Source organism: Muntiacus reevesi, chromosome 16, assembly GCF_963930625.1.
Source record: "Muntiacus reevesi chromosome 16, mMunRee1.1, whole genome shotgun sequence".
Classification (NCBI taxonomy): Eukaryota; Metazoa; Chordata; class Mammalia; order Artiodactyla; family Cervidae; genus Muntiacus; species Muntiacus reevesi.
Window position 1 is genome coordinate 44,601,325 of NC_089264.1, and position 72,089 is coordinate 44,673,413.

Here is a 72,089-nt window from a genome sequence, read left to right on the forward strand (position 1 = left end):
ATGTGCTAAGTTGCTTCAGTCGTATCTGACTCTTTGTGACCCCATGGGCTGTAGCCTGACAGACTCCCATGTCCATGTATTCTCCATGAAAGAATATTGGAGTGGGTTGTCATGCCCTTTTCCAGGGGAGTGGTAGTACAGTAGAAATTAATACAACTTTGTATAACTAAGCTACTTGAATAAAAATGAACCTTATTTTGCACTACAGAGTAGTTGTCATTCACATAGATCATATTATAGCTCTAATTCTGCATTGAACTGTGAGATCCTTAAAGTCTCATAATTTTTCTGATCCTTTTTCCACGTTTGTATGATCTGAGAGTGTACTCAGGTGATCAAGATTCTCTGGCTAGAAAGACCTTTACATTCTATATAGGCTCAAATCAACTGCTTCAGCACTTTGAGAGCCTCATTTATTTTCCTGTTCTTGCTAATATATATCATTTGTTGCCCTGAAAAAGAGCTGGATTGACGGCTTTCACTGGAAAATTAACTCTTGTACTTTACTAGCCAACAGTATTTCCAGTCTTAGTAAATGTGTGCTCTGTGAAAAAGAAAGTCATCGTTGGCCAGACATACAGGCAGCAAGGTTGGAAAAGCAGGAGAAGCTGCTATATGTCACATTCCTAATAAATGAGCAAGATATATTCAAAGTAGTGAACAACCAGAAGCATAGGCATTGACCAGTCAAGATGGAAACCTAGCCAATTCAAGCTCTCATGGGCCAGTATGCTGTGTGGGTACCTAATGACCAAGGGCCAGCCCTAATTTTAAAAAAATATAGTATTGATATTTTAAAAAATGCAAAATTTGTGAATGATTATATTTACAGTGTAGCTTTTATATCCTGCTAAACAGTTGTACATTGTTTAATCTCAGCCTGTATTATGCAGAAACTCTGTGGCAATCAAGATTTCTGCATATATAGCCCTTTTTTTTAGCAGCATTTTTATGGTTGTGGGCATGGCTTTACCCATGGTGACCATCTAGGGCAAGGTGCAAAACAGAAAATTAAACAGAAAACATGCCCTGAACTTTGCAAACATCATCAATGAGTTTTTGAAATAGAACACATTACGTGATGAAATCTATATTCCCAGAATATTCGTTTTTTTAATTGAATGGCAGTCTGTGTCAGAGAAATGACTGAAACTTTTAAAGATTGTGTGCTTCACCATTAATAATTATTTAAAATATTTTATTAATATAGGATAGTTACTGTTCTTAGGTTCCAAAGAAAGTGGGCATTAATATATTTTACTATAAAGTGCTATGTTTTTATATTTTGATTATTTTCACCTTTGGTGTTAAGATTTATGCCCTTTATGATGCTATCCATCAGATATATAGCCTTATTTTATGTTGTATACAAATCAATATACAATTTAGAAATTGTCTTTTATTTATTCATCAAGCTCTCATGCATACTGAAAGCATATTACCAGACATTTAGAGGAAGGGAAAAAGGATTTTCTCCTCTACATTGATCCATATTTTTTTATTTCATAATGATATTTGGCCTCTTAAGAAACTAATTAAGATATAGGGAAATAAAGTTCATCATAATAACCAAAGCCTAAGAGAAAATCCTCGTGAAGCTTGAACCAGAAGGTGTTTGAAGCTGAATGTTTACAGTGATTTAAAGTTTTCAAATATAAACTTCAATTGATACTGCAATTTTCAAACATGCTAGGTTTTTCAGATTTTTCATAACTTGAGCAGTTTGAGCAAATGACCAATTCAGAGACTTTAAGTATTGAATTCCAGGAATTAAGAGCAATGAAGCCAAGCCCTGTGCCGAGTGGGTCTCTATACTTTTGCAGGAATTATTTACTAGGTCATCTAGGCCACTGGTTTTCTAAAGTCAGCCCTTGAGCTGGAGGCCTGACTCATTTGGATTATTTATTAAAGAGGTGGGTTTCTGGACCTCACTCAGAGTTGACTGGCTCAAAATCATCCATGGTAGGCTCTAGATCTTAAAGTTTTGTTTTGTTTTGTTTTTGATCTTAAAGTTTTTAGGAAGCTTTCTAGGTAATACTATTCCCGACGCCCTGCAGCGTGATTTTTGCGAAGTCTCTTGTTGTGTATTTCAGCTTTCTTGCTTTCCCTTAATGGGTACACAATGCATAGACCTAACACACAAAGCTTCCTGCCAGACACGCTTCCCTCAGAGCTCTGCACCATGTGTTCCCGAGCCATCACTCTTTCTAGCCATCATTTGTTACCTTTTGGTGAACTCGTCCTGTGATTTGAGGGACCAGAGGTGCCCCAGACTTGTAGTGAATAACAGCTTTAGAAGTTTTTAGCTGTTTTTCTATTTGTTGGAGCAGCAGACTTTTCTCAGACCCCTTGACTGCTCTTTGCTTGACAGAATGACACAATAAAGAAGATTGATATCAAGGTAATTGTGCAGGGAGAAGCTTCAGGAACTATACATTAGCTCAACTCTATTTGTCAACAGTTGAGTTAAGTGATCCACAAGAAGTCATCTAAAACAAATGACCCTCAAATTTACTTTAACACCAGTGTTGATAATAGCAGCAAACACTGACTTAGCTTAGCACCTTAAGTAGACTTTAAATCCTAGATAGTGCATGGCTGGTAGTCAACAGCAAAGAAATCTGGAAAAGAGATAAAGAGTAAAAGACTCAGTTAACTTTTATTCTAATATATGCATACCCAGAGTCAGAGAATAGAATAGTTTGTTATAAAAGAAAAACACAGTCAAAAGCCTTCAATCCTGTTCTATTGAACTTCTCACAAACTACAAATCCGTTTCCTTCTAGAGAGTCCATCTAAAATATTTGCCATTTTCTTTTTTGTATGTCTTAAATTTGCAGGCCAATACCTGCCAAATGGGTGGAATTGAACCAACTTAGCTATCACACTTTGACTATTGCTTTACTTTTTATCATCCTGGAATATAATTAGTTAGGAAAGAAAAGTAAAATGGTTTCTCTTCACATTAATTTTTTTTTTGTCTCTTAAGTCTATGAAACAGACTTGAAAGGTACTTATATTTTTAGGGCTACAATTGTAAATTTTACATATCTAAAAATGTATGTATCACCAGGAGTATAGTGAAAAAGTTCAAAGAGATGACTTGGTTATTACCTTTACACTTGAGGGAACTACTTATTTCAATGTTACATGTAAAGTATTACAATTATAAAGGGCAAGCATCAGTTTGAATACTGAAAGAAACAGACTAGAAAGTATAATGAAATAATTACCTTTTAATAATTGACATACTGTAATATTGTAATTTGCACAATTCAAAATATATGTTAGATCTCCTATGGTTCAGGCTCTCTGCTAATTTCTAGGATTATAAAATACTAAGAAGAGTGACTACAGCTTAAAAAGACCTCATAAAAAAAAAAAGACCTCATGATAGAATACCACTTTATCTTTTCCTTTCATTGTTTCCAAGTTCCAAAAGATTGTATGAGGCTTGCCCTTAATATTTGAGAGGTAGGAGTAGGACAAATATAAATAAAATATTTATAAGTTACATTTAAAAAGTGTTTGAACAAAGTTACTGCTTGCCTCTTGTCTTGAAAAAATACCATTATAATAACCTGTACTTTGGGTGTGAATTTAGACTTCTCTGACTTTATGCAGCTTCATGATGAGAAATATGGCCTAGGGAGAGCTGGCCCTTGAGTTCTGGAGCACATTCACCATCTTTCCAACTCTGACTTCCATCTCTGCTACTAGAGTGGATGCCCAAGACATTATGTCCAACTTAGTAACAGCTGTCCCTCAGCTACTCTAGGTCCTAGAAATTCAGATGTTGACAAAAGATCTACCTATGAGCCTTGGAAGTAATGTCTGTGTGTATATGTATAATGTTGGATTAACATAAAAAAGACAAGGAAGGACAGAAACAAGCTCTTAATGTTGGTTTAATATTCAATAAGAAAAGCAACGTAATAAAGAATGGCAGTACGAAATGAGTGATTATAAATTGCATGTGACAGAAAATTAAAAAGCATGATATAATTGACTTATTAAAACTATTTAGAGAAAATTCCCAAGATGGTGGAGTAGAAAAACCCTGAGATCACCTTCTCTCATGGGCACACCAAAATTACAACTATTTATAGAACAGCAATCAGTGAAGAAGAACAGGGTTCAACTGTTGGTGAGAATGTAAATTAGTTGATTTTAAAACTTCTTTCCATATACAAATATACTTTTGACTTTTAATGTAATGAGCATGAGTAATAATATATTTTTATTGTTGCAAAATAGAGTATATTCTTTACAATTAAATGTATGTGGGTCTTGTGTTTACTAATGCTAGATTTAGATCAATTTTTAAACCTCTCAGTGTTTCTTATCTCTTGTGTAGCATGAATGTACTGTAGGTATCTTTCTCATAGAATTGTTGTGTATGTTAGCTAAGCAAGCACATACCACAGAATCTTGCATATGGTAACCAACAATTAAAAGTATGCTGCTATCATCATCGTATCAATTAAATGGTGAGAATTTTAATTCTTCCTCTTATCAGTGTATCTTAGAAATATTAGTGGTGACAAACTAGCCAGTTTTCCTGTTTGAGTCTATTTTCCTGAAGTTAAGCCTGAATTAGGAACCTAATGAGCAGAGCCATAGTTCTGCCATGATCTAGCTTTGTGATCTTGGCCATGACATGAACTCTGTAGTCTTCCATTTCCACATAGATAAAACATAATTTGAATAGGTTAATTCCAAGTCTTTATCAATTATGGTGCCAATTTAAGTTGTTCTGTGTGTGTTCTAAATGTGACTTCTATAGCTGCACCCCACTCAGAACATCTAGGTCAGTATCATTGCTTCCCTGAAGTCTTATAGAAGCTTCCTGCCTAATGTCCTTGCTTCCCCCTTGGTCTCTTGGTAACCCACAATCTATACAGCAGTCCAACTGGTAACTTGAAAATGGAAATCTTAATATGCTTTTCTACTGCTTACACCCACCAATGCACTTGGAATAAAATTTAAATATCTTATCACTGCCTACGTGTTCTGACAAACATAACCTCTAAGTTTCACTACCATCTTGTCTGGAATCACTGTCCCATTGTTATCCATGGTCCAGTTATATGGATGTTCTACTCCTACACAAATAGTCCAGTTTATTTTCCAACTTAAGATCTTTGAGTAACCAAATTCTTTGAACAAAAATGCACTCTTACTGATTCATGTTTGGTTCTTTTTCACGAATCCAGATCTCATCTTAAACGCTATCTTCTTAAAGGGGTGTTTCCAGCTATTTTATCTACAGAACTGCCCTCTGCTGTGGGTGGCTGCCACAACTATTATGGATTTTAGTCCCCTATTAGGTGGAATAAAACTAATTTTAAAAGGTAAAAACCACTTTAATCTATTTTAAATATTTTCTTGGTTTATTCATTGATTTTAATTTCTCTGAATCTAGATATCTTAGTATCAAGAGACAAGGGATCACTTTAGTCCAGATATCTTTTCTGTTCCCAGTATCTAGAATGGTGACTGGTGATAGAAGATGTTAAGTAAATATTTACTGATGAGTACAAATAAACTATGGATGAATGCATGGGTAAACAAATGAATAGTGAGTAACCTAGTGCATGTGTGCATGTGTGTGCATATGCTGAAGTTTAGTAATAACCCAACACTATCATTTAATTTGGTTCTGGCACTGCCTTTCCCAGAGAGTGGATATCAGTGGTGTCATGATTGTCTATGACTCAAGTGGAAACTTTCAAATAAATAGTAGAGTCAACTCTATTCAGTGTTTTGTAGTGACCTAAATGGGTAGGACATCCAAAAAGGAAAAGATATGTATAGTTGATTCACTTTGCTGTACAGTAGAAACTAACACAACGTTGTAAAGCAACTATTTATTGTTGTTGTGTAGTTGGTAAGTTGTGTCTAACTCTTTGCGACTCCAAGGACTGTAGCCCGCCAAATTCCTCTGTCCGTGGGATTTCCCAAGCAAGAATACTGGAGTGGGTTGCCATTTCCTCTCCCAGGGGATCTTCCCAATCCAGGGATCAAATCTTCATTTCCTGCAATGGTAGGTGGATTCTTAACCACTGAACTACCTGGGAAAACTATACTCCCATTCTAATTAATTTTTTAAAAAGGAACAATATTTAGAGCAAATGGTGACTAATAGCTCATCTGGCCTCTCTCTCACCCCTCTTTCTCTTTCATATATGCATAAATATGCAAAATATGCAATTTTTTATCCTTGTCAGTTTGAGCTGTGATACACTTATTTTTATTTTGAAGACTGGAAACTTTACTTTTTAAAAAATTGTTGCCATGCAAATTTCAGTAAAAATTAGTTATACAGATGCTGGAAACTCAACTTGTTTTAAATTCTTGGATTAATTATATTAATAAAATTATTTATAAACATGCTAAACATACAAAAAAGAAAATCAGAATTGGGAGTTTCATGAGGATAGAGACACTATTTGATTTTGTTCCATACTTGTAAATAACAGTATGTCTGACATATCCCAAGGGCTAATAACTGATCAGTGAATTATTGACATATAGAAAACAAGATTGTGATGTTTCTGCATAAAATCATCAGTTATAGATATTACTCAGGATGGTTTTACAAGCAACCTAATACCTAGTCAGCAGTGATTTTTATTTACATTCCATAAATATTCTCAAATAAAAAGTTCTAGATTTGCCATCAGTTTACATAATGAAACAAGAATGAATTTCTGATTCAGTCAGACACAAATTCCAGGATCTTGACCTTGAGCATATCATTAAACTTGTAAAATTCAACTTTCCCATCAGTAAATTGAGATCAACACATCTACATCCCATAATTTTGTCATAAACCTTATCAGGTATTAGAAATACATTTCACTCATATGGGACTAAAAAGACTTCCCAGATGGCTCAGTGGTAAAGAATCTGACTGCCAATGCAGGAGCTGCAGGTTTAATCTCTGGGTCAAAAAGATCCCCTGGAGGAGGAAATGGCAACCCACTCCAGTCTTCCTGCCTGGGAAATTCCATGGACAGATTGCCTGGCAGTCTATAGTCCAGGGGGTCACAAAAAGTCGGACACGACTTACTGACTGAGCACCCATATAATACTCAAAGTTCAATAAGATTTAATATTACCATTTAGTAGACATATGACCCATGTATATCTCTGTGTCCTTAACCTACTTCAAAGCATATTCAAGTTTTACTTCTTTTATACCCACCCATATTACACCACTTACTAGCTATGTCATCTTGAGTTACCTGTGAGCATGTGTTTCTCATGTGTCCTAAATATTATCTGTATTAATAACCTCAGAGGGTTATTTTGAGAACTGAAGGAGAGTATTCCTGTAAAAGTGTTTTATAAATGCTAACATATATAAAGTACAAGCTGGAATCAAGACTGCTGGGAGAAATATCAATAACTTCAGATATGCAGATGATACCACCCTTATGGCAGAAAGTGAAGAAGAACTAACGAGCCACTTGATGAAAGTGAAAGAGGAGAGTGAACAAGCTGGCTTAAAGCTCAACATTCAGAAAACTAAGATCATGGCATCCAGTCCCATCACTTCCTGGCAAATAGATGGGGAAACAGTGGAAACAGTGGCTAACTTTATTTGTCTGGGCTCCAAAATCACTGCAGATAGTGATTGCAGCCATGAAATTAAAAGACACTTCCCTTGGAAGGGAAGTTATGACTAACCTAGATAGCATATTAAAAAGCAGAGACATTACTTTGTCAACAAAGGTCCGTTTAATCAAGGCTATGGTTTTTCCAGTAGTCATGTATGGATGTGAGAGTTGGACTATAAAGAAAGCTGAGCACCGAAGAATTGATGCTTTTGAACTGTGGTGTTGGAGAAGACTCTTGAGAGTCCCTTGGACTGCAAGGAGATCCAACAAGTACATCCTAAAGGAGATCAGTCCTGGGTGTTCATTGGAAGGACTGATGTTGAAACTTCAGTATTTGGGTCACCTGATGTGAAGAGCTGACTCATTTGAAAAGACCCTGATGCTGAGAAAGATTGAGGGCAGGAGGTGAAGGGGACGACAGAGGTTGTGATGGTTGGATGGCATCACCAACTCAATGCACATGAGTTTGGGTAAACTCCGGGAATTGGTGATGGACAGGGAGGCCTGGCGTGCTGCAGTTCTAGGGTCACAAAGAGCCAGACACGATTGAGCAACTGAACTGAACTGACTGAACATATATAAATAAAAGGCTATTAATTTGCCTGTAACACTTAAAAGAAAACATGATGTAGTATGAAGATCACAAGTCTAGGAGGCTTCTTCTTTACTGTGAAACCATCAACACATTATTAAGCTCTTGATCGTCAGTTCCCATGCTGTGAATATTCAGTCATACCTGGTGCCATTCTACCTTAAGAAGATTTACCCACTCTGTCCTTGGTTCTGTTTCCAAGAAACTGAGCTATTACTTGCCTCAGGTCCTTTGCACATACTTTTCAGAGGAGCCTGGCGGCGACAGTCCATGGGGTCGCTAAGAGTGGGACATGACTGAGCAATTAACATTTTTGCTTTCACTTTTCATCGACCCAGAAGACTCTTTTTCCTACTAATCCCATCCTTTGTATCTTATCTTAAAGGTCACCACAGCAGGGTGACATTCATTGACCATCCAGTTGAAAGTACAATCCCCCAGTTTCTCATTTCTATTTATTCTTCCAACCTTGCTCTGTGGCTTACTATTCCAAAGTACCTACTTCTTCAAAATAATGAAAAAGAAGTTTAAGCACAATAACAACTGCCACTTATTTATTTATTATGTGACAAGCACTGGAATAATCTGTTTTGAGCAATATCTTGCCTGAACTTCAAGATGTTCCAAAGCAGCAACAGTAATTATCTCCATTTCATAGTCAAGAAATTTGGAAGTTAGGGATGATGTGTAATTGATCAAGATCTTGCAGTTTGTGTATGGTGGAACTAGAAGTCAAACCCAGTGTGTTTTTACTCCTATGGCAAAACAATTAGTTCCTAAAATAACCCCTGAGTTTCCCTGCATTTCCCAATCTTCTTTATTCTTAGAGCTAAATTCTGGCAAGTTAGAACATGAAAGAAGGTGAGTGTTATCACTTCCAGCCAGATGTATTTGTTAGGTAGAAGAGAGATCCCACTAGACCTTTTGGGATTTTCATGACTGAGAAATAAAATTGTATGTGTCAATCCACTGAGATCTTTTCTGTTGTCACTGGTATTACTCACCCTGACTAATACAACTGCTGAAGTTATACTGCCTCCTCAGGAAATGAGACAGTAGAAAGTGGTCTTCAGTTCATTGGAGGTACTTTCTACTGTAGAAAAACTTGTGATGTCATTTTATGTGAACATTTTATTAGGGCTACAAAAACATTTGCTTTTGTGAACAAGCAAATTTTGTTTGGGTAACATGATATACTTTATAATTCCAGGTTTTTCAACAGTGCTTAAAAACCTTATAATGTTAGGATGTACCCTTATTCAAGGATATTGGAGGGAAAAAATGTACAAATTACACTTTAGTAATCTAGAAGAAAGTAATGAAAGAAGACATCTTCACATGTTATATATTTTTGTTCTGCTTCTGCCTTGGTCAATGGTAGGTTAACTGTAGGTGGGCCATATTCCACATTCGTTCTTCTACTTTTTTTTGAATAGGAGGGAGATCATTGCCTAAAGAAAAAAGATACTAGCTCATATACTTGCTATCCTATAGTAAGGCACAGGTTATTCTTCTGCCTTAAGAGACTGGTCAAATTCCTTCTGCAAATATACTGCTCTTTATAAAGGGATAGGAGAATGGGAAACACAAATTCATGCTTAGGTTTTTGTTATCAGAGGTACATTAAGTAAAATCAGAGGGGTATCTAACTTATTCAGAATGAACTCTGTGCTACATATTAGCACATGTGCTGCTTTTAATTCTACAGTTCTTGGAGAATATAATTTGTCTCATTTCCACCCAGAAAAGATTAGAGAGGTTGACTCACTTTCTAAGGAGAGGAGAGCCAATTAGTGACAGAATTTAATGTAAGCTCATGGAAATGAGGAATGATGCTGGAAATTTCCAAGATTTCTGCTCTCTTATAGACTGACTCTCAAGTGATCCATGTGCCTATAAAGTAAAATGGATTGTTCAGAATTTTGTTAGTGCTTATATTTAGATAAATATTCCTTTCCTTTCTTCTGTCTTGAAATGAGAATTAAATGAGATAACACACACCATCTAGCACAATGTTGTTTCATAGAGACAGACAAACAATGATAGTCCTTCCTCATTATACTCTCTCATAATTATTATTTCTTTTTTAAAAAAGAACTGTGATTCTTTTTTATCTTGGTTTTCCAGTAACCACAAATGCCGTTTCTTCTATACTTTAGGTATTTAGGACTACCTAATCCTTTCCATGGTCTTCTCAGGTAACTTAGCTGGTAAAGCATCTGCCTGCAATGCAGGAGACCCTGGTTCAATTCCTAGGTCAGGAAGTTCCCCTGGAGAAGAGATAAGCTACTTATTCTTGGGTTTTCCTGGTGATTCACATGGTAAAGAATCCACCTGCATTGCAGGGTTCAATCCCTGGGTTGGGAAGATCCCCTGGATGAAGGAAGGCATGGGAACCCACTTCAGTATTCTTGCCTGGAGAATCCCCATGGACGGTAGCCCGCCAAGGTCCTTTTGTCCATGGGATCACAAAGGGTTGGACATGACTGAGCACCTAAGCACAGCACAGCAATCCTTTACACAGAGCAGTTAGACTAGATTTCCCCCCTTCTATCTACATTGTTTTATTTTCTCCTCATAACCACCTTATGACTAGGTATTTTGCCAATCCTAGTTTAGATTGGAGGAGAGGAAAGGAAAAAGATCTCAAGAGATAAAATTACTTGTTTCAGGTCATAAAATAAGTGGCTAATCTGGGAGTAGAATCAGACATTACGATTTGAATTCTTCTGAATTCTAATGAACTAACTATATTAAAAAGTTGCTCAGCTTACAACATTCCCCAGAAAGATACTAAGGTGCCTTCTCCACTCACACACACAAGTATGCAAGCAGAATCTTGAAATGCATTTATTTGGTTAATCTTGCTCCTCTCTTAATACTTTTCACGGCAACACTTTATCTTGGGAAACCATTGCCCCTTTAGCTTTGGTCCTAGAAAAACATGCTTGGAACAGACCTGAACCCCACCCTTAGTGAAAAACCAGGCCCAGCTCAAATATCCCCATCTTTAAGAGACCTGCCAGCTATACATGGACAAGATTACCCAGCCTGCTGAGTCATGTATGGGTGAATAAGAATAAACGGTTGCTGTTTTATGCTACTGAGTTTTGGGTCATTTATAAACAAACACTTGAACGCACACACACCAGTATGCCAGTGCCTTTCCTGGCAAGCCTTAGCAGTGACTAAGCTTTGAATAATTAGAGAAAAAGACTGCAGTGCTATTGGGCCAGGAATGCTAGATTCAGTACCTTCAATGTGACATAAAATACAAAAAATTTTAAGAGACACTGTATTTCAGGATCATTTTTCAGTTTTAAGCTCTGGAATGCTTAGAATTATCTGGTTTAGCAAATAATGATACACAGAACAGAACAGCTCAGAGGGGTCTCTAGTTCTCAAGAGAACTTGATCGGTGTCTCAAAGATACCAAACAATTTTGTTTAATGGCTGTGTTTCCTCTGATAACACCTAATCTGCACATAATGATCACTTGGAAATTTCAAGCTCTTGCTACTGGAATGCATGAGTTTTAAGTCTCACAAATTTGAATCACCAACTCCAGTGGAGTTCTGAGAATCTATCCAAGTGTTCCCAGTAAAAGTTCTAAGATCCAGTCTGATTACATAGACCTGAGTCACAGGCTTACATCTCTGAAACTTTAGACTGTGCTAATTGGCTTTCTTCTGTAGTTTCCCATTAATCCTTTTAATTCTATTCATATCATTTGGGCAGAAAACAGGAGGTGACCACAATGTTCATGCTATTCTTATCACTTAAACTCTGTGTAACATGAAGAGAAAAACAATCCATCAAAATTATGACTGTGGCTTGGAGAGAAATCGATTGATTCATCATTGGTTTGCACAGGATCGTGTATTTCCCAGTTTGGACAAGTTCCACAGCACTTTGCAAACACTTGATATAGCTGAAGACCATAAGGCAGACTTTCCAGGGAGTCCAGAATATTGTTTTGACTGTTATTCCCATTTGAAAACATAAAATATCTATGATACCCCAGAGTCCTCCAAGTTAAAGCTCAGTTGTTTTCTGGGATGATTTACACACAGAAAAAAATCCTTCAGCTTAACACTATGACATACTCCTCTCTGAAAGGATGCCAAAAGCTGTGGCTCTTCCTGTGGGTGTTGTGGGAGTTGCAGAAACATGAAAATCAAGAGGAAAGGATATAAAATAAACTTCATTGGGAATAATTATTTTTAAAAAGAAAAACAGGCCCAGATTTATATATTATTCATCAAATATCTGATGTATATCAATTTAAAAAAACATTAATATCCATCGTAAAACTGAAACTTTGTGACCTCACGCTACATTCTAGATTATGTACTAAGTATTCCACACCATTGCGTCCTCATAGTAATGAATCATTGTCTTCATTTTTCATGAACCATTAGTCAAACCATATGGCTGGTAAGTGGTAAGACAAAGTTTGAATCCCCACTGTCACATATCAGTCCCAATGTCTTCATGATACACTATATCATCCAGGAAGCACAGAATATCACCACAGAATAAAGTAGTAAACTATGTGGGGTGAATTTAATTTGATTTAGTTTGAAAAGCTTTCATATATTTTGAGCTGAGTTCTGAAAACAGATTGATACAGGTTTGAGTGAAGAGGAGAGGAGCCATGTCAGTTACCCAAAAGAATGGATTTCTCCAAATTCTCTAGTATCTTTATTAAAAAATCATCTACTTGAGTGTTTGTTTGTCATTGTAAGACCTTATGCGCTAGTGCTTAATACGTATCTGTTGAATGAAAGTAATATTCAGTGTGGGATTAGCCATTCACTAGAACCTCCTTTTATTGTAGTTCACCTGATACGGGATTAACTAAATTTTTAGATTTAATTTAATTTAACTCTCTGGATTCTTTGATAAAATTTAAAGTTTGATGAAAGGAAGTGAAAGTTAGTCACTCATTGTGTCTGGCTCTTCTGTCCATGGAATTCTCCAGGCAAGAATATGGGAGTAGGTTGCCATTTCCTTCTCCAGGGGATCTTACTGACCCAGGGATTGAACCCAGGTCTCCTACACTGGCGGGCAGACTCGTTACCATTTGAGCCACTAATACTTAGGAAGCTAAAATTAATTTCACAAACTTTTGTTAAGCAAAGCTAGTTAATTGTTGAAATCCCAAAACTACATATTTACATATATATATATTTTTTAAAAGGGACCTTTGGCATTGGGAAGACCCAGAGGGATTAGGTGGAGAGGGAGGTGGGAGAGGGGATCGGGATGGGGAATACATGTAAATCCATGGCTGATTCATGTCAATGTATGACAAAAACCACTACAATATTGTAAAGTAATTAGCCTCCAACTAATACAAATAAATGGAAAAAAAAAATGACCTTTGTTAATGATTGGATTACAATGTAAGTATATTTTTAGTTGGAAAATAATTTTAAAATAATCACTTTGCATATACATTTAAGCTGGAAAAATTTGAGATTGTTTTCCAATGATACTACATTTTCTCTTTCTACTGATCAAAATGCCAAAAGCACATTAAAACTGTTCTATGGGAGCCAATGGGTATGTGTATTGTTTCTGGTCAGTTTTGCTATTGTAGGCTTTTGTTGTTTTCATTTTACAGAGTATTGATTAACAGACAATCTATTGTATGTTTGCAGCATTTGACTTTGCGGTGGAGATAATTTGTTAATGTTTTGCCACTGCCTCTTTCTTTTACTTCTATCAGAATAATTTGGGAACCTTAATTTTCCTCCTGCTTTACAATTCAGTCTTTTTGTTATTGTTGATAATTCCAGCATTTGTACATTACTTCCTGAGGAAGATCTCTGATACCAATGCATAACAGGCTTCTTAAAATAATTCTGATGGACACACTTAGTGCTATTTTTTTCCCCCACAAACTCAGTTCTTCTCTTAACCATGAAATTGCTTTGCTATGCATTTTATTAGGCTCGAAGTCTTAATACTCTTTTTCCGGCTACGAACTGAAGAGGATATAGGTCCCCGGATAAACTTATCTGCTGGGAAAGGAACATAGAAATGTAATCTCCTAACTGGCCTCGTATCTTTTGGCTGTGCTCTGCACAAATGCATCTGAAGACATTTATCTGACTCTAAAGCTGAGATCTTCATGAAAGCAGGTTAGCTCTCCTAGATTCAAATAACTGGGTTTATATCCTGTGACCTAAGGGTGACTTGTGAGTATTAAGCCAACCTGTGGGTGAAAAGAGAAGTGGCCTTAAAATAGTTTAGATTTACTGTGAAAGGCGAAGAGGTGAGCAGTGCAGAGGAAGAGAAATGGCTGAACAACACTTCCTGCTCTAAGAGAGACTACCTTGAACTTGCTGATTGAGAAGAAATAATGCAGTGCCTTGCAAATAAACCACACTGATGGATGTCTTCTGCTAGAATGGAGCTCACTGTATTTACTCTTTTTCTGTTTGATGTCAGCATCTTAGCACTCAGCATGAACTCTACTACAGCTAACTGTCGAAATAAGTTATTTCTAGTCGATAATGAATGCTTCCCTAACATGTTATTATTGAAAATAACAGGTTCCAAATGTGTGACCGTATGGTATACAATTCATTTTCTTCCTCTGAAAGAATTGGATTTTCTTGTCATTAGAATTGAATTGTGTGTTGACACCATACTAAGTCAGAACATCCTGAATCCAGACCAAAGGCAAAACATTACGATGAAAGATTATAATAGCAATTGCAATTGAACAGTGGCTTCCAATCTGCAAAGAGCTTTGAAAGTACTTTCTTTGGAATGTTTTGTCAAGGAAGATAGCATATGTACTTTTACTCCCATTTTAGTAAAAGGTGGATTTAAGCATAGGGGATTTAAGTTACTTATCCAACATCATCACAAAACTAGTAATTGAGAGCACTGAGGCTCAAACCCTGAGCATCTGCTTCCGAATCTAATGTTCTATCTTTCCTTCCTCTAAAAGTAAACACAATTACCTGAATTTTCTTGGCTATTTTTAACAATAGAAAGAGAGAAACATAAAGGCCCTTGTTGTGAGAGTGACTGCAAACAGCTGGGAGAATGTCAGCTACTACTTGCTGGTTGTTGGGTCACACGGATAATTACAGAGTGGCATAGACAGGGTTTAAACACATTTCTGACATGTTCAAAATCACATTTCAAGGTATATACATTTAAGAATCAAAATTTGAAGGCATGTTTTTCATCTTTTCTTGTTTTCTTTGTCCTCTAATATGTTAAATGATTATTAGAACTAAGCATGCTTAGTAGAACCTAAGGCACACACAGAAATTTTCTTGTTTTAGGAACTTAGGTCCGTGTAAAGAAATGTATAGTTCTTCCCTCTCTCCTTCCCTTCCTTCCTTCCAATATTATTTATTGAGTACCTGATATGCACCTAGGTATGGTAAACAGTAATCATTGCTTTTAACTCTTAGTTGCCTATATAAGATTATTCTACTGTATCATCTAAGGAATTCCTTCCTCTGCTTCAGTTTAATAGGATATTGAAGAAATTGTTTTTCCTGAAATGTTGTTATGCCTGCAGTCCAGCTTGGAATGAGAGATAGCAATAACCACTCATTCTTACATACATCAGATACAGCTCCTATAACAGGATCTGTATTTGGCATAACACTGGGTTTCAATTAGACTCTGAATATCAAAATAGCATCACAGGATGGGTAAAGTCTGGTGACGAGAAATGACAGGATCGTTAACAGTGAATCTGCAGTTCCATCCCACTAACTGGTTGCACTCAATTTAGCAAGGAAATTATAGGTTCACTTTTGCAGAATAGATGCTCCTAAAAATAGAAAGATGCTTGTAAATAGAATACTCTTACTTTCAAAGTCAGGGAGTTTGCTCTTTTAGGCAATACTTTGCTCAAAAAAAAAAAAAAAAAAGAAAGAGGAAACTAGGAAGTGTAGGACTATTTCTAATAACTAAAGTTTATTTAAAAAATCTTTATTTTCATGACCTTAATACTTTATGGATAAGTTATGTTTATTCATTATCATCTCACTTAATCTTCACCACAAGGCAGGAACCAGTTCTATTATCATTGCCATGTATTCATGGTGCCCTTTGAGGATTTTCTCAGCTCTCAAGAATGCTGTGTCTTCTGGCTTTGATGATTCCATCCCTAGCACTTAGTGTTAGGTTGGATCATTGTTCACTAGTCTTCCCTCTTTATTATAGAAACAATGTATATATTCACTTTGCCAAGTGACTCAACTATACCTCTCTATGTGGTAAGCTGAGTACCTTTTCCTGCCCCAGTGATACTCGATATGGCCAGTGACTTACTCTGGGCACTAAATGTTAGCAAATATAATTCCAACAGAAGCTTTAAGTATTTTTTAACTTGGCCTCTCATCCTTCTGACATCCACCATGAGAGCACACTCCAACATTGCTAACAGTCTCAGGATGAAAAGACACTTGGGAAGACCTGAATTAAATCTATGACCAACAGCAAAGCCCAGCTGAGTCCAGCTGAGCCCAGCAGAGCCAACATTTAACTTAAAGATTTGTGAGTGAGAAGGAACGAAAAGATATTATTCCTTTAGGTCATTAAGGCATTGTAGTATCTTGTTATGCAGCATTACTATAGCAAATCTAACAAATGGATTTTCTGAAGAGTTTGCTTTTATATGCTAGTGGACATATCATTTTATTTTCCTAGGTCTTTCTAGGCCATTTAAAATGAAAACACTTCCACACATCATATGTTTGCTACCAGGGACAGCCTGACTATCCTCTATCTACAGGTAGACTCCCCTACAGGTATTTCCAACCATTGTTGTACATGTGGCTATATGGAAAACAGACATAACAATAAGTGTTTATATTAAGGAAAAGATGAGTAGTGACTAGGTTGAAACTGACTTTAGTGATTTTCCACATATCACTGATCAATGCTTGGGAAGGAGTGCTCAAATCTGTAGAAATATTTATAAAGAAATGTCATTATTTCCCTGTAGTGATCTCACATGTCTTGAAAATGCAAGGAATACTTTGCTTTCTGTCTGTCAGGAGCAATGCCCTGTAGGCTATTTTCTGGACACTATGGAATTCTCAGCCCTTTCGTTTCACTGGCCTTCCTGTTGAATGAGGGTGAGCATGTTGCCTTTTCCTGAAGAATTAATATTCATGTAATTGATTCTGGTGAATTTTGTTTTCTTACTTTCTATCCCTTATGAACTGTACTAAAACAACCTAAGTTAATAATAGCCCTTTAAACATCTTTATTTTTTAGAAGCTTGTTTGATCTTCAAGTAATGTAGTTAGTAAATTGGTTTTCGTTGTTTTTACTAAAATGTATAATTGATACCCAAGTAGTTTTCAGTTGAGTGTCCAAGAGAGAAGGGAAATAGAAATGAAACAGAGACACCTTATATTTTATGACTGCACTATTCTATGGCCAACACAATTTGCCTTTTAAGAACATGAAGAGAAGGTCAAAGAAGTAAATCAGGTTACTCTTTCATGTGTCTACTTCTTTTTAAAATTTCACCAAATTGATCACTCTGTTATTCACTACTGTTTTCAGAATACCTACTACAATGTCTACAAACTAAGTTCAAAATATACATAGGAAAAATGTGAGTAAAAGCACAAGTTTGTATACTATATCCTAATTCTAAAATATACAATCCCAGATTAAAAAGGAACTTAAAGAGTAGTTATTTTGGTTCCATGATAGGATGGTAGCTTTGTTTTACTGGGGCATTTTTACATTAAAAATTATGTTTATTATAAAAAAAAATAAAATTTCTGAAAGTCTGCAGACTTTGAAATAAGTTGCATATCACACAATAAATGGATCATAAAGGCACAATATGCCAAAATTTTGGACCTTTGACTCTGTATGAAATTGTTGTGGGAAAACACATTAACAGTTGCTGGGGAGGTTTGCCTATGTAAATATAATTTCAAAATACTATTTGGTTTGGCTTCTTTTAGTTCCAAATGAAAACCTTAAGAGTGGGTGATGAACTCACTGGTCTTTGCTGCTTCTTTCTGAGAAACAGATCCACTTGAAAGATTTATCCAGCTAAAGTTCAATTACAGAGAAGGCCTTTTATACATGATGATGACACAGACATTAACACCAAATGGCTCTATTACGATTACAAATAGATAGATAATGAATAATTTGGGGAGCTGTGACTTTAGTTGAATCAATTTTCTTATATTACCTTCACTGGGCTTTTAAAGACTAGTGTCACATAGGAATAGTAATAAAATACTCACAATCTAAGTATTTTAATTTCTCTATAGTAGTCAGCCATTTTCATATCAAACTTATTTGTTGAATGAATTAGAACTAAAAAGACAGAACTTGCTTTTAATAAAATGTCTAGATTTTCCTCTTTGCTATTGTCTTACATTTATTTAAGAAGACAGAAATCAATATTCAAATTGTAGTCATTTATTAGTACATTTTTTCAAATATATTTCATTAGTCTAATTTACAAAATAGATTATTCAAAATAAAAATAAAGCTAGAATCATTAATGCAGCATTTTTTGAGAATCATTTTTTAGGTCAGTTCATCATAACAATGCCTTTCAGATCACTTTCTTTGTAGTTTAAGATTTTCTTACACCTTAACTCTTCTAGGCTCACATAGCAGGTTTGACATTTGAGGTCAAATGGCTTCCACATATCAGGTGGGGAGTCCTTATGATAATATTGCTTTCTTGAGGCAGGCTTCACGGTAGTCCCTACTGAGGTGCTTTGGAAAATTGCATTGTCTCTGCTGAGGCAAACAGGAAGATACTTTAGTACCTTCTGGGGTAGTTCTACTTTAAATTGGCAAAAATAAAAAATGTGCACTAAATTTCTTTTTGAAGTTATGTGTGTGTATGTGATGATGTGCATGCTTGCATATGTGAAATATGTCAAATAAAAAGAATATATTTACCAAATGTGTACCACTTAATAATATAAACATCCAAGCCAGGTTTACAGATGGGTGTGTACAAATACCATTGCAAACTTCTCTTAATCCTTTCATTCTGTAACTCCTGGAGAACGCAGTAGGGTAGCATTTAGACCCAGATTTTAAGGAGCGAAGACTGCCACTGTAACCCAGCCTATTTCTGTAGCTTCCACTTTTGTTATTCAGTCGCCAAGTTGTGTCCAACTCTTTGGAACCCCATGGACTACAGCACACCAGGCCTCCCTGTCCTCTGTATCTCCCAGAGCTTGCTCAAGTTCATGTTCATTGAGTCGATGATGCCATCCAACTATCTCATCCTTCTACTTTGAAAGAAAAAAAGATACAACATGTATAGAAAAGACAAGAGGTGGTCAGAAATTGGGTCAAAGAAGAAATCAGATAAGAGAAATAAAGGATTGATGGTCAAATATCAAAGGATAGAAACATTTTAATCAAATTGGTGTGTGTATGAGAGAGTAAAAAAATATTTGAGACATTCTTTTGTTCTAAATATTAGAAATTTCTCCAAGTTTTTATCACTGTTACAGTAAATGGAATTCTCCAGGCCAGAATACTGGAGTGGGTAGTCTTTCCCTTCTCCAGTGGCTCTTCCCAAACCAGGAATCAAACTGGGGTTTCCTGCATTGCAGGCAGACTCTTGACCAGCTGAGCTACTAGGGAAGCATTAATTCCAGACTCTGGGTTATTAAGTTTTCTTTCTGTTGTGCAGTTGTCCTTTTTTTAACCTTCCAAATGTACACTAGTCTGTGAAAGGTGATAGTATTTTATCGTAGCATATTGTTAACCTCCTGTACATTCCTTTATTTATTTGTTACACTACCTTATTTATTCCTTTTATTGCTCTAACATTCTTTGATGATAAAAGCAAAGAAATACATGCAAAAATAATGAGCTTCTGGCCAAAGGTTAAAAACACATGTTGTGTTCTTGCCTATCTGACATAGCGATTGTCAGCACTGTATTAATTGGACCTTATTATAAGATCAGACTGTCTTGTTTACATCAAAACAAGATTACATAAGACATTTAAAATTTTGGCACATCTTTGCACTTATTCTTGCCATAGGACATTTTTTGCTTTAGAAATCCAATTCCTAACCCAGTTTGCAAAATGAGCAGTTTACTGATTTCAAGGGAGGCTTCAGGTAACTACTTGTTAACTTAAAAGATGACCATTCACTTGGATACATTTAAAGATATTTTCTTCCTATTCTTTGGAGCTTTTAGCTGTCAACATTTTATCAACATGTTTTCAATGGGAAACTTATTTCATACTTTCTTGTAACAACACCTTGATAGCCCACACATCTCCAATTTGATAGGTCAGAATGTGCTGCCTGTGTATTGCTATGATAAGGGGAAATTTCAAAAATGCCAGTTTGGACTTTTTCATTCTGGTGTGCTGAAGGCAGTATTTTTCCCTATCATCATTTATTGGTTGTTATAAGTTGAATTGTAGAATAAAGTTTAGCAAGGGGATATTCATGTCAATCAGATCCTCACAACTATCCTACCCTGGCCATAGAAGTGCTTAATTAACTAAATAATAAAAATTAAGATTATTAAATCCTACAGCCAAAGGTCTTTGGTTTTCAGAAAATATTGAAATTAACATGATTCCTTGCTGCTGGGTTGGTGAGGAAGCTTGGGCTCTGGTCCCAGGTGCTAGTACTCAGTAGCTGTTTGATTTTCATTAAGTCATTTAACTTCCCCAAGCTTTATTTCCTTCATGCAAAATAGTGTTACTAACCCCTGCTTTAGCTAACTTGAACTTGTATGATTCAAAGAGGTGATATTTATTTGATAGTCAGGGATCGTATATTGTTTTAACTTTACCACATTCAAAAATCAAATAAATTGTATGCTTTATCTCATTTTATCTTTAAACTGGAGCCACAACTGATAAATGACAAAGTAAAGATTCAAGTTTGATTGCCTATACTCTTTCCTATCTTTATGACTTGAGTTAGAATTTAGTACCAAAACTGAAATGAGGAAAAAAGTTTCTCTAAGTTCATTAAGAAGAAAATTCTGGGAAAGTGAACCGACTCTTTCATTCTCAGCTCCAATTCTGAGTCAAAGGGCTACAGGCACATCTAAACTCATCTATTTAAATACAAATGCATATATTAACAAATGCATTGTATAACATAATGCATTATATAACAAATAATATAATAAAATCCAACAGTTTATACTGATTCCTTTAATTCCTACCCAAACCTGCAGATTTCTTTGTGGTCTCTTTCCTCTTCATGCTTCTATAATGCTTTTCTAAACTTGAAAAACCTAACTCAAGTTTTAATCAGTATTCTTACTTACTGTCTGATCCTTTTACTTATTTGTTCCATGTTCCCAATCTCCCAGTGATGCCAGCTGCCTTGTTCCATGGCCTCTGCACTCATTCAAAGGTGCCTGCTAGGCTCTCAGAAACCTCCCTCATGGGTACCTCTCTTTGTATTCACCTCCCACTTGCCTCCTTGGTCATTGTGAAGTGAAAGTTGCTCATTTGTGTCCGACTCTTTGCCACCCCATGGATTATACAGTCCATGGAATTCTCTAGGCCAGAATACTGGAGTGGGTAGCCTTTCCCTTCTCCAGGGGATCTTCCCAACCCAGGGATCAAACCCAGATCTCCCACATTGCAGGCGGATTCTTTACCAGCTGAGCCACAAGGGAAGCCCAAGGATACTGGAGTGGGTAGCCTGTCCCTTCTCCAGCGGATCTTTCTGAGCTAGGAATCCAACTGGGGTCTCCTGCATTGCAGGCAGGTTCTTTACCAACTGAGCTATCAGGGAAGCCCACACTGGCAAATCCTCATGGCCCATCTCCCACTGTCTCCTTTGTGGCACATTGGTGCCCTTCTCCAACCCCATGCCTTACTGCCCGGCTTTCTTAGTCACCAAGGACACTGAAGCTTCAAGACAAGATCTCCTTTCGTGCTTCCTACTTCCCCACCTGGCTTCCTGCCCGGCCACTCTGAGTTTCTGGCACATAGGTCCCTCTAGGGAGGGGAGGATGGCAAAGGATGAAGGAAACTAAGAGAGGAGGCATGGGAGTAAAGAGAGAAGAGCAGAGCAGAGAGAAAGAGAGGGAAAAAGGAAGAGATGGAGAATGCGAAGAGACAAGCAGGAAGGAAAGAATTCAAAAGTAGGGAAAACAGTAGGGACGGAAATGGAGAAGAGAAGGGAAGTAATAGACTTTAAAAAAAAAACACCAGTAAATAAGCCAGAAGAGAAAATTCAAGATGAGGAACATAAATATTTAAGCAAAGTCCCTGTTATAACTGTAGAAATATCTGTTCATTCATGTAAACTTGCCCATGGCTCCTCATCACATTTAGGCTATGAACTAGAGCCAATATTTGGACTTATGACAGTCTCCAGAGAACTTGTAAACTCTAATATTTTAAAATAGTACTTTAATAGCACTTTGAGACTCAAATGTCATTTGATTCAACTTGCAAAGAAGAAAATACTTCCAGTGATTACAGTTGGAATTGCTTTAAATATATACATCACTTTTTGGCAAGAGGGCATTTTTCTAAGTATTTAATTTTAAAATAGAGAATACCTATTGATTTTGAATACTTATTCTGATTCCAGTCACTTAATAATTAATTTTAGTAGTAGTATTTTAGAATCTCTTACTCACCTAACTATATAAACATATCTTAATTAATTTTTTTAAAAATTAAAAACATATTTTAAATTGCCTGTGTTTAGTTAGGATTAGTTAAGACTGATTGGATTCATCTAGCTTAAATTTTCATGTAAAATTATGTAGCTTAGAAAAAGAAAAACATAATAAATTTTAGTTATATAGTATATTATAAAGCATGGTATAGTAAAGTTTATTGTATAGTAAATGTTGAAATACCTTTTACATGCTGCCTGAGACTATTTCAGAAACTAATGTTGAATCATAAAGGGGATAGGAAGGGTATTAGAAGCATTCTGTGACAATTATGTCATAAGAGAGGCTTAGAAAATTGTGGCCTAGAGTACAATTCTCTTGATTTGAAGTTTGGTCCTTAGAACTGTGATAGCTCGTTGTAACATAATGAGATCACTATTTGACCATTTGAAAGTCTAAAGTGGAATTTATGTACATAACTTACATATATGTACAGAAATATGACCACCAAGGTCACCCTCACAAAGCACCACTCTGATGCATATATATATAATCATGGGAGCTAAAGCTGAAAAAAACATAAAGCAAGAGACACAAAATGCCTTAGAGTCAAGTGATTTACTGCGTGACTATAGAATTTTACAATAAACAGTCAACCTACAAGTACCTTGTATGCCTTCCGTCTTCCACTGTTTGTGTAGGTACTAAGAAAGAAGGATGAATATGGTTTGTTCTCTCTTAATTTTTCAGGGTATCTGGAAGACTACCAAAACTATTAGAGAATCAAGTGGTGTATGACTAAATGCTTGGACTTTGTCTCTAAAGGCTTTGCTTTCTGGTTTTGCCTCTGCCTCTCATACCAAGTACTAGTTGCAGAATCATTTATTTACATTCTCCAAGTCCTAGCTTTATCATTTTCAAAATGAGAAAAATAATATTCATACTGATAACTCAAAAAACTAATGAGAATAAATGAATAATCAGTCATTAGAGAAAAGTAAGATCTTTTTATAAGGTGGTTTCAGATAATTTTGGCTTTAAATTTTGTTTTCAGAAGGTAATAGCTTACAAAGCACTTTGGATTTCACAAACAACTTCAGTGTGAATCATCTCATTTAATATTCTGAAAAACTTTTGTAATAAAGTCGTTCTCTTGTTTTCTGAAATGCTTGCATTGGAACATCCAATATTAAATCTGTAGTCAACAAGAGAACTGGGCAAGACTTAGATTTTCTTACTCCAAACCAACAGCTTTTTCTGTCTTTCTATTTGGAGAATCATTGTTTTATAGTGTAAATCTTAATGCCACTAGAAATAAAATGTCACTTAACCTAAGTATAGTGATTTTCTTTATTCCTCCAGGGAAAACTGATTACTCTGTAAGTACACAATTATATAATGTTAGTAACCCCAAAGTACTTCTAGCAGTTTCCAAAAGAGTTAACTCATTGGCATTTTCATTGTTCAAATACAAAAATGTAATAGCTTAATAATTTAGAATAATATATCCTACACAGCTCTGTTTCTAATAACCCTCTGAATATGCTTTCTATTTGCAAATCCATGTTCCATTTCATCTCTCCCCAAACTCCCTTCTAAAGCTTTGACTTGAATGCTTATCTCTAATACTAAGTGTTTCTTATTAATGGAGTTGAAAGCAGTGAGGTCTCCCTGATCTTTTTTTCTAAACACTCTTTTACTTTTGCATCTAGGATAATGTTTGCACATAATGAAAAAAAAAAACTACTATTGATGAGCAATCATATGTATAATGATGCATTTCATAAATGAAGTCATTTAATCCTCCTAACAACCCAAAGGAGATATTGTTGTTATTATTCCTATTGTATAGATAAGAACACTGAGGCTTAGAAAGTTTAAGTAATGTCCCCTTGTTCAGAGTGCTTGTAAGCTTAAAGCAGGATTTTAGACCATGTCATCTCACTCCAAAGTCTTTGTTTTTAGCCACCATGCTACATTACTTTCTGTGATAGGCAATTATTTATTTATCAGATATAAGGAATATTGTTTAAAATGGAAACTGATCAAGCCAAAGTTATGCCTGGATGGTTGGTTTTTGCACTTGTTTGATCTAAAAATTCAATTAAAGAAATAACTTAGTGCTAAAATGAATAGAGGAATTTGGATATTTTGTGTCAGATTCAGTAGAAAGTGTACACATTGCACCTTGGAGCTGACAAAATACATTTCTAACCTAATATAATAAGAAAAGTGTCTGAATCATAGTATCACATTTTAAAGTCCTCCATATCTCTATAGATATTATTTATTACCTTAAATAAATAATACAACATCAGGACCCCACACACGTCTCTTGAAAAGAGATTATTGTTTACATTTATTTTTGTTCTTTTTGTAAGATACTTATCCATCCTTCTAAGAAACAGATGCGCAAAAATGATTTTGAGTACCCTTCCAATTATACTCTTCCAATTATAATACTATTGTTCCCCTGAATTTCCTTTGCCACAGTTCACACACTGGTCTCAGAAGTTAGAAGAGTTTATTTCTGATTGCAGGATTCCAACAAAGTGCTCAGATACACAAATGGAAAGTTATGCTGGACCTGAGCATTTCAATGGAAGAAGTAAAGAAATCTGCTTTTTTCTGTGTGGTGTTTCTCACCTTGCCATTTTAGTGGCCTTTTGGTTTGTTCTGGGTTGTTCTTGATTCTTTTTTCTTCAGTACAATTGAGATTGAAGAATACACTCAAGAGCCTTTCTCCTCCTCCAGAGAAGGTGACCTTCACACAGAAATTCTGATAAGTAGATTGGAATGAGGGGAGAAAAGGGAGGAAGCATTTGATGCTCTCCCTAGTTAGAAAGATCTGGTACTAATGCTCCCTGGATCTCCTTTTTCTTCCTGTGTTTGTAGGAAGGTCAAGATCCAGAAAAGTCATCATTCAGTCCCAGCTCTAATACTTGCTGTTTTAACACCATGGGAAAGTTACTTTTAAGAAGGTGTTAAAAAACCCAGGGCTTCCCTGATGGCTCAGGGCTGAAGAATCTGCCTACGATGCAGAAGCCACAGGAGACACAGGCTTGATAGCAAGATCAGGAGAAGATCCCCTGGTGGAGGGCATGGCAGCATACTGCAGTGTTCTTGTCTGCAGAATCCCATGAACAGAGAAGCCCGGTGACTATAGTTCGCGGGGTTTCAAAGAGTCAGACACTACTGAAGGGACTTAGTGTACACACATAGAACCCAAATTCCATGAGGTTTCTAAAGGCACTCAGTTGTTGGGAATTTTCTATTTTTGATAGCACACAGTTAATTTTGATAGCCTGTGTTGATACCCTCCAAGTTTCCAAGTTTGTGATAGAATCCTGTTGTTAATTTTCATAGATTCACGCATTAGTGACTCTACAATAGCAAAAACCACTCTTTCTATTAGAAAAAATTACACATGCATAAAATATGCTATAGTGAAAGAGCATGTTAGAATATAGATTAAATTTCAACTTTCTGACCATATAACTTTTGGGCAAATGATACCACTTCCCTCGTCCTCTTTAATTTGTTAAGCAAATTAAATCACACAATTTTTGAGTTTTCTAGCAGTGCTTCTGCCTTTTTCTAAATTAGGAATTACACTTGTACATTCTAGGAAAATGATGCAGTCTATGTCACACTTGTGATTTATGTCAGTGCATTTGCATGAAATGACTTTATGTGCCAATTTAGCAATCATAATTTAAGTTTAGCACTTCCCTTTTAATGCTTCTTATTATGGTTTCATGCAAACTTTAACTCTATGTGTTTAGTGTTTTCAATTAATCAGTTCTGCAGTTTGCTCACATGTCACTCCCTCTAGCAGGATTGTTTCCATTATCAACGAGACTTTACGGGCAGTCCACAAATCATTATGTGGTTTGGCACAAACTCTTAGGTTAATGAGATAAATCTGATTTCCCCTGGTCTTCTTATATCTAAAATATCTTTTCTGAGAGTCATATTTGTGAAAGTGATTTGGCTCAGAAAATCTGTTTAAAAATATGAAGGTAACATGTCCCTTAGGTAAGGGTGATTAGGAATATAGGGTTCATGCAATTAAGTTTAATTGGATAAAGTGGAGCAGACTGACTTTCATAATTAATTTAGTCTCATGATTGGTCTTTGGGGGGACTATCCCAGATGAAAAAGATGATTGTGGTAAAAGAGCATGAAATACTTCAAGATATAAGCCAAACCACAGATGATCTAGGTATCGGGAAGAATAAGTGATGATAGCAAGGGCATAAGAAATAAGACTGTTATACAAATGTAGATTATTTTCTTATATACCAGCAATGAACAATTAAAATTTGAAATTTAAAAATCTAGTAGCATTTACATTAGCACCAAAAACATGAACTACTTAGGCATGAATCTAAAAAATATATTTATAGGAAAAATATATTTATAGGAAAATTTATAGAAAAATATTTATAGGAATAGCAACAGGAGTTTTCATTCATTGTTCTGGGAATGCAAAATGGTACAGCCACTTTGGAGAATAGTCTGGAAGTTTTATACAAAGTAAAATGAAATCCTACCATACAATTCAGCAATCACTCAAGTATTTGGCCAATTGAATTTAAACATTTATCAGCGGAAAAAATGTATAGTACATTAGTGTTTATAGTGGTTTATTGATGTTTTCCCAAACTAGAAGCAACCAAGATGGCTTTCAGTGGATGAATGGATAGATAAGCTGTGATATATCCATGCAGTTAATTACTATTCAACAATTAAAAAAAAAAAAAAAAAAAAAGGAGCTACCAAGCCTAGACAAAACAAAGAGAAACCTTAAAGGCATGTTGTTAAGTGAAGGAAGCCCAGCCAGTCTTAAAAGGCTGTGTAGCTCTTTAATTCCAATTATAAGATATTCTGAAAAAGGCAAAATTTTAGATAGCAAGGCTATCATGGTTGCTAGTCTTTCAAGGGTGAAAGGGAGATGAATATGTGAACCACAAAAAGTTTTTAGAACAGTGAAAGTGTTCTGTGTTAAACAGTGATAAGGGATTCACGACATTTTGAATTTGTCAAATCCCATAGAGCTTTACATCACAAAATCAAGCTTTAATGTATGCAAATTAAAAAGAAATCATTTAAGAAGTTGGTCATCCCAGGAAAGAATGAGGTTATTACAAGGGAATATAAATATATTAAAATATACCAAGAAAACCCCTTCATTGAAGGTGGTGAGGAATAAAGTGTGAGTTCAATAACTTGGGAAATGAAAGCAGTCTGTTAGATAAAAGCGGAAGAGACTGCATATAACCACTGTAATCTAGTTGGTAAAATTGTTTCTTAGAGGGTATGGGTTAGCAATTCTGATACTGCTATACATGTATACTGGAAATAAACAATTAGATAAATGAATGGCAGAAGCCAGGATTTCCACTTTTGTTGTGGAAGGTTACAGATTAAGGAAAGGTAGGTAGAATAATCCATATTGTAATAGAATAAATTTGGAGACTTCATAAGAACTCATGTTTTATTTACTATAAATACAAACACAGTGATATTTATAGGTATGAGTATTACAGAGGTTAGTGTATAAACATATATTTCTTTGCTCCACATCTGAGAAGGCTTAAAAAAGTGATACCCCAGTAGCAAAGAGGACACCTAGCATTCAGAACTTGGTTTCTAATACCACTCTCCAATAAAAAGAACCAATAATCTTTAGAGAAATGACTGATTCTAGAATTGGGGCAAAAAATATACAGAATAATCCTGGAGCAACTTTAGTGCCAGAAATAAAAACTTTCTAAGCAAATGGGCAAACAAAACAACAGCAACAAAGATGCAGATATGTTAAAAGGCACGAAAAAAAAAAAAAAAGAAGAAAAAAAAAAAAGGCACATGTGAAATTTCGTTTCAGTTATGAAAGTTCTGTTATAGGTTAAATAGTACCTTCCCAAATTCATATGCTGAATTCTTAACACCTATACTTCACAAAATGTGACCTTATTCAGAAATAGGGTTATTGTAGATGTAATGAGTTAAGAAGAAGTCATACTGGAGTGAAATTGGCCCATAATTCAATATGACTGTTGTCCTTACAGAAAGGAGATATTTGGATATCTGTAAGGGAACAAACACATGCCGCCTTAAAGGGCAGGGAAGTTGTTTAGTTTTAGTTAGACTAATGCCAAGACCAAAGGAGATACATATCTTTTCTCCACCAACAATTCATACGTCTTCAAGGAAGATGCAGTTTGCTCACAAATAGCATTCCTAAAAAGTATAGAGTTTTACCCAAGCTAGATCAAGGGGCTGTCTACTCTTATATCAAATCCATCCTTATATTTGCTCTTATCATCTGCATGGATCCTCAGTTGAAAGGGCTATGGCCAAAAATAATGTTATATTTTTTAATTGGCAATCTAAAGCATGGCAGTTTTTACAGGGAAGAACCCCTGTCTTGAAGAAGAATCCGCCTGCAATGCAGGAGACCTGGGTTAGATCCCTGGGTTGGGAAGAGCCCCTGGAGAAGGCAAAGGCTACCCACTCGAATATTTTGACCTAGAGAATTCCACGGACTGTATAGTCCCTGGGTTCACAAAGAGTTGGACATGACTGAGCAACTTTCACTTTCACCCCTTTCTTGAAGTTTCTTGAGGAGTCAGACTTCCTGGATCCAGTCAGCAGTGTTCAAACCAAGGCAACACCAACTCAGTCATTTTTGTTTCTATTCAAATTCTTTTATGACTAAAATAGTATTGCTCAGTTTGATCACTCTCTTTGTCAGTTCAACTCAATAAACGTGTTTTATGGATTCTTGTATGTTAATCAATGCTGTCTGTCCTGTGGGAGGGCAAAATCCTGCTTGGGAGGCATAAAGTTTGTAAAAAAAAAAATAACGTACGCAAAGCAGCACATAAAAATTCTCTATGGAGAAGCATAGTCTTAACTGAAAATAGGGCATGAGCTCTCGTAGGATCATTGAGATATAAATTTACTGGAATTTCTTGGAGTATAATTTTCTAATGGAGTATAAAACCTGAACTCGTTTGATTGTGACAAGCCTACCAGAAATTAATGTTAAATAGTTATGCCTTGAGAATGAGTTTATTCTTCTGAGGGAATCTGGAGCAGTGCTTTTCTCTGGGAGATGCAAGAGTGCCCTTTGGTCCTGTTGCCTAGACTGAAGCTCTTTCTAGCAAGTAATGACCGCTTATTCTTGATGTTGTCCTCTACTTTTCTGTAATTAACCTTACCTTTGCTTCTGTTATGTGTCTTGGAAAGTTCTAAGGAAAGCATCTTTCTCTCTCTCTTTCTCTCCCTAACCCCCTTTTAAACAGGTGCCATGCAGAACTATAAATATAATGTCTGAAAAACTTTCAGATATATAATTGAATTTATATTGAATTCAATTTGTAATTGAATTTACCTGCTGGGCATTAAGAGACCATATGAACATTATGAGGTGAAATCCAATATCATCTGGCAGTCTAGCTGTGAATTGGCACACTTCACATATATTTTAGAGTGATTATAGGTATAGAGAGATTATAGATATACATAGTGATATGTGATATGTTTACTCATTCATTATTCATTTACCAGACCTTTATTAAGCTACTTAGAATGTATAACTATCAAATTAAATCTACTGAAGATGAATAACAATATAATAACAAGATAATTGTTTTTATACTCAGGGTATTCAGTCTATTTAAAACAAAATATCAACCAGTAACTAAAGTGTGATAAGTGTTTGAGAGAACTTTGTATGTAGGTGGTGCTATAGACTGAATGTTTATATTCCCTCCAAAATCCATATGTTAAATCCTAACACTCAATATGATCATATCTGGAGGTGAGGCCTTTGGGAGGTAATTTGGTCATGAGGTTGAACCCTTATGAGTGGGGTCAGTAATCTTATAAAAGAGACCCCAGAGAGTCTTTGTCCGTTCTAACATGTGAGGACATGGTGTGGAGACAACCATCTATAAACTAATGAGCCAGCCCTCATCAGACACCAGATCTGCCAGGTGCCTTGATCTTGGACTTCTCAGCCTCCACAACTCAATGAGAAATAAATGTTGTTTATAAGACACACATTCCATATATTTTTGTTATAGCAATCTGAATGATCTAAGGTGATTTTAGAAGATACAGATATATCTTCTATATATCTATATGAGATATAGAGTTGTTGGTTGGAGAAATTCTTCAGAAAGATTCTTCAGAATGGTTAAGGAGTCCCAAAGAGTTGGACATGATTGAATGACTAATACCTTCAGTCTTGAAAGAAAAGTATGGGTTGTCCAGGTTGGAGATGGGATGCATGTGCCCCAGGCTTTTATGGGGCAAAGGATCAGAGTGTAAAACAGCCTGATGGAAAAAACCTGCAAACTTGATACTTTGTCAGAGCACTTTTCATAATAAATTGGCATGATTTACCTCCCTATCCTTCCTGGCGTCTGTCTCACCTGACTGGTGCTGATTCTAATGTTAGTATAACAGTTGCTTCTGGGTGTATTTTACTCTATTTCTCTGAGACCCTTCTACAGTTTTGATTGATTTGGTCAGTATGCCGTGTCTCCTCCTCGGTTAAGGGCTTAGACCTTCAGCCTTCTTCACTGGCATTTGAAGACTCTAACTGCCTCATGGAGACAAGGTACTAATCCAAAGTTCTAGCACTTTTACCTTAAGGCAGGGTCTACCTACTGTGTTGCAATTCATACTTCAGAGATCCCCCCAGGGGTTAGCCTAAACTAAGCTTTCTCTAATAGTTCTATTTGCTTAGTTTCTTCCATTTCCTGGCTTATGCCCCTTCTAATTTTTTCCTAAAAACATTATTTAATGAATCACTTTCTTAAATCCCCATCTCTAACTCCCCTTCTGTGGGCTACAGCCAAGACAAGTGGGGTCTGTGTTTCATTCATCTTTATGTTAAAGTAACAAAAAATGGAAATGTGTTCTAAGCACTGAAAAATGAATTGTTAAATAAATGGATCTAAAAATTACATTTGGTAGGATGCAAGCATACACAATAATTTGAAATCAGATAATGGTTAACATTTGTGGAATATTTACTATGCTCTAGGCATCTTGTTAACTTTTTAAAGGTACAATCTCATTTAAGACTTGAAAGACCTCAAGAGGCGGAGTGAATATTATCTACATTTTACTGATGAAGCAAGTAGGGATTAGAAAAATTTATTCTTTTACCTAGGACTACCAGGTAAGAATGATCTATACAATTCTATTTAAGGTTTTTTGTATGTGTGTGCTGGTGGAAATCTGATAATCTGAACTTCATTAATTGAAATTTAATTGATTTTAGAAAAAGATTCAAAAGCCCTGAATGTCAAATGTGTAAGACATTTTTTAAAGATATTGACAAGAGCTGGATGCACTGAGTTATTAAAAAAAGCTTTCGTTAACTTTATTTCCTTGGAAATATTTTAACTTTTGCTCTAAGATTCATACTTAAAAAATTGTCCTCTTTTCCCAAACATGGGATAACAACACATTTTGTTCATAAGCTGTGCCCTAAGTGTCAGTTTGGCATCTGGATTATGTAAGGCATAATTGGATTTACTCTATGCAATTAGAATTGGGATATTTTTGCTGCCGAAGCACTACCTTGCAGTTTTTGACTGGAAATGAATGTTAAGCATTTTGTTTGGTGCTTGGAAAATCTGCCTTGACAGTGCTTCATAACAGAACCAATTATCAGGTGTGCTGCTATACGTAGGCTTCCAGATCCCAATTTAAAAAAGAAAGTAGTAATAATTTCTTATGTAAAATAGTCTCCATAACACTTAAAATCAGCCATAATATGAAGACCTACATGCTTATCAAGGTGACAACGAGGAACCAAGAATGTTCGTGTATTTCGAGTTTGAGATGATTGAATTGCCTACTAAAGAGAATGACAGATATTATCATCCTCTTCCAAAGCCAACCCTTGCTGAATTTCTTTAATAACTATTATCACAGTTAAACCTATGCTCTGCCTGTATTTTTCTCTAAATGAGAAAAATAATCTTATTGGAAGAAAAACTGCCCATTTGCTAGAGAAGCAAGTAAAATGCATGACGCATGTGAAATTAAACACAATAATGAAACGTACTACTAATTTCTCTATATCATGTGCAAGCAACAGCAGTCCCCTGAAAATTACTGGCAATTTGTATATATCATCATCTAAATGTCACAAGGGACTGTTACACTGAGGAATAGTTCTCAAATGCATATAAGAAGGCCAGTGCTTAAAGATTTCTTTGGTTTCACTCTCTGAGATTTTGATTCAGTGGATTTGAAACAAAAGCCAGAAACCTATGTTTTCATTTGTATTTTTTAACTGTCTAGATGATTGACATGAATAGCCATATTAAAAAACCAATAGCTTATATGTGAATGTGTAAATATTTTGAGATATGTTAATAATTATACTATATATTCTGACTGCTGATATATACAATTATCAACATATCTGAGAGTAATTATGAATATATTCATAGAATATACTCTTCAACTTTGAATTACAGGAAAGCCTTTCTTGTTTTTATTTGTATATTGAGCAGGTTTTGAATATGAGTCTTTAAGGAATTTTAGTAGTATCTTATGACTGGAATGTAATATGACTGGAATGTAAATATGACTGAAAAAGATTCCAAAGTCTCACCATGCCAACTCTATCACTTTAAGACAAAACTATGTTCAGGTTTCAGAAGAATCCAGTAAATCCCATACTAACTATAAGATCCTGATTATTTTAGTGAGCTGAAGGGAGGTGGCCAAGGAAAGCAGGAGAAAACACAGTTTATCTTAGTGCAGTGGACATAACAGTAGCATATGTTTACATCTGGGAGAACGAATGAAAACATTCCAAGAGTTTCAGAGATACGAACAGTTGTAAGGGATTCGGTGCCAAAATTTTCATCTCCTATATTTACTTTTGCTTACAACTTATCTGCCTGTGAGTGCCTACATCATTATTCAGATTCAAATTTTCTGTCTTCTCTTTAAAAATCACCCTTCTCACACTTTACACAACAGTGGAAACCCTCTAATCTACTTCTAATTTATTATAGGAGATTGTGCTGGGATGTAAGAATCTCAGAGGCACCAAAGGAACTATTCACAATATTGATGTAGGTGTTGAGAAAATAAATTATTTGAATCACTATGTAACAGATCCTTTTTCTAAGCAGTTGTTTTTCAGTTTTTTATTTGAACAATATTGATGGAAGATCAAATTGATTTGTTAGTGGGGAGTTCATTAATAATAATTTTTGATAAGTGACCATGTCATTGGGGATATAACAGAGATAGATTAAACAATTGAACAACTAATTTTTTCCTGTCCATCTACTTGTTAGTGTGAACAAGGGATATCATGATTTACATCTATAAACAAAGACTGCACAGATCCAGTTTTAAGGAGTATTTCCTTACATATTTTAAAACAAAAAGTGCCCATCTATTTGAATTCCAATTCTAGATTACTTTCATAGTCTGTAACCTTGCTGAAGTCAAAGACCAAATGAGTTAGATCCTCAAATATTATTTTATAAATATTGATTTGGAAATGTTTTTATCTTCGCAATAGCTAGCAATGTAAGTACTATAATAGCTAGCTTATTAGTTGCTCTTTCATGGTTTGTGACTCTGCTATTGTATCTAAAAAGATATCACCATACCCAAGGTCATCTAGATTTTCTTCTATATTATCTTTTTTATACATTTTATAGTTTTGCATTTATGCCTGTGGTCCATTTTAAGCTTATTTTTGTGAAGGGTGTGTGTTCTGTGTCTGGATTCTTTCTTTCCTTTTTGCATGTGAATGTCAAGTTGTTCCAACACTATTTGTTAAAAAGATATCTTGGGTCTATTGTCTGCTTTTGCTCCTTTGTGAGAGATCAGTGGATTATACTTATGTGGGTCTATTTCTGGCCTCTATTCTGTTCTATTATTATATTTGCCTATTCTTTCACCATTACCACTGTGTCTTGATTCCAATAGTTTTATATTAAGTCTTGAAGTCCAGAACATCAACCCTCCAACTTTGTTCTTCTTCTTCAATATTGTGTTGATTATTCTGGGTCTTTTGCCTCTCCATATAAAGTTTAAAATCAGCAAATCAGTTTTCACAAAATAACTTGCTGGGATTTTTTTGGAGTCACATTGAATCTATATATCAATTTGGGAAGAACTGACATTTTGAAACTGTTGTGTCTTCCTATCCATAAAAAAATGGAATATCTATTTAGTTTTTCTTTGATTTCTTCCATCAGAATTTTGTAATTTTTCTCATTGTTGTTCAATCACTCAGTCATGTCTGACTCTTTGTGACCCCATGGAGAGATGTGTATATTAGAGATGTATATATTATGTTAGATTTATATCTAAGTATCTCATTTTGAGGTGCAACTATTAATGGTACTCTAATTTCAAACCCCATTTATGCATTGAAGATATATAGGAAAGTGATTGACCTTTATGTATTAACCTTCTATCTTGTAATTTTATTATAATCATTTAGTAATTCTACGTGTATTTTTGTTGATTCTGTCAGATTGTCTGCATAGAAAATCACGTCATCTGTGACAAAAGGCAGTTTTATTTCTTCTGTCCTAATTTGTATACTTTTCTATGTCTTTTCTTGTTTTATCACATTTTATTGCTTACAGTAGGCAAGGCATGGAAGCAATCTAGATGTCCATTGACAGATGTATGGATACAGAAGATGTGGTACATATATATAATGGAACACTACTCAGCCATTAAAAAGAATGGAATAATGCTGTTTGCAACAACACGGATGAACCTAGAGATTGTCATATTGAGTGAAATAAGTCAGGCAGAGAAAGGCAAATACCATATGATATCATTTAGATGCAGAATCTAAAGAAGGCAAACGAACTTATTTGTAAAACAGAAAGAGACTCACAGAGTTAGAGAATGAACTTATGGTTACAGGGGAACGCAGGGGAGGGGTAGGGAGGGAGTTTGGGACTGATGTGTACACACTGCTATATTAAAATGGATAACCAGCAAGGACCAGCTGTATAGCTCAGGGAACTCTGCTTAATATTATGTAACAACTTATGTGGGAAAATAACTTGAAAAATAAGATATGTATATACGTATGGGCTTTCAGATGGTGCTGGTGGTAAAGAATCTTCCTGCCAATGCAGGAGACTCAAGAGATGTGTGTTCAATCTCTGGGTCAGGAAAATCCCCTGGAGGAGGGCACGGCAACCCACTCCAGTATACTTGTCTGGAGAATTCCATGGACAGAGGAGCCTGACAAGCTACCGTCCACAGGGTCACAAAGAGTTGGATGTGACTGAAGCTATTTATCACGCACACATACGTATATGTATAACTGAATCACGTTTCTGTACATCGGGAAGTAACACAATGTCCTTAATCATCTATAGTCCAATATAAAATAGTTAAAAATAAACAAAACTAATGAAGCAGAGTGCCAGATAGCTGTACGCCGAGCAAACACCATAGAAACAAATGGAGATTGCTCTTGGCTTAACCTGTGTATTGACAAGTGCACGTGTGTGAGGAAATGTGAGTCCCAGGAGAGACCCACAGGGAGAATAAGGCAGAACAATCCTTGCTATCCACGTAGCGTCAGGAATAATTTGTGCTCCAGCCAAAGGGAAAGACCTCCTGAAACAAGGGCCATTTGTAAGAGTTTTCAGAAATAAATTTCTTCAGTAGTGGGGCATCATTTTCTCTTCAATGCTTTTTTGGAACTGTCTTAAGAAAGCTTAAAAACAAACTGTGAAATAATGAATCAAATTGCTCCCAAGTAACTTAACTGCACAGCAAAATTAAACCTCAAAATATTTAGAGGAATAAACATTCATGAACACGCAAACATAGCTCCCACACCCAAAACAAAATTCTGTTTCATTCAATAAAATTAACAAGCATGAAAAATAAGAAATTACGACCTATGATGAGAAGAAAAATCAGTTAAAAGAAATAGAACTAAATTTGACACAGATAATAGAGTTAGAAAATAGGAATAATAAAAAGGCTATTATAAATATTTTCCATATGTTTAGTGAATAGTAGAAAACTGTGTGCATACCAAGAGGAGAAATAAAAGACATAAAAATATCCAGATCAAACTATTAGAGGTGAAAAATAAAATACATGAGATGAAAAATATGTAAGATCAAGAGATCAGACACCACAAACATTAGTGAATTTAAAGACATAGAAACAAAATATATCCAAAATGACACATATAAAAATAAACAGAATCAGTGATCTGTGAAAAAATATTAAACAGTCTAATATATATGTACCTAGTGGTGGTGATGGAGTCACTCAGTCATGTCCAACTCTGCGACCCCATGGACTGTAGCCCACCAGGCTCCTCCGTCCATGGGATTTTCCAGGCAAGAGTACTGGAGTGGGCTGCCAGGCTGCCATTTCCTTCTCCAGGGGATCTTCCCGACCCAGGGATCAAACCCAGGTCTCCCACGTTGTAGACAGACGCTTTGCCCTTTGAGCCATCAGGGAAGTATGTACCTAGAGTCCCACATAATAGTGCAGTCAGTTGGATGGTAAGCTGAGGGTTGGCTGGTCTAGAATTATTTCAGATGAGATAACCATCTCTGATCTACGTCATCCTTCTTTTTCAGTAAAATAGCACAGGCTTGCTCAAATGATGGCTTTAAGAAAGTTAATAGAAATGTGCAATACCTTTTTACACCTCCATTTAGATCAAGGTCACCTTCACTTAACCACACTCAGTTCAGTTTCAGTTCAGTTCAGTTCAGTCGCTCAGTTGTTTCCGACTCTTTGCGACTCCGTGGACCGCAGCACACCAGGCCCCCCCTGTCCATTACCAACTCCCGGAGTTTACTCAAACTCATGCCCATTGAGTCGGTGATGCCATCCAGCCATCTCATCCTCTGTTGTCCCCTTCTCCTCCTGCCCCCAATCCCTCCCAGCATCAGGGTCTTTTCCAATGAGTCAACTCTTCTCATACCACACTACTTTTGCCAAAACAAATCAAGGTCATCCTGGACTGAATGAGGTGGGGACGTCGACTCCAGCTTTTGATGACATCAGGTTCTAGGAGTTTTTGTTGGTAGGACAGCAGACTTGGGACATTTTAAAATAAAATCTATCATATATATATATTTTTCATTTATTTTTATTAGTTGGAGGCTAATTACAATATTGTGATGGTTTTTGTCATACATTGACTTGAATTAGCCATGGATTTACATGTATTCCCCATCCCAATTTTTAATGATAATATTCACCAAACCCATGTATGTTGAGTGGCATTTTGTGGTCTCAACGTTATTCTCCAGCTTCTATTAAAAAAAAAAATAGGCGGTTCAGAAATAGAGAGCTGTCTTGGTCTCAGCAATACTTTTAATTTTTTGAGAGTTTATCCTGTGGACACATTCCCACTCTCAGTGGGAATTCCTCTTTCCATATTTTCCCTAGTATTTCATATCCCTCACTATTTGGAGTATTGCTGTACCCAGAGATACTTTCTGATTTTTATATTAGCTAGTTATTTTGTAAACCAAAACTGTATATCTCTCAAACAGCCATGCAGCCAGTATTTGATTTGGGAATAATTGGATGGCATTTTAGTTTCTTTCTGAAGCACTCTGGGTACAAAATACCATAAAAATGAATTGTCTGAACAATGTATAACATTCCAGTGGAATGCTGCAGTGAGCTGATAGCTCATGACTCAAATCTCTGAATGCCAAAGCCCTCTAGGCTTGCTTTGAAAAGCTTCATATATACTATCATTCATGTACTGTAGAAAGATAAAATGTAGAAGAGCCCAAGAGTTTCCCATAATTATATAATTTATTCTCTTTATCTAAAAATAAAAACGGTTAGAAAAGGAGTTTGAACATTTGGAAGAAATAACACATTTAAGGACTTAATTGGTTCTTTATTAGGACATTATTTTCAGGGAGCTAATATAATATTTTTTCATTGAGTATTCTAAAATGGAGAGAACTGACAATTCACAAATGCTGAATAATTTGCCAATGTGTGAGAATTAGCAAAGAGATATTTTAATTATTACTTGAATATAAATTACTTATTGTTTAACTTTAAAATATTTGAGTTAAAGTATTTCACTGTGATTAAATATAATAGCATCTAATGGAGGCACACATGTCACATGTCAAAGGCCCAGCTGCAGAGTTTCATGGACGTTCATTTGTTTAGCTGCCCATTACCTTTGAGTATCCTCCCTGTTTTCATTAATTGCCTAGTTTGTGAATTGTGTCTTCCCAGGACAGAAAATGGGGCTTCCCAGGTGGCGTCGTCGGTAAAGAATCCGCCCACCAGCGCAGGAGATGTAAAAGACATGGCTCAGTGCCTGGGTAGAGAAGATCCCCTGGAGTAGGAAATGGCAACCCACTCCAGTATCCTTGCCTGGAAAATTCCATGGACAGAGGAGCCTTGGTTGCAAAGAGTCAGACATGACTGAGCACAGAGCATAAGACAGAAAATAGGAAGCTCACATTGCCTGGCTCCTAGCAAACTCGGATTAACACTTGTGACTTAGGTTTTACTATCAGATGAACTAAGAAACCAAATTTAAGTGAGCAACAAGTATGAGAGAATCAATCTTTTAACAAATGGATTGTAAAATCCACCAGATTCCTTAAGGGGGATAGGTCTATTGTTTATTTGAAATGCAGTTTTATCTGATGTCCTGTATTTTTATTCACTAAATCTGGCAATTGCATTGCTTGGGCATTTCTGACAACTTAGCCTCAGAGTTGTTTGTATGCCATCCTGAGACACTGTGAGCTACCTAAAAAAACTACAAAATTGCTTTTGGTTAAAACTAGCTAGTGTTAATTTCATTTCATACTAAATAATGTTGTGATGACAAAGACTCTTCAATATAGTATAGAAGGAACCAGATGAGTTACAGAAATAGGAGTACTTGAGTAAACTTTGCAAATGAAACCCACTTATCCTCTCTTCATCAAGGCAAATTGTATTGCTCAGTGATGGCTAACATCATTGAGAAGGGCTGTAGTTTCTCTCCTTTGCAAGCTGAGAAGATGGTTGACTCCTGGAGCCTAGAAATTGACTTTATGATGTAAATGAAGAGGATGGGCCTTTGAGGTAGCAGAGGCTTCTTTGTCACTGTGGCTCTGAAATCTACTTGAGTGATCATACTCACCTAGCCACAACTAGTAGCATTAAGTGCTACAAAGTGGGTGAAGTTTTGCATGTAGGTTTCAGAGCAACCAGAATGTCCCCGTCTGCAATGATCTTTGGCTGTGGTTTATCATTGGTATCTAGCACCAAACAAAATGGGCCATAAGAAAAGTAAATTTCTCAGAAATTTCTTTCTGCAAAAAGATCTCACTAGGCTCATTATTAAAGAGTCAGAGAATCTTGATAATTTCCAAAAGGCAGCTTAGAAAAGGGAAGTTTGAATAACCTTGAGGAAGGAGTCTAGAATAGTGTTGCACAAAGATTCTGTAAACCTTCCACCTAGCTTGACAAAGGAGACCTGTGCTTATTTCCTGGGGTAATTGTGCTCAGCGAAAGAAAGGTCCACAGAACACTCACAGAATGACACTGATTCTTGAACTAACACTTTTATCCAGTTGAAACTGAATAAAACTGCAGATTACATGTTTCTGGGGGCAGATGGTAAATGGAGTTTGGCCCAAGACTCCCTCAGTGTGGCTCAATTCATCTATAAATAAATTCTGTGGATATATCTCAATTTCTAACATATGGTTAGAAGAAATATAATCATCTAAGAGTACCTACATTGACTTTTTGACTTATGGGATGGTATAGCCAACCACGGAGAAGGCGATGGCACCCCACTCCAGTACTCTTGCCTGGAAAATCCCACGAATGGAAGAGCCTGGTAGGCTGCAGTCCATGGGGTCGTTAAGAGGCAAACACAACTGAGCGACTTCACTTTCAGTTTTCACTTTCATGCATTGGAGAAGGAAATGGCAACCCACTCCAGCGTTCTTGCCTGGAGAATCCCAGGGATGGGGGAGCCTTGTGGGCTGCCGTCTATGGGGCCGCACAGAGTCGGGCACAACTGAAGTGATTTAGCAGCAGCAGCAGCAGCATAGCCAACCAAGTAGAAACTTCTGGACTGTATCTTTCATATCAGCATAGTAAACCAAAATCAAGACTGCATCCCTAATAAAATGTAAAAATTGGTGCCAGCATCAAAAAATTGAAAGTTTCAGTGTTCGTGATTCTGTTTATTTTCAATCCTCCATAACTCTGGGATCTGCTGGTTTATAGTATCCAAGGATACAACACAGTTCCAGTTAATTGGAAGCTAAAATTTCTGCCTGGTTATTTGAGAATCTCTAGCACTAGAATTAAAAAAAAGGAATAAAAAGTTTATTGTGCTAGAAGGGTAATTGACTTTGATTGTTAAAGGAATATAGGCTTTTTGGTAACCAATCTGAGAAGAAGGATTACAAGTAAGCCCAGAGAATCCTGAAGTTCCTTCAAGTGATGTCATGTCTTTTGGAAAAGTTAATGGATAGTAAGAGCTTCTAGTAAATGTAAAATAAGTAAAGGACTCCATAGGAAATTCAGTTTTGTGTCACATTTCCAGGTAAATATCATTGACCAGTTGAGCCACTAGGTGAGAGCCTAATGAACATAAAGTACATATTGGGAAAAGTAGACTCAGGACCAACCATGGTCTTTTTAAAAAAATTATTGAAGCATAAATAGAATATTAGTTTCAGGTGTGCAGCATAGTGCTTTGCTATTTTGTAGTTATATACCACACCCTGCTTATTTAACTTATATGCACGGTACATCATATGAAATGCCGGACTGGAGGAATCACAAGCTGGAATCTGGATTGCTGGGAGAAATATCAATAACCTCAGATATGCAGATGACACCACCCTTATAGCAGAAAGCAAAGAAGAACTAAAGAGCCTCTTGATGAAAGTGAAAGAGGAGAGAGAAAAAGTTGGCTTAAAATTCAACATTCAGAAAACTAAGACCATGGCATCTGGTCCCATCACTTCATGTCAAATAGATGGGAAAACAATGGAAACAGTTTCATTTTTATGGGCTCCAAAGTCACTGCAGATGGTGACTGCAGCCATGAAATGAAAAGATGCTTGCTCCTTAGAAGAAAAGCTCTGATCAATCTAGAAAGCATATGAAAAAGCAGAGACATTACTTTGCCAGCAAAGGTCCATCTACTCAAAGCTATGGTTTTTCCAGTGGTCATGTATGGATGTGAGAGTTGGACTATAAAGAAGGCTGAGTGCCAAAGAATTGATGCTTTTGAACTGTGGTGTTAGAGAAGACTCTTGAGAGTCCCTTGGACTGCAAGGAGATCCAACCAGTCCATCCTAAAGGAGATCAGTCCTGAATCTTCACTGGAAGGACTGATGCTGAAGATGAAGCTCCAATCCTTTGGCCACCTGATGCAAAGAACTTTTCACTAGAAAAGACCCTGATGCTGGGAAAGATTGAGGGCGAGAGGAGAAGAGGACGACAGATGGTTGGATGGCATCACTGACTGACTCGATGGACATGAGTTTGAGTAAGCCCTAGGAGTTGGTGATGGACAGGGAAGTCTGGCATTCAGCAGTCCACGGGGTTGCAGAGTCAGACATGACTGAGTAACTGAACTGAACTGAACCACACAAAGTTATAATTATATATATGAAATTATAATTAAAATAATGAAAATATTGACTATATTTCTTGTGCTCAACATTACATCCCTCCATCCATCTGTCTATTTAGATATTTGTTTTCCCTTTTTCTTCCCTTCATATTTACATAGTATCTGTTTGGTAGAGGTTAACTTTATTTTGTCTATCAGTTAAAATATGCCCAGACTAAGTTATCCTTTCCTAGGAGGAAAGGATATTACTCAGAAATTTTGGACTTACACATTCAGTGACTGAATTGACTTCTTTATAGGGAAAGGTGGTCACTTTTATCTGTATAAAAGGTAGTATGTTTGTTTGGATACATGCTATTGTTTGGAAGTTTAAATAGGGAAGAAGTCACTACAAAGCCACAGTCATCAAGACAGTATGGTACTGGCACAAAGACAGAAATATAGATCAATGGAACAGAATAGAAAGCCCAGAGATAAATCCACGAATCTATGGACACCTTATCTTTGACAAAGGAGGCAAGGATATACAATGGAAAAAAGACAATCTCTTTAACAAGTGGTGCTGGGAAAACTGGTCAACCACTTGTAAAAGAATGAAACTAGAACACTTTCTAACACCATACACAAAAATAAACTCAAAATGAATTAAAGATCTAAATTTAAGACCAGAAACTATAAAACTCCTAGAGGAGAACATAGGCAAAACACTCTCCGACATAAATCACAGCAAGATCTTCTATGACCCACCTCCCAGAATATTGGAAATAAAAGCAAAAATAAATGAATGGGACCTAATGAAAATTAAAAGCTTTTGCACAACAAAGGAAACTATAAGTAAGGTGAAAAGACAGCCCTCAGATTGGGAGAAAATAATAGCAAATGAGGAAACAGACAAAGGATTAATCTCAAAAATATACAAGCAACTCCTAAAGCTCAATTCCAGAAAAATAAATGACCCAATCAAAAAATGGGCCAAAGAACTAAACAGACATTTCTCCAAAGAAGACATACAGATGGCTAACAAACACATGAAAAGATGCTCAACATCACTCATTATCAGAGAGATGCAAATCAAAACCACAATGAGGTACCATTACACGCCAGTCAGGATGGCTGCTATCCAAAAGTCTACAACCAATAGATGCTGGAGAGGGTGTGGAGAAAAGGGAACCCTCTTACATTGTTGGTGGGAATGCAAACTAGTACAGCCACTATGGAAAACAGTGTGGAGATTTCTTAAAAAACTGGAAATAGAACAGCCATATGACCCAGCAATCCCACTTCTGGGCATACACACTGAGGAATCCAGATCTGAAAGAGACACGTGCACCCCAATGTTCATCGCAGCACTGTTTATAATAACCAGGACATGGAAGCAACCTAGATGCCCATCAGCAGACGAATGGATAAGGAAGCTGTGGTACATATACACCATGGAATATTACTCAGCCATTAAAAAGAATTCATTTGAATGAGTTCTAATGAGATGGATGAAACTGCAGTCCATTATACAGAGTGAAGTAAGCCAGAAAGATAAAGTATACTAACACATATATATGGAATTCAGAAAGATAGTAACGATGGCACTATATGCAAAACAGAAAAAGAGACACAGACATACAGAACAGACTTTTGAACTCTGTGGGAGAAGGTGAGGGTGGGATGTTTCGAAAGAACAGCATGTATATTATCTGTGGTGAAACAGATCACCAGCTCAGATGGGATGCATGAGTCAAGTGCTCGGGCCTGGTGGGCTGGGAAGACCCAGAGGAATCGGGTGGAGAGGGAGGTGGGATGGGGGACCGGGATGGGGAATACGTGTAACTCTATGGCTGATTCATATCAATGTATGACAAAACCCACTGAAAAATAAAAAAGTAAAAAAAAAAACTCAGAAAAAAAAAATAAATAGGGAAGAAGTGTACATATTGTATGTATGAGTAATGTGTGGCCAGTGAGATCTGAGTTCTAATGGAAGTTTATGATTTGCAGTGATATAACAACTTTATTTAATGCTATATCTATTTGAAAATAATATTTCTTTTGAACCTTGCCTCACTAAGTCAGTCAGAAGTCAGGAAATTTTTTTTCCCAAGAATCCCTTGCAGTTTAGGTGCAGTGTTGCAATTCATAGTCTGCTAGTCAGAATTAAATAAGATTTGGAGGTGAGCAAAATAAAATCACATGAGGGGTAATGATCTTTGAAAGATGTGCTGATGGACATACCTGGCCTTTGTAAAAGGCAGGGACTGTATTTCTTTGCTTGTTCTTAAGCATATGGTTCCTAAATGGGAATGGTTAAGGGGTGTGAATAGAAACCCAACAGTGACCTTGGCTATGGATTCTGCCTTTGTAGGCATTCAGAATCTGGAATTTCCAATATCGCATATTCTATGCACAAGTTAGTATATTTTAATAAATTACTTTTGTACTACTGTGGATTCTGTTGTTTTACTTAAACCAGTTGGTAATATGGATATCATCTGTGAACATTCAAATTCAGTTTATGCTAGGATGACTATACTCTATTGTCTTTGCAGTTAACTCATTCTCATGAATATACCAGATCTAACAATGCCAGCAAAAGTTTAGAGAAACAGGGTTTTAACTTTCAAATTCTTCATCAACTTCATCTCCTTTTCTGTCCCTCCATACCAATTGATGCAGTTTGAAGATTTCATGTGTCATATGAGAGAAATAAAAGAACCGTGTCGCCATAGTCAATCACCTAGGGAACTGTTCCAAATTATATACACAGTGGTATTTAAAAATTCTGCCCATATTTCCCATATTTGTAAATTAGTACTGGGGTGAGAGCATAAGTGTAACATACAATACAGCTTAAGAAACCTTATTAGTTTAAGGAACACAATGATTACAAGTTTTAGGTTCTAATTCTAGAACTTGTTTCTAATAGTAATTGTGCCACTTACGTGTATGCTCAATCAAATTCCTTAAAATCTTTGTCAATATCCTTATCTGTTCAAAGATAATAATAATATCAACCTCATATAGTTGCTGTAAGCATAATCAAATTTATAATTGTACCAGTGCATCTAATGACTGAAACCTGGAAAGAATTTGAGACTGCTCTTCCTTTTCTTTCCCCTTGCTTTTCCTCTCCTATTGCCAACATTCATCTTCAAAATCTACTTAGTTTTTTTGTTGGACTGTTGTAAGAGGCTCTTGACTTTTTTCTGTTTTGGTTTCTTTTCATTATTCAAACTGTCATGTCTACTGTTGAAAAAAGCAGCTTCAAGTGCAGTTGAAATCACATTTCTCTTATTTGGTGTTTTCCTATTTCTCATCAATAGTAATCAAATTTTCCTCTTTATAATTTAATAATTTCCAAAATATGGTCTCATTTCAAATTTCCAGATAAATTTATCTCTACTCCCTATGATTTGTCAAATAGACCTCACAGCATTCTAAATTGTGCCCCCTTCCTTACCTTCCTCTTTTCTGAGAGTTCTTCAGCTTTGTCTGATGTAGATCCCACCCACTGTCAAAGGCAAACCTTCAGGGTGATTTTCTTAAATATCCAGCCTTGATGATTTCTTATTCTGTCTTAGTCTTGTATTATGAGTATCTCTGTTTTTCGTTGTCATATCCATTATCTTGCTGTTCTGCTTTTGCTTTTCATATGCAATTTAATGTTAAATTCTTAAAAATCTTCAACTTTCAGAATTAGAGAGTTTGAAATCATCCAGTCCTATTCAGAAGTAAATGATCATTTCAAATACTGCATCTAGACATGAGTGCAGAGCTACTATGTGACCCGAGTATGAAGCCTACCTTTGCAACTATTCAAAAAATCATGCCTTTATAAATTCAACTGAAAATCAACTCACAAGTTTAGTTTTGAAATGTTCTGCTACCTCTATCAGTGTATTAAATAGCATAATGGTATAGATCCCAGGTATTCATAAAAGGGGTTGTGTTTATAGATTTTCCCCACTGGTGTTTTAGAGATTCTTCAGTATCCTTCAGTATTCAGTTTCATAACTGTTTGAGGAGCTGAGAAGTAATACAGTGGTGTGTTGGCCACTTAGTATTTTAAAGTTAACTCTAAAATTTAAGCTTATGGCTACCTGAGATGCTTTGGTTTTAAAACTTTACTGCATTTTTAGAACCTTCAAGTATCCTCTGTTTGCAGGATGGACTTACTCTGCCTGGTCAAAAACAATGAACCCCCCCAAATGCTATATTTCTGAGGAGGACAATGACACAAATGCTTGCATTTGGGTTGGAATCATTTCTGTCCCTGATAAATTCCAAAGTCTCTTGGTTATTAGACCCTTTAGAACTTACCAGAATCCCATCTCCCAGGCCAAATTGCAAAGAAAACTCATAAAAATGGAAATTCATAGAAGAATAACAGTGTGCTGCCAGTGTTCAATGGGAACGAATTGCTTGGCCAGCAGTCCAAACACAGGAATAAGCATTATACTATTGTATGTGGACTGTCCTCATCAATTTATATTGAGGACCACTGGAGGGAAAAAAAAATTACCAGTCACTACAGCAAAGATGCAGGAATCTAAACATTCAAAACATGCCTAAAGGGCCAAATTGACTTTAAAACTGTAGTTGAAGGACTTTAAATGGTGACTTATTTAGTTAGCTAATATTTTAGGATTTTAATTAAATCAATGTGGCTCAGGGTTGAAATCTTCCCCAAGGATCCAAATTGGACACAGATAGCTCATCAAATTGACATTCTCTGATTCTTTTCTGTTAATGAAAGCCTGTATATATATGCTTTAACTGTCATCTGATACTCCTTTTGGGAAGGAGCAATTAGGGGGGCAGAGTAGCATATTTAGCACTTAAAGGTCTGCCATGTAAAAGTGTCTTAATACTTCCTGATGACTCTAGAGAATAGATCTAGGACCAATGAATTGCGCTGAGAGAGCAATCATGTTTGGCTTAATAGAGAAGATACCCTTGGAATTGCTCATTAGCTAGTATAATATGTCTTTCAAGGTCATAAGCTCCCTGTCAAGAAGATGCTTAATATGTGTCAAATTTTATATTGTTGAATTATGTGGGGCCACTGTAAAATTATGTCAAAATTTCAAAGATATACTTTATTTTTAGCAGGATTAAGCTAAATATTTGTAATTTTGATGGATGCCACAAAGCATTCTTATTTCATAAGCTTCAAATATTCTTTTATTTGTAATATTAAGCAGATTAGTTTTAATGCAGTTCCCTTGAAATTATACAGGACAGGGGATAAAACTTTGGATAACATGAAGTTATTTTCATGTATTGACCCAATTTATAATTAGGGCAAAATAGAAATCAATATGTTAAATTGTTTTATATGCTTAGTTGTGGTTTTATATGTGTCCACAATTGTCTTATGACGCAGTCACCTTTATACACATATAGAATTTCCACATTAGTAAAATAATTTGTCATGAAGAAAGACCTTTAAGAAGAGGCTAGAGTATGTTAAAAAGAATGATAACAAGGCAATTATGAAAGGTTATTTTTTCCCCTGGACTTCAGATTTTTTTTTTTCAATAAGAAGTTATTCCCTTAGAGCTCAATTTCTCCTTTAACTTGGCAATCCTTTGATATCTTAGAACTGGATTCCATTTTTATGTGACTTCTCATAGAGTTACATAAGATTAGAGAAGGATACATTTGATTTGTCCATGAACTGGTTTTCATCAAAGGAGAATGACCGATGCACTTGCTAAAAAAGTCAGAACAAACTTTGATCAGAAGACCAAAGAAATAGGAAAGATTAAGTGTAGACAGACCTGCCTCTGGAGGCAAAATTCTGACAGAAACAGCAGAATTCTCACACTGTTGTAGATATTTCACCCTGATCAAGTTATTCATTTGTGTGTGTGTGTTAAAATAAGTAAAAGTGGAAAAATAAAATACTTGATATGGTTAGATGTCTTTTGGAGAATCAAAGTGAGGTCAAAGGCAGTGAAACTGGTCTGTTCATCAGGGAATGCAATTTAAGAATGGGAAGAATTAAGTCTCTTTGTGACTTCTCCAGTTTTCCATCAATTGCAATAATTTCTAACCTCAAATTATCAGCAATTCTATAAAATGTTAAATTTAACTGTAATTTCATAGTGATGCATGTTTCACATTAACATATGTGGTATTGACTCATTTACATAAGATAAAACTTAAAGGAGAAATAGAAAGAATACCTTTGTTGAGTGGTAAAATTGTTGCAGATTATATTTGTATATTCATTTGTTTGTTTACTTCTACAGAATATTCTCTGTGTCATACATTTTCAGTATGCCTTCACAAAGATAGAGCATATAACACTCTTAACGTTCTTGTGAGGTAAGTATTATTTTTTTTGCCCAATTTTATAGTTGTGAAAACAAAGTTATCAAATGGTCAATAACTTGCTCAAATTCACAGGTTACTAAGTGGTGAAGGGTGGGTTCAAATGCAAGCAGCCTGATTCTAGTTTTACCTCTTGACTATACTATGTTCTTTTATGATGTGTAAACATACATTGAATTTTACCTAAGCCCGTTACAAATCCTAACTGATGTTTACTCACTACCATTATTTTCAGAAATTTCATACCAGTTCACTAATTAAATTTACCTTCTCTCAATGCCCTAATGTGTTGCAGTGAAGAGTCAAAATCAGTCATCTCTTTCAAAGACTATCACTGGACAAAACACTGGGACAAAATGCCAAACTGTGAGGTGGAAACGAGATCAGAGTTTGATGGAAACAATGGTATTCCTTGGAGACTCACTCCCAGTAAGGTAACAGGATTGTCCATTCTTTCCACGTGCTCTTTACTACTTACAGTGTATACGCTTCTGATTTTGCTATGGATAATATTATACAGGAAGTAATCCTCAAAGAGACAGAATTTAAATGCTTGGGTAGTTAAAAATAATATGAGAACTATAAATATACTGAATGATTTACAAAATTTATGAGTGAGTGAGTTCTTATGAATTTCCTATTGATCTCTAGAACTAAGATCTTGTATACTCTACCCTGTGGCATGATATTTAGATATATTTGAGTCATGCCTTATGTTTGCATTAAATCCATCATGTACATAAAGAAGAAACTCAAATGATTGAAATCACTTTTCAGAGAAAATTCATTAATTTTAGAATGTTACTGGGAAGTGTTACTGTAGTGCACAGATGCTGAAGATGTAACTTTGAGATTAAATTAGCAATAGAGATAACACTTTTCATTATCAGTTAAGTTTGAGATACTGTTTATAATGTATTCAATTTCTGAGCTTGCAGCAAATTAAAGAAAAAATATAGGAATTCAGGAAAGTTAAAAGTATATTTAATGCATGAAGAAAAGCTAAATATGAATATTTACATTTTTTCACTTAATCTACTTATTAAAATTTCACATTAGATTTTTATCAAATAATTGCATTAATTATGGCTTATTTTGTATATTTTTTTTAATGCATGAGGGCTGCAATAACAATATATTACAGACCGAGTGAGTTTTCACAACAAAATTTATGTTTTCATAGTTCTGGAGGCTGGAAGTCCAAAGTTAGGGTATTGGCTGCTGTGGTTTCTTTTGAGGTTGCTCTCCTTGCCTTGCAGACACCCACTTTCTGGCTGTGTCCTCACATGGTCATTCCTCTGTGTTTGAACACACCTAGTGTTTCTCTCTGTATACAAATTTCCTCTTGTCGTTGAGACATCAGTCAGATTTGCTTAGGACCACCTCCCTCCGAAACCTCATTTTAACTTTGTCATATTCCTGAGGTATCAGTGAATTTTGTGGATAACACAGCTAATTCACACTCAAGTCTGTACTAGACTCTGCTTGTCAATAACACAAGTGAGAAATAGGCATGAATCTGGGTTGTTAAGATACGTCTTCATGTAATATAAACACATATTAAGCATGAATCACATTGATGATGACTGAAAAGATTTGTAGGACGTTAGTACATTGTGGCTTTGGGCCATCATTTCAGCTATAGGGTATAAGGGGGAGTTATTGGCTATTTTGTCACACGGCCATAGAACCTGAAGAAAAGAAAGGAATTTAATTAAAGCAGAAGAGGTTTTAGCTACCTATAAAGAAGAATGATTTAGTGACAAAATACTGAAAGAATTACTAGAGAAGTTGTGAAATTTTCATCTTAGACTTTCCAGATCATAGCAAAACATCTACCCAGAGCTCTTTATATGTTTATGAAGTCTGCAGATTATTACACACTCTTTTGGACCCTCTAAACATTTGATTATATGAATATTAATGTCCGCTGGCTGAGCTATAGATTTGGGCATTATCAAGTCAAAGTTTGATTAAAGTAAAAATATGCCAACAAATATGCTATTTGTGTTAATTCTGACCCATTCTATTCTCCATATTATCGCTAAAATAAATGTTTGCTAGACTTCTTGGGGGCTTCCCAAGTGGTGCTAGTGGTAAAGAACCTGTCTGCCAACATAGGAGACATAAGAGATGAGGATTCGATCCCTGGGTTGGGAAGATCCCCTGGAGGAGGGCATGGCAACCCACTCTGGTATTCTTGCCTGGAGAATTCCATGAACAGAGAAGCCTGGCGGGCTGCAGTCCATGGGGTCACAAAGAGTTGGACACAACTGAAGCGATTCAGCGCACATGCAAACTGCTTGAAAGATTCCAAAGACTTGCATACTTTCCTTGACTGGGACTAAGCTTTACTGAAAACTTATTTGTCTCTGTAACATGTTTCTACTTTGTCTTCCACTAACTCCAAAATCTAATGCTAGCTTCTATCAGACCAGCAACTTCACTGTTCCTGAAGCAGATCACGTTTATTTTGCCTTTTGTGTTTCTTTATGGCTACTCCTCCACATTTTAATGTATTCCTTATTGCCTACACTGATTTTACTGCATTTTATGATACAGTGCAAATTGTATCTCTTTTAGAACATTTTCCCTGAATTACATTGCTGTATGGGCATAGCTTCCTCATTTAACAATATATTATTTGCTGCACAAATTAACACTTATTTTATATTTTTTTATATTACTTAATAGTTCATCTTGGATCATCTTTGTATCATTAAAAGGGTTTGAAAGCGTAAAAGATATACTTTCAAATCACACAGACATAATTTATTTCTATCCCTGTCAATGATGAGTCAATATTCACTCAATATCTCTAACGCAGAGTGTCCTCATAGCTATGACTTAGAGAATGCTAGCTGCTGCATGTGGTTGATTTACAGTATATGATCACACAATGCCTGACATCACGTAGTAGTGTTCGTCCCTGTTCTGTTTTCCCATGTCTTTAACTTCCTTCCTGTTCCCAGGAATTTTTTAAACTCACATGTAGCAGACACTCTGAATTTTTTTCTTTAGCATTCTGTTTGTGTCAGTCAGATACAAGTTGGGAACTAGTGTAAATATTTCAATCAGAAAGGAATTTACTACAGGAAATTTGTTATAGAAGTGTTAGAAATTAAAAAGGATTTGAGGAAGAAAAATGATTAAGGAAGTGATGTTACCCAGAGTATACTAAGAGAAAGAGTTGTTATTGATATTGTTCCCTAAGCAAGTGAGAGAATATGAGAAATAGGCAATGCTATCTGTATATCACTAAGCGTAGGAACTGTTGTACTGAAGGTATGTATGAGAGAAAGTGATTTTCCTAGGAAACTTGGAACCCATATTTCTTATGACAATGAAGGAATCTAGGAGCCACAACTACTGATGCTGTTTCCAGATGTAGAAAGCTTTATTTTTGTCTTTATTTTATATTTTATAATTTTATGTAATAACTCTAGCTGGCAGTAATTAATCAAATTCCAGCTGGAAAGGTATGAAGTGAAATGTAACATTTAGAATCTCAGTCTTGCAGGTATAGAATTATGTTTGTCATGTTTTAAGGCCAACTCGATGGACATGGGTTTGGGTAGACTCCGGGAGTTGGTGATGGACAGGGAAGCCTGGCGTGCTGCGATTCATGGGGTCGCAAAGAGTTGGACACGACTGAGCGACTGAACTGAACTGAACTGATAGTAAGAAACGCCCCCTGGATATCAGTAGTTTCCAACAATTATGGTACATTCCTCTTTCTGTTATAAGTTGGCAGCTTTGGGGTGGTTGAAGCTGTGTTCCTCGTGCCTCTTTCTCCGGTTGCAGGACTAGCATATATTCATGGTATACTCTTCTTGGTACTGGGAGCAGGGGCCAAATTGCTGGTGGGACCACACAGTGGCTTTAAATGTCTGCTTTGAACTGAACACTGTCATTTAAGCTCACTGGTCAACCATGTCATATGGTCGAGTCTCACAATGTGATTGGTGAATTTTATCCTCTCCAAAGAAAGACACTGAAATTTGCATGATGTGGGAAAGAATGTAAGCTCCTTTCATAGGTAAACAGAAGGGAGCATATGTAGAAACAGTAAATCTGTATTCTGCTGTCAACCTTCTTGGTCAATGTTACTCACTTGCATCCTTTCTCTCTCTTTGTGCAAGGTGAATGCAAGACTATTCCACAGGAGACAATATAAGAGCCCCATTCAGCGTCAGCTGTGAGCTAAAGACCCAAAATCTCGTAATCGTCTCTACATAAGCTACACCCTGATTAAGAAACCTGTTTTAAAGGAAGGCAAATTCTTTCTCAAAACATCTGAAATACGTTGGAAAAATAGAGGTAAAATGGTGATAATGATTCCATTCAGCTCCTGGAAGAACTAGAGACACATAGTGTTTACTTGTCTATGAAAATTACCAAATCTGGAGTAAGGAATGTTTGTTGATTAAGTCTTGGTTCTAGTTCATGAGAATAACGTCTCCCTTGGTCTTGGCACTTGACTTCATTCTCAGAGAAGTGCTTTTCTTAAGACTAAAGGTTGTTTAATACTGAACTGTAGGTTAGTATCTAGGACCAGAAAGATTTCATTCAGTTTTCATTCTGCCTTAGAAACTTGGAAGCCCAAAGGTTATTTTTCATCTTGAACTCTCACAGGATCTTTTAATTCATGTCGGTAGTTTTTTGCAGGAAAGAGCAACTCATTCAGAAACTTTATCAAATGTATCTGATTCTAATTAGGGTAATTGTCCTATTACTTTGACCTACAGTTGTTTTTTAGGGATCCTTCTCCCAAACTAAGGTATGTGTTGCTTGAGTTCATCAGTCTTTGGGGAGAGTGTCTCACTCTGTCTCTTTTCCTGAGGCATGTTGCCATCCAAAAGATGTAAAAGGTGAATTGAGTGCCATGGTGTCTTTCCTTCTTTTTCCTTTTTTTCTCTTTTATTTCCTTTATTTTTATTTTCTAAAGTTACCGACAGCCATATCCTGGATTTGGTCTTTGCAATTTAATTTATCTTTTACCTATTTGATCTTTCACTTTTAAAGCCCTAAGATTTCTGTATTTTCCATGCTTCCCCTTCTAATACACCAGTCATCTCTTTTCTAAGTCAATCTGTTTCTTGTTATAGCTTTTCAAACCTTACTAGGAACAATAAAATCTCATCTGTAACATTACTTATACCAATCTCTTCAACAAAAACTCATTTAGAACATTATCTGCCTTCATTGTCACAGGTGAGAGTTTCATAAACTATTTTGCAATCTTTGTAACATGGTAGGACTGTTTTTTAAACATTCAATAACAATTTTGGCCTTGTCTTCCCTCTAATGCTACAAGCCAGTGCCACATAATTTAGGTTTATCTTATGAAAGCACCCCGTTTCCGATATCAACTTCATTTGTTTACATGTCATTGACAAATTCCCATGGCTTACAGATATACTGGTGTATTTTTCATTCATATTGCATGTTATTAGGTGTGAGTTTCATGTGTTTTGGTTTCATATATTTCCTCATTCTTGAACTTGAAATGAAAGAACAGGCCCTATTTGAGACATGCTGTATTCCTGTGGCAGAAGGAAGAGCAAGAAGGTTAGCAGAAATACAGAATGACCAGAGTTAAATTTCTGCTTGAAATGGATTTGCATCACTTCTGCCTACATTTTGTGGACCAAAGAAAGTCAAATAGAGTCATGAATTATGCTCTTTTCACACCTGACAATGAAGCCATGAATTATGCCCTTCTCACAGAAAGGCCTCCTAAGTCATAGGGCAAGGAGAAGGATGCATATTTCTCTTACAGAGAAGGGGACATAAAATTTTCAGGGCAAAAATGCACACTTTTACTGGAACACTCTGTAGGAAGGGGCTTGAGAACCTGAGAACTTACAAGCAATAACCAGCCTTTGATTCTTAAAATTTTGGATCAAAATTAAAATCTTACCAACACTGATTGTCTTGCAGAATGCTTCCACAAAACTCCATGGATGTTGTAATTGGAAAACGTTTGGAAAATCAATTTTTCAGTGAGTAGTTTAATGTGTAAGTTCATTTGAGTGAAGTCTTGGTCAAGTGGCAGCCAGTTGAATGAACTGGAAAAGATCACAGAATAGTGTTTGGCTCAAGCCAATTTATTTTATTTTACTGCTTCCATCTCTGGGCTCATAAATATTCATGACATCTGAACATGGATAGGAAATAGGTTCTGCAGAGCTAGTGTTATAAAGTAAGTACTTCCTGCCATATTTATTCAAATAAAAACAGACAAAAGATGTGATTGTGTTTAGGTTCAATTTTGTTATTCTAACAGAAAAAAAAGCAAAAGATAAGATTACACTGCATTTAAGGGTAAAAAATAAGGGAAAAATTACTTCACTCTGTTGCCAGCTCCAAGTTACTTTCACCCAAATTTCAGTGTCAAAATTTGGTTAAGCTTTTTCATTGATTTAGTGGAGTTGTGGCAGATTCTATTTGATGATGAGGTGCTCTTCAAAGTTCAAGGATAACGGACTTACTCTTCTCCATTTTGTAGCTGGAGCTATATAATACATTTTCTCCAATAAATATGTCTACAGTGCTACATGATCCATGGTTGACTTAATCTGCAAATATGGAACTGCAGATAACAGACAGAGGGCTAACTGTAAAGTTATATATGGATTTTCTACTATCAGGGTCAGCACCCCAACCCTCAGGTTTTCAAAGAGTCAGTTGAATATCAATTTTACAGAGTTAGTACAGATTCAGTGAAATGATTATGCAAATTGCATGTATGCAGATGATATATTGAGGTGGTAAATGCACCTAACCTTTCAGCCTTATATTACATATGCAACTACTAAAATACTATCCATATATTGGGGTCCATCTTAGCATATCAGGGCAAATATTTAGCATATTTCCACCTGTATAGTTTATGGGTGGTTTTTAAAATAGTAACATGTCTATAAAATATCAAAATATTGCTATAATAATTGGTAGTCTTTATCCTGACTTCCTTAAGTATTCCTTTTCTGGACTGAATGTTTGTGTCTCCCCAGAATTTGCATGTTGAAGCCCTAACCTGTAATGCAATGGTGTTTGGTTATAGGGCTTTTGGGAGGTAATTAAGTTTAGGTGAGACCCGGGAGAGCTTACACTCATTTATATTCCACCATGTGAGGAGACATCAAGGAGGCAGCCATCTGCAAATTGGGAAGAGAATCCTCATCAAAAACTGACTCTGCCAGCACTTCTATGCTGGACTTCCTAGCCCCCAGATGTATGTGAATGCTAAGTTGCTTCAGTGGTGTCTGACTCTGTGCAACTCTTTGGACTGTAGCCTGCTAGGCTCTCTGTCTATGGGATTCTCCGGACAAGAATATTGAAGTGGGTTGCTGTGTCCTCCTCCAGAGGATCTTCCCAACCCAGGGCTCGAACCTGTGTCTCTTAACGTGTGCCTGCATTGACAGGTGGGTTCTTTACCACTAGTATCACCTTAAGCCACCCAGTCTATGGGATTTTCTTACAGCAACCCAAGCTGACTAAATCATCATACCTTCAGACTTCTGAACACAACTCATTGCCTTAGATTTCCTAGTCATCAGCATGATAAAGCAGGTAAAGAACAAATGCTTGTCCTGGACAGGAGCTGGGGGCATCCAAGTTTCTGCTCCAGACCTATGACCAATTGTTATTATATTATCAGCTTCTTCTGTTAATGTCTCTGATGTATTATGTGGGATACTAAGAGAGTCCATTCAGTTGTGAGTCAGATTATTCTGTCCACAAATCACATTTATTTAAAATGTATTTAAAGGGTTGTTAGAATTTCCCTCATATTGCATACATTTTGTAAATGTCTGACCCCTCTAAGGCTGTCAGTTTTTTGAGGGCAGAATCCATTATTTAGCTGCCTTTTAGTTCTCTCGTGGTTAATAGTATTCATCACTTACTTGCTTACTAAGTCTTTTCTGATTGAGAAAATCCCCGGTATTATTAATCAATGACATTGTTGCTTTGTCTTTGAGCTTAAAGATCGCTCACGTTTATGTTGGGGGCAATGCGATCATCCCCCCAAGAAAGAGAGAATCATCACAAATATAAAAATAAACATACAAAACGCATGCTTTCTACTTGTATCTTCCTTCAATTAGACCAGGAGGTTCTGTGATAAGTTGGTTATCGTTCTTTAGACAAATGGCAGTGACTTGGTTAAAAAGGGAAAATTGTGTATGTAGAGGGCCCTTGAATCAAATATTCTATTATTTGAAAAATATAAAGCTTTCTTACTGCTTATTAAGAAGATTTTATTAGAAATGAAGACAAAATTCTTATATTATTCATGAGATATACTTATAATTCTGTATAAGCTTTAGAATTCTAACCACATACTGTTATTATGAATGTATTATTGTTACTCATTATAGTGATAGTAGGACTATTTCTCTAAAGTATACAGCTCTGGATATATAAATTCTCCAGGTGGCAAAATTAAGTATATTAATACACAAATGATATTTTGTCTCTTGTAAATAAGCTCTATCAAGTGATATTTATATTTGTTAATGCTAGAATTGCAAAGTCAGCAGTCCCTTTAGGAAAGAACTATCCTGGAGGAATTGTGAGGCGTTTACATGCTGCATTTGCTAGTTGGTGATTGCTAGGACCTCATTCTTCTTGGCCGTGAGGGTAGAGGCACGTACAAGACTAGTAGTTTATCTTAGCATGCCCACACCTCCTCTGCTCTCTCCATCCTACTCTGTCCCTCTCTCCTTCTCTCTCTCTTTCCCTTCCCTCTCCTTCCTCCTTCTCGCACTCTTACATACATATGTTACAAAAGATTAATTAAAAACAAAACAAAAACCCTGTTTGCACTTGTGTAATAACAATAAATTAGACTCGGATGTCAGAGGAATTCTCAGCCAAGAACGTTTACGTTTGTGTGCTGGCCAGTGGTTTCATCTCAATTTTCTTCCTGTGGAAACATTTGGGACTCTGTTCATTTTGTATCAGATACAATCGGGAGTTCAACAGAGCTACTGTGTTCATGTTTTATTTTTTGTTTGATTTAGTTCTTACTTCCTTTAGCCTACAGACACAGAAGTAATTTAAGTTTCCTGGACTCATACAAATGCACTCATAGTTTAAAGCAGATTAGTATCCTTAAAGTTTAACAATGATCGTGTTAGAAATAATAGGGACATTTATCTAGAGCTTAGTAAACACCCAACACTATTCTGAAGGTGGATAAATATCCATATATTTTATTTTCACAATAATCCTATCATGTAGTGAACTGTAATCATTCTCAGTTTAAAGAGGAGAACACTAAAGGAGAAGGAGTTTGAGTAATTTGCCCAACGGCACATGGCTCATAAGTGGCAGTGCTGTGATATGAACCCAGGGACTTTTGTTCAGGTTCTTAGTAGCTGTAAAAGACTGTGGTTTCTTTGTTTTTTCATGAATGTGCTATGTGTATTCTGGACTCCTAACATTCTGCTTTCCCAGAAAGCTTGGTATATGAGCAGCAGTCAAGAGTTGAGCCCTGAGACTCCCGGGACTTCAGTCTCATTTGCTCATTGTCTGCTCCCTGCTGAAACTAAGCTCTGTGCTACCTTAGAAAGAGACGGCACTGCAGTTTCTTAAACCATATTACAATCTGATTGTTGATTGATGAGGATCAAACTTTTATTCCCTTGATTTAATTGCTAACACTTTGAAAAAAACAAAACAAAACACTTCTTTACTCACCAGGGCTTCTCTTAAAGTGTTAACAATACAGTTAATGCTGAATGTCTGCTTATTTACTACATGAATGGGTAAGCATGGTTTCCTACATGTAATTATAGCACCCAGGCCACAAAGCCGAAAATATTTACCATCTGTGTTCTTTACAGAAAAAATGCTGACCTGATGCTGAAATGTAGGCTGAATCCTGTGCATTAGTTGAATTTTCTCAAATTATCACCCAACACATGATCACCTTCTCTTCATCCCAGACTAACTCTAGATATCTGTCTTTCTGTTTACTGTGTTTTCTCCCATTAGCCACTTGTTTATTTTATCCTGAGGTACCATTAGCTCAAAAAATAAGCTTACCTATTAAAATTCAGCTTCACTTGGGGAAGAGAGTAGATGCATTAGAAGCATTAGGGAAGGGCTGGACATGTAGAAAATACTAAGTGAAAGATTCCAGATTGTGTTTCCTGGGAAAGCGAGTTTCAGGGTCTATGCTTGCCTTTTAAAGGGAAAAGGAGGTATATTATGAAATGTGCAAAACTAAAATAGATGTTTATATTGTCTGGTAGTGAATCCAAAAAGTATTAAGAGAAAAGATACGTCCATTTCCCTATTAAATTTCAATGTACTTTACTAAAAAGCAAATAGACTCTTAAATGATTACTTAAATTATTTCAATAATCATAAATAAACTTGTATTGACTGAATATCAAAAGGACTTTGAGCCTTGACATGTATCTGACTAATACTGTAATGAAGTTTGAACTGATCTTTAATTGGATATTGTCCCTAAAGGTAACTATAGATAGTGACATTTAGTAAATGAGATTTAGAAGCAATTATTATCATATAAAAGTATACTGCACCTAAAAAAGAAGCTCAGGACAAAGGAAATATTATCTTTAAAGTGTTTGCATCCAAACCATCACAATATATACTGGGGACTCAACTTAGTGTCAGAATTATACCTTTATTTATACCAGTGTGAATTGTTCTTAAAGTTCTAAATAAAATAGATGGATAAAACTAAAATCATCCAAAATGTTGGTGTTCTTTATATGTGTACAGAGTTGAAAATCTACTTTTTAAACCATAGTAAATGTTTATAGGTTTAAGATGTTTTAATCAGGAGCCCATGGCCTTCTTTTTGTTTTGATTTTTTCTTTAATATGTTGTCTATATATGTAAATATATATTTTCAAACTTCTCTAACATGTGGCATTATTATACATTATTTTTATAATTTTTTTTCCCATTGGTAAGGTGGCCACTTCTATTTTTCTTGGACAAGGTTCATTTTTCAAATTTTATCTCATGACTTCTTTCATAGCACTTGGCTCATTTGCTTTGTCCTTCCACTACATATGAGATGACTCAGGACAGGGGAAAGAATAATGAATCTCTGAAAGGCACACTTGACCCAAATGTTAATAACAGGAAAAAAAAGTGTATATACTCTCTGTCTTTAACCAGTGGTATACAAAATTTTATGTAAAAGTATTTTATAAACGATTTTGTTATAAAATAAATTTACATTAATATATTATTCCATGAAAATTATTCCCATCCCCTCAAAATTTATATATAATTCTTATTCATTAGAATCTAAAATCAGTTATATTTGTTCATGGGCATTATATTTTTCTCTTCCTTGGAATTGATAATAATTTGAGTAATTCATCTGCTATTGATCAAGTTAATTACTATGCTACTCTTATAGAAATATGTTAAATACTTTGACCTTTAGGACCCATCTACTTTATAACGTTTGGCCAAGGGTAAATAAAGCTGGAAAGAGTTTATCATTCTGAAAGATGATCATATAATAAAAAGATTCATGTATTTATTACTGTTTCAGTGAATATTTTTATTAAGTCATGAAACTGCAGGAATATTGTCTGCTCAAAGTCCTCATGAGTTCCCTATATGGAATCCTGCATTCACCATTTTGATTATTGTATAAAACAAATTGGAAAAATTATAACTATTGAAAGATTATCTAACATACTTTCTTGCCAGGATAGTTCATGAGCTATGGGTTCTTTAATGATAATGAATTATCTTCAGTGATGGTTTGGGATTGTTTCTAGGAATTTCATCTACTGATCCATACTCAAACAAAACAAAAATTTTCCCCTATATTAGGGAGGTATGGGATATTGATGAAAACACTGTAAGTTATTTAACTTCATGTCCCTAATTTAAACTTCACTGTAACAAGTTGTCACTAGAGTTTCAACTGTAATTTATACAAATCAATTGATGTAAATGAAAATTTTTATTACACACCTAAATATTTGCCAAGAAAATGACCATGTCAATAAAAATTGAACCATGTACCCCTAAATTTTGAGTTCCTCATGACCTGGTTTCCATCTGCATGAGTATCTTCAGTTGTCTCCCATTTGCTGGGCTATGTGATGTGCCTAGTCATGTCTGGCTCTTAGTGACCCCATAGACTGTATCCCACCAGGCTTCTCTATTCCTGGGATTCTTAAGGCAAGAATACTGGAGTGGGTTGTCATGCCCTCTTCCAGGGGATTTTCCCAACCCAGGGATAGAACCCAGGTCTCTCACATTGCAGGCAGATTGTTTACCATCTGAGCCACCACAGAGGCCCAAGAATACAGGAGTGGGTGGCCTATCCCTTTTCCAGGGGCTCTTCCTGACTCAGGAATCAAATCGAGGTATCCTGCATTGCAGGAATATTCTTTACCAGCTAAGCTACCAGGGAAGCCCAATCTTCTACTTCTCCCTAATAAATACATATATTGTTGTTGTTTAGCTGCTAAGTCATGTCCAATTCTTATGTGACCCCATGGACTGTAGCACGCCAAGTTCCTCTGTCCATGGGATTTCCCAGGCAAGAATACTGGAGTGAGCTGCCATTTCTTTCTCCAGGGGATCTTCCTGACCCAAGAGTTGAACCCACATCTCCTGTATTGCAAGCAGATTTTTTACTGCTAAGCTACAGGGGATGCCCAAATACACATATAGCAACACTTTTATATATATATATATATATATATATATATATGTAGCAACACTATCAACTACATACATATATAGCAACACTGTCACTCTGTGAGTTTTTTTAAATCACAGGCTGTTACATGATTTCATCCATGCATGATTTCATGCACGTTTTCTTCCTCTTTGGGTGAATTTATTTGCATGTGTGGAGCCATCATCAGGTTTCATATTCTGCCTTACATGTCAACATCTTCATAGACTTTCAGATTTGCCCCATCCCTCTTCTAGAAAGCCACCACTAGATACTATCACTTTCTCTCCTGAGTCACTCAATTCTACCTTCTCACTGTATGTATAGTTACCTGCTTACATGAACTTACTCTTAGATTTTGAGCTCCTTAGGGCATTATTTAGTCACATTTTCCCAGCCAGCTAGACCCCAAAAATTAAAAAAAAAAATTTAAAATCCAAAGGTCAAGTGTATTTCAAGAAATGATAAAAAGTATAGTTGATAGAAACTTAAACAGGAAATGGAAGAAAAAGTCTGAATTGAGAATCTGGTTTGAGAGAAATATATGTCTTTTAAAAAATGTATTTAAGTAGCAGAGACCTATGAATGTTTATAAACTTCAGTTGAGACCCTTAATTTCCTCTATTATAGTACTACTCAAGATTCTATGTGCATATACATCATTGGGGGACCCATCAGATTCTGATTCAGGAAACGTGTGGTAGGGCCAGAGATTCTGTATTTGTGATATCTCCACAATGATGTCAGTGCTGCCATTCCAAATACCATGCTTTGAAGCCACTTATTTCCTTGTCTGTAGACTTCTCCCATGGCTAGAATGTAAATTGGTATAGGCGGAGACTGACTATATCCATCGTGTTCATCATTGTATCTCTAGTGCTTGACTCTGTGCTCAGTGCATCAGTTCAGTTCATTTCAGTTGCTCAGTTGTGTCTGACTATTTGTGACCCCACGGATTGCTGCATGCCAGGCCTCCCTGTCCATCATCAGCTCCTGGAGCTTGCTCAAACTCATGTCCTTCGAGTCAATGATGCCATCCAACCATCTCATTCTCTGTTATCCCCTTTTCCTCCTGACTTCAGTCTTTTCCAGCATCAGGATCTTTTCCAATGTGTCAGTTCTTCATCTCAGGTGGTCAAAGTATTGGAGTTTCAGCTTTAGCATCAATCCTTCCAATGAATATTCAGGACTGATTTCCTTTAAGATTGACTGATTGATCTCCTTGCAGTCCAAGGAGTCAAGAGTGTTCTCCAACACCACAATTCAAAAGCATCAGTTCTTTGGCACTCAGCTTGCTTTATAGTCCAACACTTACATCCATACATGACTACTGGAAAAATCATAACTTTGATTATATGGACTTTTGTCAGCAAAGTAATGTCTCTGCTTTTTAGTATGCTATCTAGGTTGATCATGGCTTTTCTTCCAAGGAGCAAGCTCAACACATAGTAAGTGATTAAAAAAAAAAAAAAAAAAAAAAAACCCACAGTGAATGAACAAATAAATGGCTGGAAATATAAAAACATGAAGACATGAAAATTTTAGATATAAGTGACAGATGATTGATTAATGGAATAACTTTCCAGGTGATGATGAAGTGGAACAGAATCAAGAATATAGATAGTGCAGATTTATTTTTGGGCAGAAAAAGAAAGATTTTCCCTGGTGGCTCAGTCAGTAAAGAATCTTCCTGCAATGCAAGAGATCTGGGTTGCATCACTCGGTTGGAAAGATCCTCTGGAGAAAGAAATAATAACCTACTCCAGTATTCTTGCCTGGAAAATCCCATGGACAAAGGAGCGTGGTGGATTACTATCCATGGTGTTACAAAAGTTGGACACCGTGACTTGGTAACTGAACCATCACCAGAAAAAGAAACATCTAACTTTTGTGTCAAAAAGGAGAAAAAAATGAAATAGGAGAGAGCTTTGTTAAAGTAGAAAGGAGGGAAGAGAATGGAAGTCTCATCGAACATTAGCACAGAAAATAAGGTTCAAAATTCTCATATCCTAAGCCCACTCACTATGCAAAAAAGGCAAAACCGTGTTGAGTTTTTAGGAAGCTGATCTCGGCCTCGTCAATAACCAGGGTTGGGTTTGTTTTGTTTTTAAGTGCATATTCTCAAGCCCACTTCAAATCTGTGGAATCAACTGACAGCTTTAGATGGAAGCCCTTGAAAATTTATTTACATAACTTCACAGTGATAGAATTAGCTAGTCTTTAACTGAGCAGAAATTCAAGAGTTATTATAAATGAATCTTTTAATTCTTTTACATTTTGCCTCATTGCCTTAGGAAATGTTTATGATTTAACTAGTGTTACTGCTAATACACTATTGATATAGCTCCAAAAAATCAAATAATCAAACCTAAAATATTAACTCAGGAAAAAATAATTAATGAGGGAGAAAAGTTGCACTTTACAAAAAATGCATTTTACAAAATTCACTCTAAAGCAGAAATGCCTTCTGTTTGACTTTGCTTATGAACATTATAGCTTCCCTGGTAACTCAGACGGTAAAGAATCTGCCTACAATGCAGGAGACCTGGGTTTGATCCCTGGATTCCCCTGGAGGAGGAAATGGCCACCCACTCTAGTATTCTTGCCTGGAAAATTTCATAGACAGAAGAGCCTGGTGGGCTACAGTTCATGGGGTCATAAAGAGTCAGACCTGACAGCGACTAATTCTTTCACTTTTCATGAACATTTTAAGGCTTTACAAGGATGCCATGTTGAGACAAATAATTGTCTTATAGCATAAAATCAGTCTTATATATGAACTTAAATTCTTTCAAATTTAAAAGAAAGTAACCTAATCAGTGAAAGCAGATGTTGGAAAATGACTGTGACATGATATTTAATATTGGATTGACATATTCCTATTTCTAAAGGTATTTTATGCTATTCATCTAGTACTGCTTGAAATGAACTTGGAGGAAGTCAGTAACTTGGAAAGCTGGTATGTTTCTTGATTGTTGTCTTTCTTGATTGTGTGCTCAGTCATGACCAACTCTTTGGGAACTTGCAGCCTCGTGGATTGTAGCCCTAGCTGAATTAACAAGTTCCTGTTCTCAAGAAAATGCCAGGATAATAATTAGATATGGGCTCAATTAAAATTCTGTAAAGAAAAGTAATTGAGGAATGATATAGGCAGTGGAATTAAAAGTTGTGATGTTTGCAATAATTGATTTAATGTTTTATCTTTCTAGCTTTGTCCTTAAAAAAAAAGCTATTTCATAAAATGCAGGTGCTATATTAGATTACATGTGTTTTACTGACTTTCCTGGGAGAACTAAATTCATACTAAAATTTAGGATCTTTGATCCATTTGCAACATAAGGACATTAAATTAAGAAAATCCAATTTAAAAAAAAGAGAAAATCCAGTTAATTAAAACACTGGCTTTGCCAACTGAATCATCAGTGTAGATAACTTTCTTTTCCACAGTTTTGTGTCATTTTTTCCCATATCTAAAACATACCAGTTTTTCACTAATTATTACTCAACAAGAAAATTTTGACTGTGAATATTGCTAGTTCTCATTCTTCATCGATTAAATTCTCACACACTGCCTCTAATTTTATATTATAAATTATTTCCAAATGTCCTTTGTTAAGAGAGAGTGCTTTATCAAATTTAACTCCAGAGAGTTAAATTCAGAAACCAAAAATTTCCTCAGTGATTGCAAGTATGAAGAATATTTTTAAACTGGTAGATTAAAATGATGGATTATTTTAATATACCCAACAATGTATTAGTTTTATCCTTGTTTGTTGCCATTAAATGTTTCATAAAACTACACTTTTGTAAAGTTTTTCTAGGCAAATTTTTCTTACCAAAATTCCTGTTCACTTAATTTACATATTTTGTTTCAATTTGTTGAATACTATTTTGGGTTTAATATTTTTCCAATGAGAATTTCACTTGAACCGTTAGTGAAATGATTCATGTTGACAACACACCTTAAAAAATATTTCACATTTTAAAGAATATTTTGCATTTAATTAAATGTTTAGTATTTGCTTCTCATTATTTCCTCTGCATTTGGTGATTTTGATGATGCACAAGACCAGGTTTTAAGTCATTGTCAATGTTTTCCTAGTACAGATGGTCCCCAACTTAAGGATGGTTTGATTTAAGATTATTCAGCCTTATGATGGTGCAAAAGTGATAAGCATTCAGTAGAAACCATATGTGTACCTTGAATTGTAAGTATTTCTAGGCTAGTGACATGCAGTACCTTACTTTCTTTTGATGCTAGGTTTTGCCAGGAGGCCTCAGCTCCCTGCCAGCCATGTTATCAGGAGAGTAAACCAGTGATACATTTAACAACCATTCTGTACCCATACAACCATCCTGTTTTTCACTTTCAGTATTCAATAAATAACATGAGATATGCAGCACTTTATTCTAAAATAAGCTTATTTTAGATAGTGTTAGATGAGTTTCGTCTACTGTAGGCTAATGTAAGCTTTCTGAGCATGGTTAAGGTAAGCCTAGGCTAAGCTATGATGTTCAGTATGGTAGGTGTATAAATGCATTTTTGACTTAGTATGTTTTCAACTTGAGGGCTTCCCAGGTGGCTTAGTGGCAAAGAATTCACCTGTCAGTGCAGGAGACGCGAGACACAGCCGATCAGTCCCTGGGTCCAGAAGATTCCCTGGAGCAATCTCCTCCAGCATTTTTGCCTGGAAAATTCCATAGACAGTGGAGCCTGGCAGGCTACAGTCAACGGGGTTGCAGAGAGTCAGACCCAGCTGAACTCCATAGCACCGCATGTTCACCTTAGGATGGATTTATTGGGTTTAACCCCATTCATTGCAACCCGAGGAAGATTTTTATAAAAGGACTAGTAACTTAACTAATATTTTTTCTTTATCATTTGCTAAAATTTTTAAAATAAGTGTATTATTCTCCCAGTGCTTACATAACAATTGCCATCAACTATGTGGCTCATGGGGGCTTCCCAGTTGACTCAGTGGTAAAGAATTTGCCTGCCAATATTAGAGACATGGGTTTGACCCCTAGGTTGAGAAGATCCCCTGGAGAAGTAAATGGCAGCCTACTCCACTGTTCTTGCCAGGATAATCCCATGGACAGAGGAGCCTGCGGGGCTCCAGTCCACAGGGTTTCAAAGAGTCATATATGACTGAGCGTGCGAGCAATTATTGTTTATAATATCTCCTGTTAACAGGGTCCTATCCAAGGCATTACAGGATACTCAGCAATGTCCCTGATCTCTACTGAACTGGACACTCATAAGCATTCCTCAAATTTGACCATCAAAGATGTCTCCCAGACTACCAAATGTCTTGAGTTGGGAGAGAGGTGAATTGAGAACCACTTGCCTAATCTCACCAGAAAAAGAAAAAATTGCATATGGTTAACCTAACTCTTGTAAATATCTTAAGAAATGTAGACATCTTGATGAAGACAAATACACTTAATTCCAGCAGCCATTTTTTTCTTTCAGTATTAATCATGTTGCATGTTTTCTTAAAAAAAAAAAATTAACAGTTGCATGTTTTTAGATTGAATAGTAGGTGAAAATCAATTTGCATTTATAAACTTGTTATGTATATACACATACATACTCACATGTATATATACATTTATATATACACACACCTAAAAACACTCATATGTATACTATTGTTTAATATGCCTCATAATAAAATCACATGTGTGCATGCTGAGTCTTTTCAATCATGTCTGACTCTTTGCGACCCTGTTGACTATAGCCCACCAGGCTCCTCTGTCCATGGGATTCTCTAGGCAAGAACACTGGAGTAGGTTGCCATGCCCTCCTCCAGGAGATCTTCCCCACCCAGGGATCTGACCTGCGTCTCTTATGTTTCTTGTATTGGTGGTTTTTTTTTTTTTTCACACCTAACCACCTAGGAAGTCCAATAATATAACTATATATAACCACATATTTTATGATACAATTTAGTATGATGTGATTTGCAAAGGGAACAACAAATACACTTCTCTAATCACTTCTCGCTCTAGAGTTGTGGTGTCCAAAACAGTAGTTACTAGCCACATTTTGGCCACTTGAAATGTGTCTAGTTTGAATTATGTTGTTCATATACAATAAACACCAGTTTTAAAGAGATAGAATGAAAATATAATGCAAATTACCTCAGTAATTTTGATATTAATTGCATATTGACGTGACATCTTGGTAATTTTAATAAATAAGATACATGAACTAATATAATATTGTAAGTCAACTACACTTCAATTTAGATAAAGAGATATATAACTGATTTGAACTCTTTCACTTTAGTTAATGTGACTGTTTGAAAATTTAAACTTATGTATGGGGCTTGCATTTGTGTCTTACTTAGTATTTCTGTCGGGCAGCACTGCAATGTAAAATATACTCTTTGTTGTTCAGTCTCTGAGTTGTGTCCAACTCTTTGAGCCTCCATGGCCTGCAGCGTGCCAGGCTCCTCTGTCCTTCACTGTCTCCCAGTTTGCTCACATTCTTGTCCATTGAGCCAGTGATGCCTCTAACCATCTCATACACTGCTGCCCCTTCTCCTTTTGCTTTCAGTCTTTCCCAGCATCTGAGTCTTTGAATAGAATGTTGGAATTTATCATCTTTTACCCTTATATTAATGCATTTCTTTTTAATTTTGTATGGTGATGTGTTATGATTTAAATCTAAATCAAGTTAAGCACATATATGACAAGTCTTTCAGGGTAGGTTTAATATAGGCAAGATGCTGATATTAGCGGTTGCTATATTTTTAAAAAAGAAATCAGTAGAAAGAATTTTCCAATTGTGTGTATAAAAATAGATGAAGACATGTCTTTTTGTGTTGAACCACATTAACCGGAATATTATGAGGGATATGTGCAGACAGGGGACAAGAATTGGTTTTATTTTTTTTCTGAATTTGTTTTTAACCCTGTGAGCTAAAAGTTATATTAATAAAAACAAAAAAGTGCAATCTTTTCCAGTCAAGATTCTGTGTGAGAAAATTAAATGGAGGCAAATGCCCGAACTACTCATCATATGTAATTAATTAACTTCCTTCCTATGCACCTAGAATAGTACAACTTAGTAGTACAACTTTGGGAGATAGAAAAATTAGTAACTCCAACATTTCCTGTGTTATCATTCATGGCTCTGATGAGGAACTGTGGATATGTTTCTATAGAAATTTTATACATTTTCTGTGTTTGAACATTTGTCTTTATGTAATCAAGCTTGAAGAGATAAGCCTCTTAAAATTACCAAAACCCAAAGATAATGTAAATTGAACACTCCATTTTAATTGTGGTTACTATAAAATTAATCCCCAAAGACAGAAACAGAAGCCGAATATTAAAGAAAAAAGGGTAAAAACAATACAGAAAGTAGACATCAGAAGTATTTCGGATCATCAAACTGAGGTTTCAAAGAAAAAATAGAATAGGAGAAAACACGTAAGTACAGTAACATTAGAAAGTAGAGATGGTCTCTGGAGGATATTTTAAATGCCACATTAACATTTAAGGTAACTCAGGGTGTGAGTAAAAGTACTATAGCCTATGGGAATAATTAGTATAAGGGCAAGCTGAGTTTGACTCTTCTCTGCTCTATAAAGATAGTATTTTGCCATCAGGAATGTAGCATTAAAAAGAGTACCAAATAATAGCTTGTATCCACTTGAGAAATGTTTATTGTAATTTTAGTACATGGGAAGTTTGGCTGTGGTAGTGTAAATTTCCATAATGTGAACACTGACCCATACAGAAGTAGGCCTGCAAACTAGCTCCAGTGGAAGACACATATTTAAATATGAATCCTAAGAAAAAAATATGAGCAGGTAAGAACATTAAAGAGGAAAGCAGAGACTTAAAGACAATTTTAAAAAGAAGTTTCAGGACAATAAGGCCTAGAAAAAAGTTAATTATGCTGTATTTATTTTTAAACAAAACCGGAATTATTGATTCTATGTGTAACATTGATATATATGATTATCAAGTCCCTGATGCTGGGACAGATGGAAGGCAGGAGAAGGGGATGACAGAGGATAAGATGATTGGATGGCATCACTTACTCAATGAACATGAGTTTGAGCAGGCTCTTAGAAATGGTGAAACACAGGGAAGCCTGGTGTGCTGCAGTCCATGGGGTTACAAAGAGTCAGACATGACTGAGAGACTGAGCAGCCATAACATCCTATATACTGATGATAATAAGAAAGATACCTAGGTATCCACATTTATTAGCTTATGGAATCATTCAAAAATGTTTATTAAGCTTCTGTTATATTCTAGGCATCTATGTAGGCACTTGAGTGGTGGTCAAACTAGAAAATGTCTCTGCCTTCATGGAACTCATAATCAAGTGTATGGATAATTAACAAATAAAATAATAAACATTTACTCTTCAGGTAGTTTAAAAACTAAAGAGAATAAAGACACAATATGAATGGATGGAAAATAATGCAGGTGTATATAGATTGTTAGATTATGGAAAACTTTAAAGAGGTAATGCTTGAACAAGGACCTGTGTGAAGTATCTGAAAGGATATCTGAGAAATATTTCAGAAACACATGAAGCATAAGAAAACCTGGGGCAAGACTGTTTTAGGAAGAAGAAATTATAAATGCAAAGCCTTTGAGGAGAAAATAAAATTGTGGCATTTGATGAAAAGCAGCTCTATACAGTCAGCAAAAACAAGACCAGGAGATGACTGTGGCTCAGATCATGAACTCCTTATTGCCAAATTCAGACTTAAATTGAAGAAAGTAGGGGAAGCCACTAGATCATTCAGGTATGACCTAAATCAAATCCCTTATGACTATACAGTGGAAGTGAGAAATAGATTTAAGGGGCTAGGTCTGATAGACAGAGTGTCTGATGAACTATGGACAGAGGTTTGTGACATTGTATAGGAGACAGGGATTGAGACCATACCCAAGAAAAGAAATGCAAAAAAAGCAAAATGGCTGTCTGAGGAGGCCTTACCAATAGCTGAGAAAAGAGGAGAAGCAAAAGGCAATGGAGAAAAGGAAAGGAAAGATATACCCATTTGAATGCAGAGTTCCAAAGTATAGCAAGGAGAGATAAGAAAGCCTTCCTCAGTGATCAATGCAAAGAAATATAGGAAAACAATAGAATGAGAAAGACTAGAGATCTCCTCAAGAAGATTAGAGATACCAAGGGAACATTTCATGCAAAGATGGGCTCAATAAAGGACAGAAATGGTATGGACCTAACAGAAGCAGAAGATATTAAGAAGAGGTGGCAAGAATACACAGAAGAACTGTACAAAAAATATCTTTGTGACCCAGATAATCACAAAGGTGTGATCACTGACCTAGAGCCAGACATCCTGGAATGTGAAGTCAAGTGGGCCTTAGGAAGCATCACTACAAACAAAGCTAGTGGAGGTGATGGAATTCCAGTTGAGCTATTTCAAATCCTAAAAGATGATGCTGTGAACGTGCTGCACTCAATATGCCAGCAAATCTGGAAAACTCAGCAGTGGCCACCGGACTGGATAAAGGTTAGTTTTCACTCCAATCCCAAACAAAGGCAATGCCAAAGAATGCTCAAACTACCACACAATCGCACTCATCTCACATGCTAGTAAAGTAATGCTCAAAATTCTCCAAGCCAGGCTTCAACAATACATGAACTGTGAACTTCCAGATGTTCAAGCTGGTTCTAGAAAAAGTAGAGGAACCAGAGATCAAATTGCCAACATTTGCTGGATCATCGAAAAAGCAAGACAGTTCCAGAAGAACATCTATTTCTGCTTTATTGACTATGCCAAAGCCTTTGACTCTGTGGATCACAGTAAACAGTGGAAAATTCTGAAAGAGATGGGAATAACAGACCACCTGACCTGCCTGTGGAGAAATGTGTATGCAGGTCAGGAAGCAACAGTTAGAACTGGACATGGAACAACAGACTGGTTCCAAATAGGAAAAGGAGTACATCAAGGATGTATATTGTCACCCTGCTTATTTAACTTATATACAAAGCATCATAAGAAACGCTGGGCTGGAGTCAAGATTCCCAGGAGAAATATCAATAACCTCACATATGCAGATGACAACACCCTTATGGCAGAAAGTGAAGAAGAACTAAAGAGCCTCTTGCTTAAAGTGAAAGAGGAGAGTGAAAAAGTTGGCTTAAAGCTCAACATTCAGAAAACTAAGATCATGACATCTGGTCCCATCACTTCATGGCAAATAGGTGGGGAAACAGTGGAAACAGTGACAGACTTTATTTTGGGGGGGCTCTGAAATCACTGCGGATAGTAACTGCAGCTGTGAAATCAAAGATGCTTACTCCTTGGAAGGAAAGTTATGATCAACCTAGACAGCATATAAAAAAGCAGAGACATTACTTTGCCAACAAAGGTCTGTCTAGTCAAGGTTATGGTTTTTCCAGTGGTCATGTATGGATGTGAGAGTTGGACTATAAAGAAAGCTGAGCGCTGAAGAATTGATGCTTTTGAACTGTGGCATTAGAGGAGACTCTTGAGAGTCCCTTGGACTGCAAAGAGATCCAACCTAGTTGATCCTAAAGGAAATCAGTCCTGAATATTCCTTGGAAGGACTGATGAA